The 72089-nt window shown below is 37.4% G+C and overlaps 4 protein-coding genes across 8 annotated transcripts; 2 read left to right on the forward strand and 2 right to left on the reverse strand.

Annotated features, from left to right (window-relative positions):
- Positions 1 to 4220: 4220 nt before the first annotated feature.
- LOC130728246 (uncharacterized) lies at positions 4221 to 12283 on the forward strand. Of its 2 annotated transcripts, XM_057579636.1 has the most exons (6): positions 4221 to 5463; positions 5646 to 5925; positions 9036 to 9177; positions 9264 to 10437; positions 10551 to 10861; positions 10932 to 12283. In XM_057579636.1, the coding sequence occupies exons 4-6, from the start codon at positions 10046 to 10048 to the stop codon at positions 11663 to 11665; spliced, it is 1437 nt and encodes a 478-aa protein (XP_057435619.1). In that variant the 5' UTR covers positions 4221 to 5463; positions 5646 to 5925; positions 9036 to 9177; positions 9264 to 10045; the 3' UTR covers positions 11666 to 12283. The 2 variants fall into 2 exon arrangements, with proteins under 2 accessions (XP_057435619.1, XP_057435618.1); XM_057579635.1 differs by lacking the exons at positions 4221 to 5463; positions 5646 to 5925 and adding an exon at positions 7033 to 8778.
- A 3898-nt stretch (positions 12284 to 16181) lies between these two features.
- Positions 16182 to 19555, forward strand: LOC130728247 (uncharacterized). 4 transcript variants are annotated; one of them, XR_009015615.1, is made up of 9 exons: positions 16183 to 16426; positions 17293 to 17339; positions 17478 to 17676; positions 17755 to 17922; positions 18011 to 18121; positions 18207 to 18286; positions 18377 to 18472; positions 18570 to 18693; positions 19204 to 19555. XR_009015615.1 is itself a non-coding variant. In XM_057579637.1 (9 exons), the coding sequence occupies exons 3-8, from the start codon at positions 17564 to 17566 to the stop codon at positions 18672 to 18674; spliced, it is 675 nt and encodes a 224-aa protein (XP_057435620.1). In that variant the 5' UTR covers positions 16183 to 16426; positions 17293 to 17339; positions 17478 to 17563; the 3' UTR covers positions 18675 to 18693; positions 19204 to 19555. The 4 variants fall into 4 exon arrangements, 2 of the variants coding, with proteins under 2 accessions (XP_057435620.1, XP_057435621.1); XM_057579637.1 differs by having other exon boundaries at positions 18011 to 18120; positions 18204 to 18286; XR_009015616.1 differs by lacking the exon at positions 18377 to 18472 and having other exon boundaries at positions 16182 to 16426.
- A 22384-nt stretch (positions 19556 to 41939) lies between these two features.
- On the reverse strand, positions 41940 to 42512 carry LOC130732314 (horsegram inhibitor 1-like). Its single transcript, XM_057584384.1, has one exon. It carries the CDS (start codon positions 42495 to 42497, stop codon positions 42108 to 42110), a length of 390 nt encoding a protein of 129 aa, XP_057440367.1. The 5' UTR covers positions 42498 to 42512; the 3' UTR covers positions 41940 to 42107.
- Positions 42513 to 51485: 8973 nt separating this feature from the next.
- LOC130728248 (seed trypsin/chymotrypsin inhibitor TI5-72-like) lies at positions 51486 to 52128 on the reverse strand. The gene has a single exon (XM_057579640.1). The coding sequence runs from the start codon at positions 52113 to 52115 to the stop codon at positions 51645 to 51647; it is 471 nt and encodes a 156-aa protein (XP_057435623.1). The 5' UTR covers positions 52116 to 52128; the 3' UTR covers positions 51486 to 51644.
- Between the last annotated feature and the right edge of the window lie 19961 nt (positions 52129 to 72089).

Genomic DNA, 72089 nt, shown 5'->3' on the forward strand with positions numbered 1-72089 from the left:
ACAGGTATCGGGTGGGTCTTGGTCCGGATATCCACCCCGTTGTCATCCCTACACGTAATTGATAATGGACATAGAACTTGTATTAGTTTAAGCATTATTTCCCAGTTTAATTTCCATATGAATCCAGTTCAAAAAAAAATCCATATGAATTCTTGAAGTTTCCTTAGCAACAAAATAATTAAATTTTAATAAAATATGGTTAAATTCAATTAAACTCTTATTGATGAGAGGGAGTACTAATAACTTTTTGTTTTATTGTAGGTTGAGAATTTATTGATTTCACCCTTCATAGTTCCACTAGTAAATATGGCAGTAGGCAGATATAAGCTAATTAAATACATATTGAAGACTCATTCATTTTTATGTGATTTTTTTAGCTATGACCCTAATATCAAGCTGGCAGAACCTGGCAAAACTGTTCCAAAACCTGCTTTTTCATTACGATAGTAATAACTTAAACCAAACTTTAAATAGGAGAACCAAACTCCTCATAGCATTGACAGACAAGTTGTGAGAAATGAATCATTGCAGTCTGCTCATCACAACAATAACAGTGTTTTTGAAACTGGCCCGATAATAATTGAGTTAGTTGGGACGCCAAATTGAGGTAAAATGGTCAATTTATGGTCGAATTATAACTAGTAATTAAATAATATTTCTAAAAAGTATTTAATAGTATAACTTCATGAGAAAAAAAAAAACACTTAATACCATAACTTCAACTCTATGGATGAGGCCTATGATAGAGATACCTGACATTTTCTTCATGATACACTCTCTAATATTGGTTTTCTTAGGAGTTATGTGATTTGATCCTTAGTTGTGTTAGCATGTGCTCCTTTCGTTCTTTTTAATGGGGAGAAGAGGGTGAGTTTCGTCGTATTGAGGGGCATCCCAAAGATGATTCGATCTCTCTTTATCTCTTTGTTTTTCGTATAGAGAGATTGACACATTTGATTCAGAGAGAGGTGGACATAGGTAGTTGGAAGCCGGTGGTGTTGTATGTAAACCCAGATATTTTATGAGATTAATTTATTAATTATGGTATATGTTTAAGTGTGATAACAATAGCTGATGAGAGACGATGTGTCTTAGGCTTTGTTTTCAAGTGTATAGGAATGAATGATACTTGAAGAATGATGGTGGAACAATAACTTAGTTATATATTTAATTCGAATAACAGCAAAAATTCATAAATCATATCCATAACAAGCACTTCAAATTAATGATAGATTCAGAAAAAAAAATTAATATTATGGGGACAAGATATGTGGTGTAATCTTCTAGTTGTTAGGGTTACGGGAAGGGCTCGGTGGTGGATATCGAAGCTTGGTGGCCCAAATTTTAGTGGTTGATGGTGGTGGATCAAATTGGGGGTTCGTGGTGAAAAGCGGGAAGCCAGATTTTTTTCTTTTACAGAATTTTCCTCAACAATGGAGATTGGGTCAGAGGCAATATATTAACATTGGAGTCTGAGATAAAGCAATGTTCGTGGTGTCGCAGGTGGTGATAGTGGCGGAGATGCGGTGTTGAGCTGAAATATGGTTTGTAAATGGCTCAAAAACTTATTTGGAAAATCAATAACTTTTACATACACAAAATAGCGAAAATGTCATCAATTGTTTGAGGTATAATGTGAGTGACTTTTCTTGGTATCTCACATTACATGACTCACATTAGACCGCCCGCTCTCTAATGCGTATGCACTCTAAATAAGAGAAGACAAGAGGAAGATGTGATAGATAATATAATGTGCTAAAAAGAAAGATAAAAAAAAATGAGGTTGATGGAATGTAAAAGTACTTTTAGGGTGTCCAATAATCAAGATTGTACTTATAACATGGAAATTTATTTCTTTGATGGATTGCAGCTGAAGGTATTAGTTGCAACTTGCAGTATTCAAGTCACCTGTCTAAGAGCAAGGAGATAGGTAGACAGATTATAATGATCCGAGAACATCTCTTTGTATACATCTGCTAGTAGCATGTTCAGATCACTTTCTTCTCATATTAATCTATTTTTATTTTCTGATCTTTAGATAATCTAAGAGTTTTAATCATTTAAAGTTTTATTTTATAATTTTTAAATAAACTAATTTTTTTATATCATTTGTAATATACATATACATTAAATTTTAATGTGTTTAAATTATTTATTAAATAATGTATGAACTAAAAAAATTGTAACAAAAAAGATCTGAATTAATTTTTTTATTAAATATCTGTTAGAATTTTATATTCAATCAATTTAAAATTAATTTTAATTAGAAATACTTATAAAATTGTAATGAAGATATGTAATAATAGTTTTATATTACAGCTAATTTTAAAAATAAAACAAGTAAACAGGATATACAACTTCTTGCAGATGATTTTCGTATGAAAATAAGTAACAATTAAAATGCACAAATTTTTTTCTGCGAATTGCTTTGTATTTAAAATTTTATATGCTTAACCAAAATAAAATTTTATATGCCATATTTCCTACGAATTTTCAAATTTTTTAAGAAATTTAACCAAATTTTCCGACATGTAATTTTCACAAATAAATCCACAGTAAATATAATGATATAATCAATTGATTTTGCAAGAAATTTTATTACTGCCTGCATTAAAATTTTATCTGCAGGAAAAGCGTCACACGAATTCACTGGAAATTTCTGTGAAAAAAATTGATAAAAAATTCGCAGGTAAGAAAGACAAATTTAGTAGTGTGCTCTTTTATCCCATTTTCTCTTGCTTTTGTTTGTTTTTTATATATCACATCACATGATATACAGTACACTTTTCTCATTTTTTTCATTTCTATACTTTTTTTCTTAAGCGATCATGCATTAAATTAAGGTAGGCATGGAAGCCAAAAATCAACGTCAACCAAATGAATTGCCACGGGAGAAGTTTCTTCCACCCACTCTTTGTCAGCAAAGGTGTAAGCATTTCAAACTATATAGTCGAATACAGAATTGGAGTGTAAACATAAGCTTTTCCTTTTATTTATCACAACATAATTGAATCTTTTCATTTCTGACACAAATCGATACACATTGCAAATCCCGTTTCATAAGTATGGAATGGAAACAAGTGGCTTCTCGGCTCTCATGGATCGCTCATTCATGCCATTATTTCAAATATGTAGGCTCCATTATATTTGGCAACAAATGAAGTATTCATGTATTTACACTATTAATTAAAGCCCAACGTCATTGTTTAAGTTGTTAATAGCCTGGATCTTTGTCTTATATATATGAAGCAAAGAAAAATCTTCCTTATGATATTGAAATTAATTAAATAAGGAAAAAGAAAATAAGAGAGTGATATATATATATATATATATATATATATATATATATATATATTTTGGAGCTGGAGAATGGATAAAGTGGATTCACACTCCATTTCTATCCACACCTAATGAGTCACTTTTAACAAAAAAAAAACACAATGAGTCACTCATTTGTGGAAAAATTATTCCCACTATATATATTTTCACTTTATATGAATCAACATTTTTTTATGTGACAAGACATGAATCACTTTTATTTTACTAGGTATATTGCACTAACATTAATTTCCTGAGGTTTATGATTATTACTCCGACTTCGCCTAAGATTTAACATTTAATATTCTCTGTCATTTTAAATGATATTTGAAAGATGTAATTTTAATACATTTCTCATAATAGATGAGATGCCCATTACATAAAGATAAACATGAGGGAAATGACCAAGAAAATAACATTGTACGTACATTTCTTGTAATAAAAAAAGGAATACCAAAATCTTATCCATATTGTACATAGCTCTTCATCAATTTTGCCTATTAATAGATCTATTGCTGCTTGCCTCTTTACAAGGTAAAAATAAGAAAGAGATATTTCTCATAGAAAGAGTGAGCTAGTGAGAGAGAGATGAAGTTGAACAACAAGAGATTGGCTCAGGTTACTTTTCTTCTTTTCCTCTTGGGCTTGGCTTTTGCTTCAACTCTTGTTTATGCTGGCTGCTCCTCCTGCACCACCACCACCACTACCAACACCTGCACCAAATCATGTTCATGTGATTCCTGCAGCTGTGACACGTCCTGCGACTCGTGTTGCAAATGCTGCTCATGCTGCACAAAATCATCAAGCTGTGGGGGTTGCAAAAGTTCTTGCAGTAATGACTGTTGCTGTGAATCATGCAATTCCTGTTCCTGTGGCAATGGAGGTAAATGCAGCTAGCTAGCTAGCTCACTAAGAATGAGCAATTAAGTTCCATTAACTATGATGTAAAACAAAGTTACTACCACATAGGCTTTGTTTTGATGTATGGGATTGAATCTTATTAAGGAATAAAAAGTATGATTGCTATTTGTTTTACTTTTACTCTTGTCTAAGTTCGATATTCGGTTCAGAACATTAATTAGTCCATACATAAAACAAAAAATAATAATATAACATTGAATAAACTAACAAAATGAAAAGAAGGGAGGTTTCCCAGTCTACCTATACATAGTAGCTCCGTTTTTCTTCATTTGCGCAAAACTACCTCCTATGACTAATGGTCTGAAAAAAAAAAAATCAAGAATTCAACATCACGGTAATAATCTTGTACTCTTCATTCATACTTAATCCAGAAATGAATTGATTCAGACTCCAAGCTGCGGGAGGCCCAGCAAGATGTGGAGAAGTGGAAAACCGCTTTAGAGGATGTGAAGAATTTAAAAGCCGCCTTTCACCAAGTTGTAGAGAAGGACCTGAAGGTTGCTCAAATGGTAGTGGAGAGGTGGAAAACAATGGTAGAGGATGTGAAGTGTTTGAAAGCCGACTTTCACCAGGTTGTACAGAAGGACATGAAGGTTGCCCAAAATGATGTGAAGAAGTTGAAAATTGCCTTAGAGGATGTGAATAATTTGAGAGCCACCTTTCACGAAGTTGTAGAGAAGGACCTCAAGAATGCTCAAGAAGATGTGAAGAAGTGGGAAATCGCTGTAGAGGATGTGGTGAATTTGAAAGCCTCCTCTCACCAAGATCTAGAGAAGGACATCAAGTTTTCCAAAGAAGATGTGGAGAAGTGTCAGACAACCACCTTTAAGGATGAGCTCTCACTACAGCATTTTAGTTTTACAACATCGCCTAAAACATGTTGCATGAAGTTTAAAAATTAAACGGTTTTCTTATCTTTCCACAACGCTATGGAATGCGTTGTATTTTAGGGCGTTGCCCATTCATAGGACAACAGTGTTAAGTCTAAATGTAGAGTACCTACAATTTTTTTAGTGTTTTGATGACAATTATGTATAAGTCATAAACCCATTAAGTGAGCTGGCACTAAATTGATGGTTTGAAATTTCAGGAACAAATTATTGAAGCAAAGAGCTTCGTCCTACTATGTGGAAGAAGACTGTCTTACACTGAATATCACATGCATCGTCTTACCTTTGTAGATGAAGACTATGTCTTAGAGACGGATCGTCTGACTCACTCAGAGTACTCAGCTCCTTTGTCAAGTTTACGTATATTTAGATATCATTTTAACCACTTATTTAACTTGTGTGCTTCAATTTATATCATTTTAATTTTTAATTGATAAGTTTAGTAGTTATTAAGGTTTAGGGTAGGTTTTATGAAAATTTCAAATCTAATCTCAAGGTCTCAACTTTTTGATGCAGGAAGTTCAAAGCGGCCTGACCAAAACTGCAACACCGCATTTGTTAACTGTCAAATTGAGCTAAAATTTGGATATATAGTTCATAACACATGAAACTATAATTTGAACAGTTAGATTGGGAAAAGATGCAAGTTTTGATGAGAAAATGAAAAGCTTGAGAAGTATTCATGTCATTGGGAGACTGAGAAGGCACTGAGTGTCCAAGGCAGTTGAGGAAACCCACATGTGAAGAAACATGGGGCACTGGGCAACGCTTAGAGGATGTTGAGCACCCAGACAACGTAATTTCACTATAAAATCTACTATCTCCCTTTCTATTTAATTGCTCAAAGAGAGAAGAAACACATATTAAGGAGTGCACTTAATATTGTTAATTTTCATAAAAGTATTATTTGATTTCCTATTTTACCCTCTAGAATATGTTTTATCCATCCTCATTTATTGCTTCTACAATGGCACTATTACATTCAATGTTAAGGGGACAGGCATATAGGAATGATTTTTTTCTCCAAAGTATACAGTTAATAAGAAAATGGGGTAGTAATTTTTAGGAGATTGGGCAGCACATAATATGACCGAAAACTTGAAAACTCAGAGAAACACTTGATAGACAAGGGGAGAGGCGTAGGAGGTTAGAGAAGAAGCTATGAAGGTCGGATTCAGCGGAGAGACATTGCAATGGTTTTGGTTCTTCTCGTTCTTCATCTATATTTGTAAAGTTTTCCATGAAAATTGATATCTAATCTCTTTTTTGTTGGGATTTGATGAATTTGTATGATACTTATACTTTCTATGTGATTCTCTTTAATACAAATCATGTTCTTTGTCCGTAATTCAATGAATTTCTCTTGTTCTTCATGCTATGTTTTGGATTGATCACCCAAAACATTTTGATTGATTCGAACTTGTGTAGGGAACTCACTTGCATGTTCTTGAGTTCGAAATATAGTTAATCATCTAATAAGCCTAATGCCTGAATTTGTTAGTCATAGAACACCTAAACTTTGATCTTTTATGAGGAATCTATATTTAAGAGTAGAGAATTATTGTTATCTACTCATGTGTGGAATCCATGAAGGTCGAACTGATCTAGAATATCCCTAGAATAACAGAGGTTGAAATAATCATACTTACGCCAGCTAGAGGGATAAATTTTGTTTTACGTAAATTACATCCACTATCTTCAACTTTGCTTATATGACACTATATTTAATTTTTCTCCATAATCAACCCTCCACCCAACTCATTATAACTTCTGTGATAAAATTTTAGGATTCGTCAGAAAATCCTTGACCAATAAAAGTTAGAGACGAAGTTAGTGAAAAATTATATAAGAAAATCCCTGACCAATAAAAATTAGAGATAAAGTTAGTGAAGTGGTTCAAAGGGTTATGTGAAAGCCTGGGAGTGCTAGCGTTCCACAACAGTTTTTTGGCGGAGCTTATGGCAATGGCGACAGCAATTGAGATGGTGATGAGTTTGGACATTCCTCAGGTGGTGATTGAATCAGATTCTTTGGAAGTGGTCCAGGTCATCAACACCCCTCAAGCACCATCCCACCCTTTTGTTGAGATTATCCAGCGTGTGCTTCTCCTGAAACATGCTCATGGTAGTATGATGTTCTAGAGAAGGTAACGCTCTAGCTGACTACCTGGTGCATGTGGCCCTTGATTCCCCTCTTGGGGTGCATTACTTGGATTTCCCAATAGGGCCTGCCATAGATTGTTAGCTTCTGATTCTCCGGAGGCCTTGGTTCCTGGTCCGGTGCATAGTTAGTGCTTGTTTTCTTGGGGCTTAGCCCTTCCGCGTAACCAAAAAAAATATAAGACCCTATCCTTGGTTGCACTTCATCTATTATTTATCCCTACATAACAAATTTGAGTTTTTGAAACTTGTCCTACTAAAAGCTCTGCCCTCTCTCCTCGTTTGCACGCTTGACCCAGCCTCCTTGGGTGGCCTCCGCGCCGCCACTGTGCGTGGCGGCAACCCCGTCGCCTTCTTACCTCTTGTCTGCTCTTTTACTTTCCGAGACCTGGTTTCCTTGTCTTTTCGCGGTGGCTGGCCTCTTTTGCTTTTAATAAAGTGGCGGACCGCCCTTGCCGATCTCCCTTCTTGTCACGGCGGCGAAGCTTTGGATCGGCCTATCTAGGTCGTGCTCGCCTCATGTCTCTCCCTCCTTCCTCGTGCTTCATCAGTGTCTTGCTCTGCGTTTGGTGGCGTTATCGTCCGCCTCCTTTTTCAGTCGTTCTCGCTGCTGTTTCGTTTTTGGGGTCGTGTTACAGATCTGGCTTCGTTGGTTCTTTCAGATCCGACATCATTGGGTCCGGTGGTGGCTGGCTTGTTCGTGGGTCTATGCCAAACAATGTCGGCGGTGGTTCTTGGGGCGTGCGACGATAGATCCGAAATAGAACCCAGGTGTGTGACTTCTTCACCCTCCCTAATTGCTCCTTCACCGCCTGCAAACGCCGCACGCTCGCTGTGAGAGGTGAACCTGTTTTCTTTTTAGACTGCTGGACTCCAATCGTAGCTTCAATCCAGGTTTTGAATGGTGGCACCAGCTATTTATATAAGCCAAGAATTATGTTTTTAAGACCCTCTTTTACTGGTAGAGTTTATATTTCATCTTCATGGAATGAGCTTGCTTATGGAATGCTAGATTTATATGAAGCCAAAGGAGTGGAGTGGAGTTGCGTTAGCAAAGAAATCGGGAATTGGGTTTGGAGCCCCACCCTTTAGGCTCCCCGTCCCACCCTTTTTTTTTAAACTCAAAAGTACCCTACGGATTTTTATATTCCGTATTCTGTTTAATGAATACAGAATATAAACAACTGTATTTTAACCCAAAATGTACTCTACTGTTTTTTATATTCCGTATTCTGTATAATGAATACGGCATATCAAAAACCGTATTTTATCTCACAGTCTGATCACCTTTTCCACCATTACTCCTCCCTCCACCAACTCCTCCCATGACCCCTGTACTTTTTCTGACAAGCAGGTCACGGACCTTTCCCACATTACTCATTTCCATCACCATTACTCCTCAACTCCCTCACATTTCTTCTTCCCACCACCACCAACATATCCACTTTCCTTCTTTCCATCACCACCACCACCACCGCCGCCATCTCCTGGTAAGTGTTGTTAGTTTTTAGTACTTTATTTATAATTAGTTTAAGTAGTTAGTTGTTAGTTAAGTAGTTAGTTTAGGTAGTTAAGTTGGTGGTTTAAGGCTTCTGCATCGCGAACAAATACGGAAAATGAAAGTTCATATTCAATACGAACTTTGATTTGCCGTATTTAATATGAACTTTGATTTACCGGTTTCAATATGAACATTGATTTACCGTATTGAATATGAACATTGATTTACCGTATTTTATATGAATAGGATGACAGACTCTTATATTTTTGGTGAATCACAATTGATAAAGGCTGAATTGGAAAATGATCATCTTAAAGAGGAGCAACCTGGTCCATTTGTACCCCCGAGTATAAGTATAGATGTCTCCCATTTATATGCAACTAATCAGGTACCCATTGAACAAATTTTTGCATGTTTTGTTTATGCTTTGTTTATGCCTTGTTTATGTCTTATGCCTTGTTTCTCATTAAACAGCGTTTCCCTACATGAGATGATCTTCTCAAATGGGTTCACGACATTTCGATTAGAAATAATTATGTTCTGATGATCACAAAGTCTGATAGTGGTGCGAATGGAAGAAAATAATATGTTTATCTGGGGTGTGGGAAGCATGGTTTGTATGCTCCCTACAAAGAACATGATCTTGTTGAAGGAACAGAAACACAAAAGACAGGTTGTCCTTTTAGACTAAAAGGACGACCTACAAAAAATGGTAGATATTGGTGGCTCAGGTGATGGAGGGTAAACACATCCATGAACCAGCTAAGTCACTACTTGGCCACAATTACGTTGGTCGGCTAACTAGTAATGAGAAGGAGGAAGTGATAAAACAGGCTAAGATTCGGGTTCCACCGAGAAAGATGTTGTTGTCCTTGAAGGAAAAAAATCCTGCAACCTTTTCTACCATCCGACAAATTTATGGTGTTTGCAAGAGGTTTTGACAATCCGTTCGTGAGTCATTGACAGAGATGCAACACTTGCTGAAGAAGTTGGACGGTGACAAGTATGTTCACTTTGAAAGGAATGAACCTGGATCGAAAGTCATCAAAGATGTATTTTGGGCTCATCCGAATGCTGTCAAACTGTTCAACACATTTCCTTATGTAGTGATCATGGATTGCACATACAAGACAAGCAAATATAAACTACTCTTGCTCGAGATTGTTGGCCTAACCTCCACAGATAAAACATACTCAATAGCATTCTGCTACATTGGTAGTGAGGGCACAGATTACTACATTTGGGCCTAAAAGTGTATGAAGTCTCTTATTGCCGACCAAGCCAGATTGCCTACAGTGATTGTGACTGACCGAGATCTGGCCTTACTGGGTGCTGTTAAACAAAGCCTTCCCACAACTACCCATTTATTATGCTTGTGGCACATCAAAAAGTGTGTTTTGGTAAAGTGCAAATTGTATGTTGGCACAAATAATTTTGCTGTAGAGGTTATAGACAAGTGGGCCGAGTTGGTAGATGCTGCAACAGTTGAAGAATTTGAAGGTCATTGGATGGAATTGTTTAAAATGTGCAAGGATAAATACAACAACTTTATCACTTATTGTTCTACTACATGGTTGGTCCACAAGGAGAAACTTTCCAAGGCATGGACAAATCATGTGATGCATTTTGGAACAACAACAAGCAACAGGTACAAGAAATATGTTATTACTTGTTATATGTTTTTCATTTGATAGACTATTACAGTATTAATTCTTATATGTTTTAAAGTAGAAAGTAATAAGGCGCGTTGTTTGTTTGCAGGGCTGAAGGTGCACATGCCAGCTTGAAGAGGATGTTGCGGAACAGCAAGGGTGACCTGGCCACTTCATGGGATGTGTCGCATAGTTTGACCTTGAATCGTCACACTGAGATAGTAGCATCGTTTGAGCGCAGTATTAACAGAATTGATCACATTTTCAAGACCCCATTCTACATAAATATTAGAGGATTTGTGTCAAACAAATGCTTGCAACTCATTGATACTGAACAGATAAGAACGAAGTCCTACGGCGGCAGATGCGATTGCTTATTGAGAGAGACTCATGGACTACCTTGCGGTTGTCAACTTGCAGGTTACCGGTCAACCACTCTTGTCAATTGTTTCTATTTGTTATTGAATGTGACACGTTTGTGAACTTGCAGGTTACAGAAGAATTCTGTATGAGGCAATTCATCCATTCTGGAAGAGCCTAAGTTGGGAGCATGTACCTGTTGCAAAGACTGGCAGCTCAAATATTTGCGGCCTAAACCATGGAGAAATGCACCCAGAAGTAGATGCACTGACACTTTATTTCCATTCTTTGGATACTGGAGGGCAGAGTATGGTTAGGAGGAAGCTTCAGGCGATATATTGTCCTGAAAGCAGTTCACTGGGTACTCCTGAGGTTCGGATAAAGTCCAACCGCACTCTTAAGTTGAAGGAGAGCAAACCACCCAAGGGTCGAACAATAGGATCCTTGACTCGTGATCCTTCAGGGTTTGAACATGTTGACATGGAGATGAAAGCGGCAAAGAAGGCTTCACAACCAGCAAAGAAGGCTTCACAACCAGCAAAGAGGAAGAAGTGTGTGAAGAATTCTGATACAAGCTATTTCATGAGTCATTTTCCAGCCTTTCTCCATCCATATATAGACGGAGTTACAAATGTTGAGGATGATGACAACTGTGGCTATAGATCCATTGCTGCATTACTGGGGCATTCCTATGGTGAGGACGGTTGGCCTTGGATTAGGGCATCGTTGATAGGAGAACTTGAACATAATATGTTGATGTATGAGTCCATGTGGTCCAGACAGATTGTTAATGCCTTACATGATCGACTCACTCTTCCTCATGGTGACCCGGCCACCCCTGATAAATGGATGCAACTGCCATAGATGGGATACCTTGTGGCAACAAAGTTCCAAGTGGTTCTCATAACCTTCTCCTCTAAGGGTTGTAACACATACCTTCCACTAAGAGAAGCCGGTCCACCAGATTTGCATCCTGCTATAGCTATTGGTCATGTGATAAATCACTATATACATGTATATTTTGATTAAGTAGACTAATATTTTGGTTCCCTACTAGCTTGTCAATTAATTTTTGTATTTGGAAGTTATCTAATTTTTTGGTTATTTCCTATAATATAGCTCCATTTAACTCCTGGACACCCTATGCCGCCTATTGCTCCCCAATGGCAATGGCATGCTGATGCTGCCTCCGGATACTGACACGGCCCATATGGTCTTCGTTTTGACATGTTCGCTGCAGAATTTTGGCTTGCGAATTTTGCTCCTCTTGGTCATATTCAAGATAGCTATGTGGACATCACCACAAATTGAGTGTTTCATATCGTGTAATATTCATTTGTAAACGCTCTGTAATATTAATTTGATGACTTATCCTTAGGTTGTTTAGGATAACTATGTAGACAGAACCATAGATTGACAGGTCACTGCGTGTAATGTTCACTTGCTGCTTTTGGTAATATTAATTTGTTGTTACGTTGTTAATTTGATGGTCCTTGCATAGTAAATACACAAATACAAAGTCTTGTCACATTTGTCATTTGATTTCATTAATTAACAAATCACAGAAGTGCAGATGAGAAAAGCAGAAATAAGGACAAGGAAAAATGAAGAAAAAGGAAAGTGTGGGAACTATATCCTGCTAAGTGATTCCCCTCCTATCATTTCCATCATCAAAGTCTTGTCATTTCCATCCACTACACGACGAACTATAAACTTGACATTACTCTCACCCACAAACCCCAACCGCACTTCTACTATCCACCAATACACCATAAATCTTCTGACCATTCTGCTATAAATCTCCATTGTGTCTTGCCTCTTCTTCTTATTCTTCTTCTTCATCCTCTTTTTCACTACTTTGAAATGTAATTTCATGTTAAATATGTACTACATAACAATATAGTTTCTTTCATTTTTTAACAAATTACAAGAATATTATACATGAAAATATGTTCGTGTTAATAGGAAGGCAAACAATACAGCTCATGTTTGTGGACGCTTTTTTCAAGTATTAATGAAAGTCGTACTGGTTATCAAAAAGATAATATTTTCATATAATTTAATACATTTATCATAATATATTATTTAATAATTTTAAGAGTATATATATATATATATATAATTATGAAAAATTAATAGTAAAATATATATGTCGTACAAGAGGATTTGGAAAAAAGTATATATATACTTATAGTTATTTAAGTTTAAATTATACGGTGAAAAACTTTAATGAAAAATGAATATTTTTCATATTAAAACTAATGTAAAAATAAAGTTCAGTGTTTTTTATATTATTTTAAGTATTTATATAAATAAAACTATAGAATATTTTCCTGTACATCTACGGTATAATATAAGTTTCATAAGTATGGAATTTCAAATATGTAGGCCACTGAGATTTGACAATAAATGAATCCCAACGTCATTGTTTAAGGCTTTGAATTACTATATAGCCTGTCCACATTTTTGTCCTGTATATTCACTTATTCCGCAGAGAAAAAATTTCCTTTATGAAAATAAAAATAAATAAGGAAAAATAAAATAATAGAGTGACATATATATATGATTTTTTTTGAAATGGACACATATATATGTTGGAGCAGGGGAATGGATAACACTTCATTTCTATCCACACCCAGAGAGAGAAATAAAAAAAGGACTAAAAAATATCATATGTAATAATATGTACAAAAAAGCAAAAAAGATATAAAGAAAAAATAAGTTAAATTAAGATATAAGAAAAAGCTAAGTGTGTGAATAAATTAACGGAAACACCACTCCTCTTATTTGAAGATGAGTTTGATCTATCAACTATCATTCGGATTTCATGAAAAATTTGGCTATATAAATAGACCTATTGCTGCTTGCCTCTTCACAAGGTAAAAATAAGAAAGAGATATTTCACATAGAAAGAGTGAGTTAGTGATCGAGAGAGAGATGAAGTTGAACAACAAGAGATTAGCTCAGGTTGCTTGTCTTCTTTTCCTCTTGGGCTTGGCTTTAGCTTCAACTCTTGTTTATGCAGGCTGCTCCTCCTGCTCCACCACCACCACCACCTGCACCAAATCATGCTCGTGTGATTCCTGCAGCTGTGACACGTGTTGCAAATGCTGCTCATGCTGCACAAAATCATCAAGCTGTGGGGGTTGCAAAAGTACTCGCGGTAATGACTGTTGCTGTGAGTCATGCAATTCCTGTTCCTGTGGCAATGGAGGTAAATGCAACTAGCTAGCTAGTTCACTAAGAATGAACAATTATTAAGTTCCATTAACTTTGATCGATGTGAAACAGTTTCAAAAAAATTAATGTGCGAGTGTTTTTCCCTTTCGTCGTTTTGTTTTGGTGTTCTTAGGCTGGCAGGGAGCTATGTTGTTGTGGTAGTGTCTTGTTTCAACCTTTGTTTGGGTGGTTTGTTTTGTAAGGGTTAGGTTTTTAGGATGTTTGCTGTTTGAATATTGTTGGGTGGGGATAATTTCTTTGTACTCTGATTATGCGAATTCATTCTCATGTGATTTTTAAATGATATTTTTGTTGTTTGAAAAAAAAACTGTATATGTCTATATGATTGATGCGAATTAAAACAAGTCAGGATCATATCGTTTCTTTGTACTCTGATTATGCCTGAATATGATCCATCAAACCTTTAACAGAAAGAAGAAATATGTATACACCAGTAGAGCAAGACAAGAAGCAGGAAACCGTGACAAAATAACAATGTACTGGGTAGGTGTGAAATGTAACACACTGTTTACACCATCTTATAATGGTACGTAGCAGTCAGGGAAAAAATTGATGGTTTACAAGTTTAAAAACTCAATAAATCCATAAACAGGTATATATATGTTCTATATGTCAAAAAAAAAAGGTATATATATGTTCTAAACACATAAATTTCTCAATTAAAGAAAACTCATTAATAATTAACGAGCTTCGGTATCTTAAAAGCACATGCCAACCTATAGTTGTGCATTAGAAAAACAGCACTTGTGAGTTCATACTCAATCGACAATTTTTTTTTCAAAAGTAATTAACATGAATGGAATGGGGTATACTATTGAAGTATAGCTTAACCAAATCTTGTACTCTTTATTCATACTTAATCCAGATATGAATTGATTCAGACTCCAAGCCGCAGGAGCCCCAACAGGATGTGAAGACGTGGAAAGCCTACGCTTATGCCGTCTTAACTGCCTTCGCCACCTTCGCTGCCATCTGCCTCTCCCACCTCATTTTTTATCGTCTGTACAGAAATCATTTCTCCTGTACGAGTTCTCTGTGACGTTACCTAGACATATAATTTGATGTCATTGAAGCCGTCATGTTGGCCTTCCAATAAGCTGCACAAATTGCAACTCTGGTAGAGTCGAATGAGTTGTAAGTTCTAGCTCTGATTAAAATAGAAAAATTTATTTCGCTCTAAAGTCAGTTGGTTTCATTGTTAAATATTGAAGTTTATAAGCTTTAGAATGGTTTCTCTGTGATGTATTTGCTTGAGTAAGCATGATTTGCTCTTAATTTACTTGATATGTTTGCGTTGCAATATCACTCTGTGATATTATTCTCTGCCTACGGGCACCATTTTGGATGTTAATCAAACATCTTTGACCAAAAAGAGAAAAAAAAAGGACATGATCTCCAAGGCCAAGAACCTCACGGCCGGCCAAAAAGGAGATGGAATTATAGAACATGCATGGTCCGCCAAGTACGTAGTGAAGGACATAAAGGATGGCCAAGAGGATATGAAGAAGTTGAAAGCCACCTTTCACCAAATTATAGAGATGGACCTGAAGGTTGCCCAAGAGGATGTGGTGAAGTGGAAAACATCTTTAGAGATGTGGAGAAGTTGAAAGCAGTCTTTCACCAAATTTTAGAGAATGATCTAGAAGTTTCCAAAGAGAACGTGGAGAAATAAAAAATCTCCTTGGAGAATGTGGAGAAGAATTTGAAATACATATTTCACCAAGTTGAAGAGAAAGAACTGAAGGTTGCCCAATAGGATGTGGAGAAGTGGAAAACCTCTTTAGAAGATGTGGAGAATTTGAAAGCTGTATTTCACCTAGTTGAAGAGAAGGACCTGAAGGCTTTCCCTAAAGGATGTAGAGAAGTGGAAAATCGTCTTACGAGATGTGGAGAATTTGAAAGCATTCTTTGACGAAGTTGTAGAGAACACTACTACAAAAATAGGGTTGCGTAGCACTTATGAGGTAGCGGTTAGTGTTAAGTGCTACCCAAATGTTATATAAAATAAAATTATAAGAGATTATTTATCTTTAAATTCAAAATAAAAAATAAAAAATAGTGAACCGCTACCCAATTGGAAATTTCGTTGCTGGGTAGCGGTTATAATAACCGGTTCCTTATAAGTGGTGCCCAAAGTAAATTAAAGCTTTAATTTTTTTCCCCAAACCCTAACCCGCGCTCCACTTTCCAATTCCCTTTAAAACGCGTATCTCTTCTTTTACTAGCAGTGTCAGTTTCCTTCTGAAACCCTTGCTGATCTTCAATCTCTGCACCATTGACGTTCTCTGTTGCTCCATCTCTGCGCCATCTCTGTTCACCGAGCCGTAGATCCTTGCAATCGACTCACATCTCTAAGAGCCGTTTCTGCTGCTTCTTCTCCTCAAGGTTGGTCACACTCCTTAAGTAATTGTTTGGGTGATGTGGTGGTGAGGGTTAGAATTGAGGAGGGTTGGCGTTTATATTTTTAGCATTTGTACTCTTCGGTATTTTTCTTTGCTGTATGTGTTTTAGCTTTTCCGGTTTCTTTTGTGGTGTTGGAGCCCCTGTTTTGTTCTGTTTTTGCTATGACTATGTGGATAAGCCTTGTTCCCATGCTTTGATATCTAATAATATTTCCTTCATCTTCCAAAAATAAGAAAATAATTGTCAGTTTTTTACTGCAGTTTCACTTTGACTTTCAAATTCCCATAGTCATGAGAAATATGTATCACCATTTTCTTTTCTTGTCGTCTTTAACATATTTATGGCTAAAAAAATTAAAGCTGCGGGTAACAAATCAAGGTTTTGCCAAAGTCAAATAGGGTTATTACATTTTCTCTGCCATTAATTCTGTGTAAAGGCAGATTTATCCAATTGCTATTATATAGAATCCTACGTGCTTCAAAAACTGGTTAAGTTCCAAATCTCATACTTCCACAGAGGGGACATTGCATTAGAAATGGGAAGGTTGAGTTCAAGTTGTTATAATTATTCAGAATTGATTCTACTTCCCCTTCTTTTATTGTTCTCTACTTGTTTTGAGCTTGCAAACGTAGAAAGTTGATGCATGTTTAGTACAGTGGATTGTACTAGTAATATACCCCAACATGATAAGAACTTCAGGTCCACATAGTTTGTGATTAAGAAGCCTTTTCTCTGAATTAGATATTATAATTTCAACCTTGAAGAGCAATGCATTTCCTCTTGAGGATTATCATTAATGTTGTTGGTATTGTTGTTCTCATTGTTAATAATTCATTTTCTTGTTGCAGTTGACATTCCCGTGGAATTTAGCAAATTAATTAAAGTGCAGTGTCTGGTAAGAGCCAAACATTTAACTCTATATGCCCAACATGATAAATTTCATTTTACATTTATCAAGTAAGATGCTATTGATCTTGGGTCCAATTCCAAGTAGCTAGTGATGACTGAAAACGTTAAGTATTTTTGGTATTAGGAAAGCAAGAGAAACTTCCTAATTGCCAATATATTTGGGCACATGCAAAGAATCTTTTGGCATTAGGAAAGCAAGAGAAAGTAGAGATGCCCTTTAGCCTATTCAATTGTGAACAAGTGGACTTCATTGGCGCAGAGCAGTTTAAAGAAGTTACCCATCACCAAAAAATAAGTGCATCAGTTGTATGTGTGTATATCAGGTACCTGTCCAAACTTTAAAGTCTTTCTTGTGTTTAATTTCTTGCATGTAATCATTGAAATTAATTCGCCTATTTCAGGTTTTTGTATGATCAAGTTCTGCTCCCAAACAATTTAGCTGAGAGGTTCTGTTTTTTATCTCCTGTCAAATTAAACATCTATGAAACTAAACAATCGCAGTTTATATCTGATGCGCTCTCAGCGAATGAAAATCCAAATAGAATCTTTTCCACACCTTACAATTGTGGGTGAGTCTAAATTTTGGTTAGCTTGACATTTATATTTATTTCATATATATGTGTCATTTTAGTGTTTCCTAACTCATCATTTTTGTAGGGGGCATTGGGTGTTGATTGTCATCAACGCCTCAGATGCTTCTATAACATATTATGACTCAATGCGCGGTGATCCAAGAACTTACACAGCCATGAAAAACTTGTTTGATTCGTAAGATATTTGTATATATTCTATTTATCTCATTTATGTAATATAACATTTGCTTATATCAAGTTTTCCTCTATTTTTGGTACAGGTTTAATGACTTATCGCGCTCAAAGAGAACATGTGTTGCCCAAAAAGAAATCAAACACCATCAACTGGAGCTCTGTTAAGGTATATATAAAACCTAAATTTGTAGCTTACATGTGATATCCAAATTCGGCTCACTATCACAATTAGTTAAAAATTCATTTGGTTTTATAGTGCCCGCATCAAATGAATGATGTAGATTGTGGTTATTATGTATTGAGATACATGAGGAGTCTGATCCTTTATGAACTCCCACATCCTGTAGATAAGGTATGCAATTTTAGTCCTAATGTTATTGTAATTATTAAATCTATTGGATAATATAATTCAATTATAACTTTAGTGTTTTATGTTTTTTAATGACTAGGATGCTTATGACTTAAGTTGCAACTTCTTTAGTCAAGATCAAGTGGATGAGATAAGGGAGGAGTGGTCTTCCTATGTTCTTCAGAATTTCATTATGAATAAGTAGCACAATTTTTTATTGGGATGTAAGTTTATCTTGAACCTTTAAGCTTGTGATTGATCTTCCTTTATTGCTGGGTTATAATGTAATAAATCTGTGTTGAAAGTTTGACAATGCGTGATAGGGGTGGTGTTGTCAAGAGCCAATGTTAAATGTTTTGGTGGTAGATGTGGGGTGTGTCTTTAAAGTTCTGATTCAGATTCATGATGCCGGTTGGTTTTGTTGGTGTGGTTGATTGATTGTTTGATTGCTAGTTGGTTTTAATTGTCTAAATACTTTTATGTGTAGACTTTAATATATAAGATAAGATACTGTTGTAATTATCTTAGTCTTTCAAATTATTGTTCTCATGCTTCCTATATGGCTGTCATTTGTATGATATATTGATCCACAGTGCTAGTTTTTTTGTTAAACTTTGCTATTTATGCACATATTCCAGCTTCTAGAATACAAGTAATGTAACTTAAATGGTGATTGATTTTTATATATCTTTATCTAATCTAAATAATTCTAACAGATAAGTTTTTGATGCCAGGAAAAAAAAGGTTTGTTGCTGAATGGAAGTTCGATGTTGCCTTTGCTACTGAGAAGGAAGACTAACTGCAAGGAAACAAGTTCACTGGTTGTTTCATTTGGAAAAATGGTAATAGACTATGCCTACCATGAGAGGAATGCCACTTACAATGTAGTTGTTGGTATCTAGTTTCCGGGATCTTAGATCTATGGAATTAGTTTATGGACAATTTTTAATTAATTTGGTTTCTAAGTGTAGTTTACAATCAATGTCTGTTTATTTAGTTTGTGGGTAGAATTTATTTGAGATCTCAGAACTATATGGAATTTGTTATGGTTTCAGCAAATATATGGATTGAGTATCAACTATGAAATTAGCATTGCTCTAATTTTATTGGTTTATTCCGTCAAAATAAGAATTTGTTGGTTTCTGTTAAAAAAAAATGGACTGTCAACAAAAAAACAAAAAAAGAGTAAAGGTGGCAATTATAACCGCTGCTAATGTATAGGTAGCGGTTCCTATAAAATATTACCCTACCTGCGTAGCGGATATAACCGCTGCTAATGTGTAGGTAGCGATTGAAAAAAAAAAAACGAGTTAGGTAGCGGTTCCAGGAAAAACATTTCACACGTGCGTAGCGGTTGCAAGCGCTGCTAATGTTTAGAGATAGGAATCGGTTCTTGGAACCGCTACCTAAATTTTAATTGAGTAGCGGTTCGGAACCGCTACCCAAATTTAGCAACACTGAGTTCAGCATCACACACTTAACCGCTACCCAACATTGAAGGGAACCGCTACCCAAGCCCTTTTTTGTGCTAGTGGAAGGACCTCTGAAGGTTGCTTAAGAGAATCTCAAAAAGTGGAAAACATTCGTAGAGGATGTGGAGAATTTGAAAGCCACATTTCACCAAGATGTATAGAGAAGGACCTGAAGGTTGCTTAATTAAGAGCCTGTTGAGAAGTGGAAAATCTCCGTAGAGGATGTGAAGAATTTCTAAATTTCCATTCAGCAAGCTAAGTTGTAGACAAGGACTTGAAGATTGTCCAGCCTTAAAATGTATGGAGAATTTGTAAGCCACCTTTGACATTGTTGTAGAGAAGGACATGAAGTTTCCTAATTAATTAGAGGATGTGGAGAACTAGGAAATCGACTTTAAGGATGAGCTCTCAAAGGTCAAGAATCTCTTGGCTAAAGAGGTGGTCGGTCCACAAATAGAACCACAAACCTAGGCGCATGAGGAAATGGAGAGACCAATACAGAAAGAGAAATGGTCAAAAACATGGAGTGTGAGGCTGGCTCAGGGGTTTGTCAACTTAGACATTTCCTTTCTTGTAATTTTTCTGCTTTGCTTCTGCCTTGTACTTTTCGGTCATTTAAGAAATAGACCTTTTTACAATGTTGATTTACTTTATTTATGGGTGTTTATCAAAAAATAATTTATTTATGGGTTCTTTACTTGGTTCATGTTATCTCTTTTCTAGAGTGTCAAGTTCGAGGAGAATTCCCTTAATGGTCGAAAGTTGTTTTTGGAATACCTGTCTCAACTTTTGGAGTGCTCCTCGGTCCGCGGAGGATAATTGGAGTTGTGAACTGAAGAAAAAGCACTACGCCAGAAATCGCATTTTACAGCGCTTATTTTTTCAATTTAATAGCGCTTACGAAGCGCTGTAGAATGTACCGCTGTAGTACTATCAAGCGCTTTTTTTAAAAAGCGTTGTAGAACATGAGACCTCCTACAACGTTTTATTCCTAAAAGTGTGGTAGTATACCAGTATACTACAACATATTATTCGAAAAAGCGTTTTAGAATGTAATATTCTTCAACGCTTTATCTTAAAAAGCGCTGTAAGGTACGCATATTGTACAGCGCTTTTGGAAAACAAACGCTGTATGTCATATGATAGATTCTCCATACTAAAGCGCTTTTCTAAAAGAAACGCTATAGAACATGATATTCTACAACACTTATTTTATAAAAGCATTTTAAAACATGATACCTTGTCAAAACACCTGTCAGGTTCTAACTTACCTCACAAAATTAACCAAATAAATTTTAGAGTACATAGAATATTTTTATCCAAGTGATTCTTAACAGACAAGACTACATCAACAAAGCAACAATAACAAACAACTTGGATCATCAACAAAGGATTATGAGAAAGTTTAGCAGCAAACCTTCTTTCAATACGTTAGTTTAGCTGTTCAATTCTTTGCGGGGGAATCTACAAAATAGCGACAAAAAAAAGTTTTTTTAAAGGCAAAAATTCAGATAAATTAGCACAAGGAGTGTTAAACTCAAATACAAATTGGAAAAAAAATGCAACCAAGCTACTTAGCCCAAACAGAACCAAGAAACTAAAAATGCAGAACAAAAAAGATAAAAGATGAAAGAACAGTTTTGTATTTAAAAATCAAGTTTCATGATCTTTTGGCATCAAGGAATATGTATATGGAAAACAGAACATCCAAATTCCAAACTAAGAATTATGAAGTAATTGATAAATGAAGTGATAATAAAGGTTTACAAAGAATTTGATGGATCACACCATGCTTTGGAGATTAACACCTAGAAGATGCCCAAACCTGCCACACAAGTCGGTCCAATATAAAGTTTGGTCACTACATGCTCATATTAATCCCAAGAATATAAGAAAATTAATAGTTGAACAATACAGAATCCATCAAAGAACCACACCAATTAACTGGGTTCTCATCTACAGCTAAGCCTATAGTAGCCAGTTGAAACAAAAAACATTATGCTTACGCTCAATAATGGAGTGCAGAGAGAGAGAGCATACTTTCTTTTCTAACTATGCTAACCAGCCTCTTGTCAATCCATTCATTAAAAAAATACAAAGTGATAGAAAATGACAGCGGAATGGAGATGATGATGGGGATCAAATCTGACCTAGTTCATTTTTTTTTGGTAAGCCAAAATGAATTGTCCTAGCACAAGGGGTGCTAGAACCCAAGTACAAAGGTAAAATATAAGAGCAAATTAAAACTGCAACTAGTAGATGGCCCCTACATCATAAGCAAGTTCACTAAGAATAAAACAAGGCATATCAGAACTACCAGTAATACAAATACCATGAGCCCCAAATGGGCCTTAATTATGCGTGATTGAAGACAGCTCCCCCATTTTCACTAGCATATCTCCAGAGATCCACTTCAGTCCACATGATTGAATTGAAGTAGGAGGAGTGTAACACCACCCAGGAATAAACCATCCCCGCATATGCTACAAGCATATAAAAAAGCAACAAACTAGTTCACCTATGGACAAAGCCCACAATCTGGAATATTATCCTCAGAAACCAACCAGCTTCAATCAACAGTATGAAAGCAGCTACCTCCGCTAGATTTCAAAGCATGCGTAGACACAATTTGTGTAAAATCATAGAACAACAAATAAAAATTGACTTAAAATAAGAAATCAATTAGATTCAAAACCCAACCACTTTAGCTTCAACTTTACCCAATTGAATTAAAACCTTCTTCAAATATAGTATCTTTCTAGGACCAAAGCCCAAGTCCCAAGAATAACAATGTTGCAACGTGATGAGTCCATTTACAAAAGATCTGCAAATTAGGTGAAGATCATTAAGGGCAAAAATATGGAAAATGAGTAATATAGCCAATCAAGAGTAAGATAACACTTTGCTAATGCATTCATGTTGAATAAATTATCTCCCCAAAAAAATTCAGAGAACAAACAGCATAACCCGCACGCACAAACCCATTAATCATGATGCTATATGAAATACAATCTCTAACATGCGTTTGTTCAAACACCTTATATGCATTATGAGCATTCCTGAAAACGTAAAAGAAGCGCAAGAGAGTGTTGGCATCAGAGACATGGGAGTGGAGCTGAATACCAAGATGGGGAGTTGGAACCCTAAGAGAGTAATCTGACAGAAATCTGGAGTGAACCCCCAAAACCAGCGCTCCAGATAGCCACCACCGCCACCACCTCAGAATTCCTCAGCCTGAATTTTTCACTACACCGCCACTAGTCGGGGCCTTCTCCTCCGATCCACCCAGGATCCACTGCAGAACCCCAATGGAGAAGAACGTCGCCTCCGTTCTCTGTTCTCTCAGCGCGTCGCCGGAGACCGCTGCAGCCTGCAGCCGCCGGTGAGATTATCCCTCTTTGCTCCTTTCTTTATGTTACTGAATAGAGGGAGAGAGGAGGTTTACCATTTTTTTTATATTAGTTAAAGCGTTTATTTCGAGTGACACGCTTTAAAGAAAAAAAAATTGAAAGCGTTTTATTATGAAAAACGCCATAAGAGATTCGATGAAATTTATTATAATCATGTAAAGCGTTTGCAAACCAAAAGCGCTTTAATTAATCTCACTTTTTGAAACCGCTTTCGGAGTAAACGCTTTAAAATGTTTTTGCGTGTTTTACTAAAGCGTTTCCGAACTTTAGTATGCAATTTCTGGCATAGTGAAGACTTGTGTTTCCATGTTTTTAAACTTTTGTAGAAATAAATTAAAACACGTGCGAAAATCAACTCATGGAATGATTTGTATAAAGACTTCTTATTATAACATGATTTACGTGTGCCTCAATTGGAGGAAGAGTCGTCGTCGGGAGAAGGTGGTCCGTTAATGCGCGTCTCCAGTAAAAAAAAAATGAGCTACATGTAAATCACAATAAAAAATTTGCAAGGTCCCCATGAATTTGCTAATGACCACTCAAATTCAAGCCAACTAGCAGAACATACTAAAAACAATAATTATTCAATGCTACACATAACATATAATGAACATTATTATGCATTTCACAGTCCTACCAGAAAACCGTTGGCTGCATTTCCTTCGGCACGGGATTGAGTTGGAGCCTTTGAATTAGAGAAGGGGGAGCAAACGGTGTGGCTTGCAATTACAAGGTTGATTTGGCTTCTAAGAAACAAGATCATTTTTAGGGACAGACAGCCAAAAGAATATTGCAGAGAAAGTCTTGGAGATTGCTCAATGTTCCGGTATGGAACCACTGAGCGGGCTAATCGAAATAGAGAGCGAACACAAAGTAAACAAGATAAGTAAAAATGCGTAAAAATGATAGGATCCCTGCCGCTTGGGCGGTCCTCTTCTATTTATAACTTGGGTTTTGGTCCAGCTGGACCATGGGTTGCCCGGCCCATTTGTTACATGATAGTGATAAGCCCAAAATAAATGACCCGGTTCGCCTATATCAGTCCACAGGCCCACAAGACACTGATGTTTTAGAACTAAAACGATAGTGTCTTATTTAGGCCCACAACGTCTGGTTCGCCCATATACAATGTGAATAAATTCATGAGCGCACAGGCTTCCAACAAAATAAGGCTAACCATAATGTAAACAATATTAAGCTAATCATTATAAAGTTAAATCGGTCTGTGTGGCGTATGAAGTCTAAATGACACTTCACCCATCACTTCAATCACTATGCACAAATCAAATCTCTTTCCATATTTTGTACCTGTTGCAATCATCACAAATATAACACAGATATCTTGAAACTTGTAATGCATAAGGCCTACCTAAGCTATGCTACTCACATTAATTAAGAAATGCATTTAAAATCCACTCATGGAGCAGCCCTTCTCAGAAAAGACTCGACTCCCTCGAAACGACACATTCACCTGCCAACTGACGTCACTCTTCATTCAATCGCTACCTTTTTGCCAAACGTCGTCTCTTAATGGCGCGCTGATTCACCGCCTTAATGAGTTTGAATGTGTGGCTTGAATGAACGCGTGGATTCACACAAACCACGCGTTTGCTCACCATTTACCTTAAGTGCCTTTAACCATACCTTTCTAACTCATCTCTTCACCTTCCGCCGTTTCTCTATATATAGCAGTCATTTTTACCACAAATTACTTCACTCTTCTCTTTCAAAAGTTTTTCAAACCTCGTGTACTCGTAGAGTTTCCTGCATTGACCTGCGAGTGTTCTCCAACATTGCCAAAACTCCCCCAAATTAGCCAAGTTCATCAGATCCTTTCCCTGGTAAGCACTTCTCACTCAACCTGCTTTTACAATTTTTTCATTATTCTACACTAAACCTTTCATGTAAAATCTTTCCCTCTTCATCTTCTTGTTTTACTGAAATCATTCTTAAAAACTAATCTCCTTCACAACTGCAACTCCAATTTTACCCCACTACATGTCATAACTCCTGAATCCTTTACAATTTCAGGAATTCTTTTCAAAATGGATGCAAAACGCACCCGTAAAGTCTCTAAAGCTTCTAAAACTTCTTCCATTGCAGTCGATACATGGGTCACTAGTAAAGTTAAAACTAGGTTCACTAAATTCTGCAATGTTAAAACTGTAATGGACTTAATTACTGAAAACACTTTTCGTTCTGATGGCCAAGATGTGTACCTTGACATAGTCCCCTGTTTACCTACCGAACCTTGTTGTTTTGGGGCTCCTGACCCTAACGGCAAAAATCACACCTATTTCTTTGAAAACATTTTTACTGACCTAAAATATAAACTCCCTCTGTCAGATTTCACTTGCTCCGTTTTAACCCTACTGAATGTTGCCCCAACACAACTCCATTGTAATAGCTGGGCATACCTGAGGGCGTTCGAACTTTTGTGTCAAGTGTTAGGTATCGAACCCACTAGCAGTAAGTTTTTTTACTTCTTTGAAACTAGTGGTAGAAGCATAAAAGGCGAATATCTTTCTCTAGCCGCCGCTAGGGGAAAAGGCCTATTTACCTTATTTAGAAGCCACTACAAACAGTTTAAAGGGAGATTCTTTAGGCTAAACGAAACAGAAAAGTGCAAGGATGTATTTTATTTCAATGATGGAAGCCCAAAGTTCCCTTTCTACTGGACCGCCCGTTATGAGGCTATCATCAAACTTCCTGATGATTCCCTCACCCCTGAAGAAATGGTGGATTGCACCTTTCTATCTAGCATTGGCTTGAATCTCACCGAATTTCTAGATGCCCATTATGAAAACAGATTGGGTGAATATGTGGGTAAGACTCTTGAATTTCAGTATCTTCGTATTTCAAATGTTTGCTGTGTCTAACTTTTCTTTTCTGTTTCAGCGAAAATGACTCGCCTTTCTGATGATGATATCCTACGATTCCGCCGTGAACAACAGGCTGCAAGAGAAAAAAGGAACCCGGCGAAGACTCTACTTGATGCCGATGCTAGTCACTCAGGCACGGAATCTAATCGTCCTCAAAAGAAAAAGAAGAGGAATGACACTCCTGAACCAAACAAAGGGAAGGACGCATCGCAACCTTCAATGGAAAAATTTATGGTGAAGAATAACCCTCAACGTTTGGTGCATCAAGGTGGGTCTTCAAGCGCTCCGCCTCCGACATGGAAAAGCGTGCTGAAGGAATTCGAAGAACTTACCTCTGAAGAGGTAACTTCGCTATGGGATTCAAAGATTGACTTCAACGCATTGGTGGAAACCAATTTGGTGTTCAAGGCGGATCAGGAGAAGATCAAAAGGATTGGACTAAAGGATGCTTGTCAAGCCATCATGACAAAAGGACTGGAAATCGCGGCTATTTCAAAAATGGTCGACCTGGAGACCGCTGGTTTTGACGGGATTAATTCGCCAAACAACTTGAAGAGAAAGAAAGAGAAATCCTGAAGATGAAAGCCACAATGAAATTGTTGGATTCTGCCAACAAAGTGAATGAGAAAAAAGCCACAGATTCGGCCCTAGAAAATGAACGCCTGAAGAAACATGTTGAAGATTTAAACACCGCTCAGAAAGCTAAGGAAGAAGAACTTGTGAAATCTCAGGCAGAAATCACACAACTCGATTCCGCCAATGCTGAATTGAAAAATGAAAATTCTAAGTTGCATTCAGAAATTTCTGAACTGAAGAATTCTGTCCTTGACCAATTTGAAGCTGGATTCGCAAAAGCCAAAGAACAGATTCTTTTCCTAAATCCTCAAGTTTCCATCAACTTTGCCGGTTCCGATCCTTATGCAAGGATTGTTGATGGCAAATTGATCAGCCCTGACACTGGTGATGAAGAAGAAGAAGAAGAGGAAGAAGAAGCAGATAAAAATGAAGAGGATGGGAACGCCAACAACAACGAAGGCGAAGGAGAAAATCACTAGTTCCACCCCTGTTCAAGCATATGTTCTACATGAATTATCCTTTAGTCTTTTTTTTTTTTTCTAAGTTAGTTAAATCTGCCTATGTTTTATCTTTATTTCTGTAAGTGTTGAGCAATTAGCTCCACAGTTTATCCTAAGTATTTATGTAATGTTTATCAAGCACTATTAATATGATGTGTTTTCTATATATCAACTCTCAAATTGTATAATTCTAATGGTTCTGCCTCCTGTCTAAATTATTTCAACACTTAATATATTTCTGTTCCTATTCCTATTCTATGAGGACATCACATCTTAACTTAACATAGAAACCATTAAGTAATTCCTTCAATCTCAATAACAGGATTCATCCAATAACAACTAGATCAATCAGACAAATCAATATAATTAATAATACTGCGCTTTACTAACCTTTCAATCAGTAAGTTCAAAGTATAACTTAACATGAATAACTTTTACTAACCTTTCACCAAATTTGATCCGCCTTCGTCGTTTAGTTGAATACATTATTCCCACATTTTGCAGTACATAATGAAATATGCTTAAATGAATCTCGTCAAATGTTGTGAAGTTTAAACTTAATCAACTACTTTGGAATCATAAGGCCTTTGTGTACATAACTTAGTCAAATTTTTCATTTTTGACATAGTTACTCATGGAAATCAAAGTCAACATATTCGATTTCATTAGTATGCTCGCGTGGAGACTTGTGCTCAGTTTGGACAAGCTTAAATCCAATTTAAGACTGTGCTTATGAATTCGTGGCCGAATGCTCTTGTTTTAAGAGACTTACTTTTTTCTCAATTGTCTGACGTCGCCCAATTGATAGACCTTAGTTGATAAGTTTCCGCTATGGGTAAAATAAATAAGTAAAATGATACGCCCTTGATCATTTTTTTTTTAAAAGGTTATGCCTCGTTAAAAACTCTCCCGCCTGGGGTAGAGAAAAGAGTGCATACCTGTTATTCATTAATAATTGATGCCTCGTTAAAAACTCTCCCGCCTGGGGTAGAGAAAAGAGTGCATCAAATTTAGTCTTACACAACAAACATAGTCTTAAACAATACAACCAACAAACGTAGACTTCAACACGCACAAACTGAAACAACGAAACATAGTCTTGGACAAACATACACTGAAACAAACTGTACAAAACCAAACAAACCGAACGAACCACCCTGCACTTCAACTGTAATAATAACGGAGATGCTGTGCATTCCAAGCCCTTGGGACCCTTCGCCCCGATAACTCCTCCAAATGATACGCCCCTTGACCAAGCTCACGCAGAATCCTGTAAGGTCCTTCCCAATTAGGTGATAACTTCGAATCATCAGGCCCCTTTGCCTTCCTACGCAGAACCAAATCACCAACTTTCATTTGCCTCGAAACCACTCTAGAATTGTATCGCCTTTCCGACCTCTGTTTTACCATCGCTTGCCTCAAACGAACCTCTGCTTGCGTTTCCTCTGCCAAATTGAGATCAACCACTCTGTTCATGTCGTTCTACTCTTCATTATAAGTTGCCACCCTGAAATTTACATCCTGCAATTCTGCTGGTATCATTGCATCTACCCCGTAAGTCAACTTAAAAGGCGATTCGCCAGTAGTCGATTGAGGAGTTGTATTGTACGCCCAAATGACTGTGATCAACTCTTCAGCCCATAATCCTTTAGCTTCGCCTAGACGCTTTCTAATTCCATTGAGAATGACCTTATTCGCTGACTCCACTTGTCCATTTGTCTGAGGGTGCTCAACTGAGGCGAAACGCATCTCAATTCCCATTCCTGCACAAAAATCCTTCACACTCCTGCTTGTAAACTGTGTCCCATTGTCTGAGACGATAGTTGCTGGAACGCCAAATCTGCAAACCAACTTTCTCCAATAAAACTTTTTGACTTTTTCTGCTGTTATTTTCGCCATTGATTCCGCCTCAATCCACTTAGTAAAATAGTCTACCGCAACCAAAATAAACCTGATCTGAGAACCTGCCGGAGTGAACGGTCCCAGAATATCTACTCCCCACATTGCAAATGGCCACGATGAACTTATTGAGCTAAGAGTCTCAGGCGGCGCCTTATGTAAATCTGCATAAATTTGACACTTACCACACTTCTTCACATACTCCATACAATCCCCTCGTAAAGTTGGCCAATAGAACCCTGCTCTGAGCACTTTCGCCGCCAAAGATCTTCCCCCAACATGACTTGCGCACACACCTTCGTGAACCTCAAACATGATTCTTTCCGCCTCATCCTTGGAAACACATCTCAATAAAGGTATTCCAATCCCTCTTCTGTACAATTGACCGCCTAACAATGTGTAACGACTTGCCTCGCGAATTTGATCCTTAGAAAATGTCAGCACATCAGAACCTTCTGCCTCCAAACACTTTTTGATACGCCCTATCCAATCTGAATCCGCTAAAGTTAACACCATCATTGTCTCATCTTCTTGGGCTGCTTAAAACTTCCTGGATGACTGATTTATTGTTTCCCGGCTTCTTGGTGCTTGCTAACTTTGATAGAATATCTGCCCTTGTATTTTCCTCGCGCGGAACATAATTGACCTGCACTATGCCTATCTGCTTTATCAATCCTTGAGCTTTCAATAAATACTTAGCCAGCTGTGCGTCCCTCGCCTGATATTCACCCTGAATTTGTCTGGAAACTATCTGAGAATCTGTTTTAATTATTATGCTCTTGACTCCCATCTCGATCGCCAACTTCAGCCCTGCAATTATAGCTTCATACTCTGCCTGATTATTGCTTGCTTTAAAGTCAAACTTGAGTGACTGCTCAACTGTCACGCCACCTGGCCCTTCTAAAATGATTCCAGCTCCACTGCCCTTGACGTTAGACGAACCATCTACAGACAAACTCCATTCACCAACTTCCATATTTTTCTCACAGGAAGACATTTCATTGACAAAATCCACCAATACCTGTGCTTTAACCAGACCTTTCTTATCAAACGTGATTTCAAATTCCGACAACTCAACAGCCCAGGAAACCATTCTTCCAGCCAGATCAGGCTTTTGCAAAACTTGACGAAGTGGCAAATCTGTTTTTACCACAATTGGAAAGCCTTGAAAATAAGGTCTTAATTTCCTGGCGGAGATGATTAAAGCTAACGCAGCCTTTTCAATTTTTTGATATCTAACTTCAGCTCCTTGAAGAGCATGACTCACAAAATATATGATCCTCACATCATCTTTACTTTCTTGCAACAAAACTGAACTAACTGCATTATCAGAAATGGAAATAAACATTGATAATGAAATACCTGGAACTGGTTTGGCTAAAATTGGTGGCCTGGATAAATGATCCTTCAAACTTTGGAACGCCTTCTCACATTCTTCAGTCCAATGAAAAGTTTTGTTCTTCCTTAAGCATTGAAAAAATGGTGCTGATTTTTCCCCAGAACACGGAAGAAACCTGGACAAAGCCGCTATTCTTCCTGTTAATTTCTGCACATCTTTAACTGAAGCTGGACTCTGCATATCAAGTATCGCCTTGCACTTATCAGGATTCGCCTCAATTCCTCTCTCCTAGTGATCATGAAACCCAAAAACTTTCCACTTTGAATTCCAAACGAACACTTTTCTGGATTAAGTCTCATGTTATGCTTTCTTAATTCGCCAAAAGCTTCTTCGAGATCAGAACAATGTGTCATCATTTCCTCTGACTTGACCACCATGTCGTCTACATAAATCTCCATGTTCCGCCCCACCTGCTTGTCAAACACCTTATCCATCAACCTTTGATATGTTGCTCCCGCATTCTTCAACCCAAACGGCATAGTCTGATAACAATAGTTCGCCTGATTTGTCATAAAAGCTGTCTTCTCCTCATCGGGCTGGTACATTCTTATCTGGTGATACCCTGAATATGCATCCATGAGGCTAAGCATTCCGAACCCTGATGCCCTATCAACAAGCTTATCAATATTTGGTAAAGGATAAGAATCCTTAGGACAGTGTTTGTTCAAATCTGTATAATCCGTGCACATTCGCCACTTTCCATTAGCCTTCTTCACCATAACAACATTCGCCAACCAAGTTGGATACTTTACCTCCCTAATAAATCCAGCTTCCAGTAACTTATTTGTTTCCACCTTCACAGCCTCTGCCTTTTCTTCGCCCATCTTTCTTTTAAACTGAACAATAGGTTTCGCCCCGGGATTTAAAGCCAATTTGTGACATATAAATTCCGGATCGATTCCTGGTAAATCCCTTGCACTCCATGCGAACAAATCCATATTCTCAGATAATAACTTTACTAACCTGTTTTCCTGACTTGTAGTTAAATTGACACCAACTTTCAAGTTTCGCTCCCCAATCTGGATCGCCTTAGTTTCCTCTTCTGATTTCATCTTGTGTTCACTACATCCCTCTCGAGGATCCAAAATAATTTCTGACTGTTCTAAATCCACCTCATAGACCCGATGCCCCTCTTTCACTGCCTTCTTACCCATGTGCCCATACTGCTTGAAGCTTTCTGAATAACACTTTCGAGCAACCATTTGATCAGCCTTTAAAATTCCAACTCCTCCTTTGCTCAATGGATACTTCGCCGTTAAATGTCTTGTAGAAATGATCGCCCCCATTCTGTTTAGTGATGGCCTCCCAATAAGTACATTGTACGGTGAAGTACACTTTACTACCAAAAACTTAATAGCAAATGCCTCCGCACTCTTCCCTTCTCCAAAAACAGTCTTCAATTCCACATATCCTCGAACAAATACTTTTTCTCCAGAAAAACCCACTAAAGAACCATCATAAGGCAATAAATCAGATTCACTGAGCCCCAACTTTTCAAAAGCGTCACCATAAATCAAATCCGCTGAGCTTCCTTGATCCAAAAGTACCCTCTCAATTTCACAATCCGCAATCCTCAGCATTACAACAATTGGATCGTCTTCGTGAGGTTGTACTCCCTCAAAATCTCGCACAGTAAACGTTATATCGGGTTGATTGGTTGCCCAACTTCCCCAATCGTTAGAGTAAACAGCATTAATAGAATGAACGTACCTCTTACGAGCTGAGTTAGTCATTCCTCCGCCACGAAATCCACCAAAAATAGAATGAATTCGCCCCTTTGCTTTTCCATCTGACTGCCTATCTTGACCATCTTCCTCAATCTCTTTTCCATCTTCGGTTCGTCTTGTTGAAGTTCCTGCTTCATCTGAATTGCTTCGCCCTTCAAGCTGCTTCATATACCCAGCCTTTATCAATTTATCAATCTCCTTCTTCAAAGTAAAACAGTCATCAGTATTGTGTCCTGAAATCCTGTGATACTCACACCACTTCTTCTTATCCACATAACCCGTTGACGGCTTTGGCTGTCGCGGAAAACGAATAACATTCGCCTCCAGACACGTGTGCAAAGCTTCAGTCAAATTAACCGCCAATGGAACTGCACGATCATTTTGGTTCCGAGTCCACGTCATCGAATGTCCTGGCCCACGCACTCCATACGGTTGAGCACGATTTTTTAAATTAGAACGATTCTCAAATCGTCCGTCATAACGGTTACGATTGTTATACCCTGCGTTGCCACGTTCGGTCCATCCCTTCGAATATTGATCTGCAACCGCTCCCTTCTTCATCTCAAACTGCTGTTTCTGCCCTGGAACCGCTGCATTCGGGCGGTTGTTCTTGATCCGATCACTCTGCTCCTCCCTGATGTATCCTTGTACCCTTTCGCGCAAATGCACCATTGTCTCCACAGGTTTTCTACTCAAATTACTGTTCAAACCACCCGGCTTCAAGCCCAATTCAAAAGCTGCAATGCAAATTTCTGGCATTTTATCCTCCAAATGAACAGATAATTGATTGAAACGCCCCATGTAAGACTGCAAAGTCTCATTTGGTCCTTGACGAACATTAAATAATGTCGCCGGAGTTACTTTTTGTGCACGACTGGTAGAAAACTGAGACAAGAACTTTGTAGATAATTCAGTGAAATTAACAATTGACCTTGACGGTAGAGTTGTAAACCAAATCATCGCCGATTTCTTAAAAGTTGATGGCAACATTTTGCACTTCAACGCGTCTGATGCGCCTACAATGACCATTTTCGTGTTGAAATACACTAAATGGTCCTTTGGATCTGAATCGCCATAGTAAGAGTCAAGTTTCAATGTCTTTAAATTGTCTGGGACGGCAGTGTTCGCTATTTCCTCTGTAAAAGGTTGAAAGTCCACCACCGTCTCAGCCATTCTTCGATCGCCCTCTCGTAAACCCTGAGTCTGATTGATATCAGTAAGTTGATTCTGTAACTGTTGATTATGTTGACGAAGTTCATTGAGATCGTCCATGATCCGCTGAAGAACATCGGGAGGAACATCATTTTGTTGAACATGATTCCTCTCTCCGTTCGCCCCGGATCGAGTCACCATTGCGGTGAAAATTGAAGCCTAGGAAAGTATCCTTCAGCCCCACGGTGGGCGCCAATGTTCCGGTATGGAACCACTGAGCGGGCTAATCGAAATAGAGAGCGAACACAAAGTAAACAAGATAAGTAAAAATGCGTAAAAATGATAGGGTCCCCGCCGCTTGGGCGGTCCTCTTCTATTTATAACTTGGGTTTTGGTCCGGCTGGACCATGGGTTGCCCGGCCCATTTGTTACATGATAGTGATAAGCCCAAAATAAATGACCCGGTTCGCCTATATCAGTCCACTCAATTAAGAGCTTGGAATTGGCTAAGGGCAAAGACGAAATTTTTTTGGTTTTTATGTATGAATGGATATCCAACCTAAGATATTGTTTAGGTTGTCTGTGATGTGTCTGGCTGAGGTGCTGTCTTCTCTTCCCCTTTGCTGTAGTATGGGGATAAATTTACTCTTCCGCTTGCAGGTTGCCTGGGAGACCATGTATGGTTGCCCCAGTGGGTCTTCTCCCCTGTTTTCTGGTCTCTAGGGGCAACTGGTTCCGCGGGTCTATCTCCTCTCGGGTGAGGCGTTTCTCATCCATGTTCTCCCAGGTTAGATATAACCGGCACGTCGCATGTGAACCACCTCTAGGGCCTCTGTCCCCCTTTTATCATAAAATAAAATGTTAACTACCTTAAGATTCTGGAATGGGGACATGTATGCATATTAGCACCTCCAAGAATAGGATTCAAAATTTCAGATCCCTTACAATTTTATTCAATTTTGAACTGCATGGATCCTAACCGTGAAATGAATAATTAAAAAATTTGCAATATAATTTTGTTAAGTTTCAGTTGTCCGACCAAACTACAATGTAGTTCATTCGTAAATTACAAGTGATTCCGATCCATTTGAGATCACCTGCAGTTCAAGAATGAATCCTAAGCAGTTACGTATGATCTTATTTGGCATCTTTATTTTAGTCTTATATATTTTGTAGTTGACAAACTGATTCATTTAAAAATGAAAATAATTCAACTAATTAAGTACTAACACAAGACAAGAAGAGCACTAAAAGAAACACATGACTTGCAGTGAGTTTGAGGAAGACAAACTAACTGCAGAGTCATAGTTTTTATTCCATCATCAATTATTCATTACATTACATGAAAACAAAGCTTAAGTAACTTTGTTCCACACATCATATATAGTAATTGGAACTCATTCTTAGTGAGCTTCACCTTCAGGGGTACATTTGTCATAGCAAAAGTCAGTGATATCTAAACAACGACAAACAGGCGGGTAGGACAATGCACAAATGCAATTTTTGCAACAAGAGTGGCAAGTTTCCCCAAAATCTGTACAGCGACACTTGGGAGGGTTTGATTTTGTGCAGACGCAACTGTCACAGCATGCAGTAGTTGTAGATTTGACATAGTAATTGGTATCATCAGTAACTTTTGGGAGTACTTGACTGATGAAGGAATCTGAGTCGAAACGTGCATCAACAACAACAGCTGCTGCTGTGAAAGCCAAGAGGAAAAGCAGCATAGTAACATTCATAGATTCCTTCATGTTGAACTTCATCTCTCTCACTCTTTTTTCTTGTTCACAAACAGCTATAGTCTAGAGGTCCATTTATAGGCGAAGTAATTGATGAGGTAAAGCCCCGGATAATGTCTTAGTTTTTTTGGTCCATAGGAAATAAGATTCTTTTTGGTACATCCATAGGAAATAAGATAAGGTGTAATTTTATTTTATTTTTCCTTGTTTTTTCCTCTTTTGTTTAAGAAATGACATACACGTGCCTTAAAATATGCGATGAGGCACAATTCAAAAGTACCCGCGGGCCACAAGTTTGACAGGCGAACTTACTCACATCCTAGATTGTTGATAATTAATGGACATTTTAAAAAATTGACAATTTTGGCCGTACTTTTTTGTATAGGCAAATGTTAGTTGTTAGGAATATTAATAAATTAATCTTTTTTAGAATTCAAACCCTAGACCCTTTACACATTTTTTATCTCTTTAAATCCCCACTTTTCCTTTTTCTCTTGCGACCTCTTCCCTTTGGACACCACTAAACTATAGAGACAATGGCAAAATCTCACATTTAACGGCAGACTGACTGTCAATAAGACTTAATTGCACTTTTAGTCCTTCACTTAATGCGAATGTGCAATTATAGTCCCTAAACTTTGAAAATCGCACTTCTGGTCCCAAACTTTACACTCCTTAGAAAATTAATATTTTCTGGAACTTTTCAACGAGTTCCTCATCACCTTCAAACATCATTAAAAAGAGAGTGGTAACCGAAGTTGTGAGAGCTAGAGACATAAGGGTTGAATGAGATAAAAGGTAAAGGATCATGTGTTTGAACTCAGAGGAGGGATTAATTTTCTAACATTTCTAACAACTAACATTTGCCTATAAAAAAAACCTTCAAACATCATTCCATCATGTTCTTCATCTTCTTAAATCAATTCTAGAAAATTAAATTCTTCAAACCCAAAAAATCAAACTTCAAAAACGCAAATCAAATTTAAAACACAAAATACTATGTTAAGTATAGGATCTGAAATCAATCTATTATTGCTCTTTCTTTTGTTGTTTTTAATTCTTCATGACCAAGTTAAGGTTTCAGAGGTTGAATCCTCGGGCCCACACCGCCGAACGATCCTCCCCCGACAGATCCTCTTCCACCTTCTCCAAATCGCGCACAGTGCCTCCTCCTCCTCCTTCTGATTTTTGGGATTTTTGCTTCTCTCACCTGAGGTGAATCCCCACCACTGCTCGACCCATGTCCTTCGCAGATCAAGAGCTTGACCCATGTCCTTCGCAGATTGAGATTCGAAAACGACTGAGAGATCTAAGACGGTGCCTCCTCCTCCTTCTGGGTTTTGGGCTTTTTTCTTCTCTAATTTGATGGTTGTCTGACATAGCTTCAAACTTTTGTTTGACAGAAGTGGTCTGATCTCGGTTTTGGGTGATGGAGGTTTCTGGGATGGACAACGGTGATGTTTTTTACCCGGTGATCCCTGTTTCGAGTATTTTTTTCATTTTTTTTTGGCTTAATTGCACTTTTGGTCCCCCAAGTATCGCCTTCCTGCAAAATTGGTCCTTAAACTTCAAAATTAGCAAAAAAGGTCCTCCAACTATACATGTCGTTGCAATTTTGGTCTTCCGTTAGCATTCCGTCAGGAAACTAACGTGAGAAGCTGATGTGGCTCACTCACATGCTTCTCACGTGACCATTCAGGAGAGAGAGTGATGACTGGACAAACATGTGCGTGTCACGTGACACTAAAGGGTGTAATCAGGTCAAAATTAGGGTTTTCAATTTCATAACCTAAGGGACCAAAATTGCAGCTAATAGAAAACCCTAGGAGAAGAGAATGAAGGAGGGCGAAGACGATGACGGCGAAGAAGATGACGACGCCGGCGAAGAAGAAGACGACGCCGGCGAAGAAGATGACGCCGACGAAGAAGACGACGTCGACGAAGAAGGCAACGGTGAAGAAAACCACCCCGGCGAAGATAGCAGCGGCGAACAAGCTCAACGGTGCTAAGAAGGGGACCCCGACGAAGAAACCATTTGCGAAGAAGACAACCCCGAGGAAAGCGATTGAGAAGAACGTGGACTGTGACAAGGAAGAAGCAAGTGGTGTGGTCCCAGAACGTGAACTTTTTCGGGATGCTGTTCCTTTGCCCTCTACCCATGTGCGAAGGTAAGATTTTTTATTCTTCCCTTTATCTTTATGTCATGTTGAATGGGTTGTTGAATTAAATCAATGTTGTTTGTTGTCCTTTTGTGGTTTGGATTAAATGTTGTATCTTAATCTTGTCCTTTGTTTTGTCCAGCTCCTTAGTGACTAATAGTATAAAAATACTGCTGCATCATGGTGGAAAGTTGACCTTTGAACCCAGAATTGAATATGTTGGTGGTTCTGTAGAACAATTGGTTGAGTGGGACACAGATGTAATATCTTCTATTGAGATGGGTAAGGAGGTATTTAGATTGGGGTATAAGGCTTTTAAAGCTTTATGGTACAGGCACCCTGGGGCACTACTACTCAAATACTGCAGCCTGAGCAGAGGGAAGTGCAAACTACTCAAAATGCAACACAAGATGCACCTCCTGTGATTCAGTCTCAGCCTGAAGCTCCTATTAGCCAGTCTCAGCCTCCGCAGGCTCCACAGACTCAAACAAATGAAGCTGGATCAAAGGAGAAAGATAAGGGGAAAGGGAAAGGGAAACAACCAACTAAAGCAAAAACTGCAAAGGGGGGAAAGAAGAGGAAGCTTGGAGAAGCTAGTGGAACAAAGTAGTATTAGGATTGAAAATTTGTAATGTGGTTTAGGCATAGATGCCACTTTTGTGCTTTATGACTTTGAGCAATGTGACTCTATTTTAAGGTTTCTATAATGTTCTTAAGGCCTAAGTGCCACTTGAGTGATCTGACTATGTGTGTTTGATGACAATGTTATTTTGTTCTGAAGGCCTAAGTGCCAATGCTATGTTCAATGTTATTTTGTTTTGACAATGGAAGGCCTAAGTGCCTATGTTATGTTCATTGTGCCTATGTTATGTCCACTTCATTTTGCAGGATAACACTTCAATATTTTGTTGGTTTAGTTATGAATTTGATGACAATGCAAGGCCAAAGTGCAAATGTTATGTTGTTGGTTTAGTTCTGAATTTGATCACATTGCAGGGCCACTTTTATGTCAAGGATGTCCACTGTTATTTTGTTATGTTGTTGGCCTAAGTGCCACTTTTGCTGCTTTAGTTCTGAATTTGCGCCAAAGTGCAAATGTTATGTTGTTGGTTATGTTCAACTGTTATAGTGATTTCATTGTTTCAAATTAGTTCTTTCTTTGTTGGTTTATCATGGTTCAATTTGTAGATGGCTAAAAAGAGACATGGTACAATTCTGAATAATAACATGTCTCTAACTCATTCATGAAACATCAACTTAAATGTCATAGAAATCATACAAGACTCTAATTAATACATAACAACATTACACCTAAAACAAATTACAGTGGACCTAATTTCCCCTATTTGAATACAACAGCGAAAACCAACAGAATGATCAAAGCCATGATCAAAACAATACAAGTCCCCAATGAAATCTCCAAAAGCCTTTCCTTCTTCTTCATAGCATCAATCTTCCTCAGCAGTGAACCAATAATTTTCTTCTCCCTTGCATTTTCTTCATCAGACTTGTCATATTTTCCTAGTCCATGATATTCATCATACCATACAAAGAACCTGCATACTCTCTTGCCATGAATCTGCAAAATCAGAGCACATAAGAGACCAAATAATTTTCGATGACAATGGGGAAGAAGAGACCACATAAAAGATCTATGAGAGAAATGACAAAACAATGGGGGAAGAACACGAACCTTGAACAGTCCACAACCATAAAATTTTCGCCCAGGGTTCTCACCAGTCCAGGATGTAACAGCAGGAGCCTCAAAACCACAATCGCACAACGGACCCCCCTTCCTCCTCTGTGAACCAGAATACGAGCCACAACTTTGAGACCCACCACCCATTTCCTTCCACCCTTCCCTTGGAGGTGCTCGCATATCCTTCTTCTTCGATTTCCAGGTAGTGATTTCAGAAGGACATGCAAGTAATGAAAACCCCTCTCCTAAGGGCTCAGGTGAAGAAGACAATGATGGAGGAGATGACCGTTGGGGCTTCATAGTGTCACGTGACACACACATGTTTGTCCAGTCATCACTCTCTCTCCTGAATGGTCACGTGAGAAGCATGTGAGTGAGCCTTCTCACGTTAGTTTCCTGACGGAATGCTAACGGAAGACCAAAATTGCAACGGCATGTATAGTTGGAGGACCATTTTTGCTAATTTTGAAGTTTAAGGACCAATTTTGCAGGAAAGCGATAGTTGGGGGACCAAAAGTGCAATTAAGCCTTTTTTTTTATACTGGGTTCCCCAAAACAAGCTTTCAATTGTGCAGAACCTACGTGGTATGGTGTTTTGGTTTTTTTGATGTGAAATGCTTTGGGATTTTTTTTTGGGTTTGAAGAAGTTTGATTTTCTGAAATTTTGTTTGAAGGAGATAAAGAACTAGATGGAGGAGGAGGAGGATCATTCTCAATTGATACATTAACCGATGACTACTAAGTAAATAATGAAATTAATAATAACAGTTATTTCATAGAAAAATAAAAAGAGAAAGTGCTTAATTAATAACACTCTGGATTTATTTAGTTGGTACACATCATTTCATGTATCATAGCCTACTCTGACTTAAGGTATGGTAGCAAGCACCTTGATAGACGGATTTAAACATAAGGGACCATATACACTTTATTTCGTGTTTGCTAAAGCATTCAAAATGCTCCTTGAATGGTAGTTCACTCAAAAAAAAGTAGAACTAAAAATAACAGAACATAATACTCTTTTTAACCTTTTACACTCATAAATATTTCTAGTTTATATTTGAAATAAACTATATAATATTGAAAAAATATTAAAAATTAATTGTACATATGAATATTATTATAATTAAATATGAGCTACAAAATTATTATGTATTAAAAATTATTATGAATTTAGAAATAAAAACCCAAAAAATTCGTCATCTTCATCTTCTTTTATCGTCTTCATCATTTCAAACCCAAAAACCTACCTCAGCCGTTGCACCACCCCACAACAAATAACCTCAAACCACACCACAGTCAAACAGAAAGGGAAGATGAAAGAAATCCTCATCCCTGCCAATCAACAACCGAAAACCCTTCCTATACTAAAACCTCCCCAATTTCGTCACTACAAGCCCAGTGGTAGAAATCGCAGCCATTGTCGCGCCCACTTTGGCAATCTCGCTCCATCACTGCCACCGGTGAGCCTCGATGTAATGAAGCTGAGTCCCATCGCACGTAACCAATTCGTCATCAGACTTTCCATTATTGTGTGATGCTCAAACTTATGATGCAAGTTAAAGTCTAATAATGCATTAATTTACTAAAAATTTAAACATTTTTCCTTATTAACCACAACTTCAAACTTAATATATCTCTAAATTACATATTCCATTACAAACTTTCTTAAGTAAGTGCACATATAACCAAAACGGATTACAAAATGCATGATCCTGAGTCCTAAGCTCTTACTCACCGATAGCTACGATGGCATAATAGCTTCGGTGCACGACACATAAAATTCAATCTACACCCAAAGTCTTGTCCTGTGTCTCTCAGCAGCACAGTCTCTATCTTCAGTGCCCATCACTAATAAAAGAGGAGATAACAAGAAGATAAAAAACAGGGTTCTCTAGAAGGGTCGATAGTTGAGGGACTATGTCTCGTTTCATAGCTCTTGATCCTTGCGTTTTCTCTTGCTGGAGGAAGGGTGCGGAATATCAGCTGTAGGCGGTGGTGTTTTTGGACCTTATATATTGCAGCTTTTTGACAATACAAGTTAGGCTGTATTTTGTGGGTTTTTCTTTTCTTTACTCAGCTATGTATCTGTTCTGTTATTGCTTCTTCTCCCCTGTTTCTATCTTTTTTCTTTCCCCCTGTTTTCTTATTTCGTGTAATCTTTTCTTTGTCCTATGGGTGGCAGTGTGGCACCCTTGTGCCTTATTAATGTTATTATGGTTTATCTAAAAAAACACAACGTCCATGGAAAAAAGGCTGTACCCTGTTGGGATGGGTAGGGGAATTTGATTAGCAATAAATTGCCATCCAAAATTTGCAAATTACTTAGTCTTTGACTTTGAAGAACATTTTCATATTGTTCATCATAAAATTGGATTTGATACTTAAAACTGTTTTCATTATCATATTGTCCATAAAAAACTTTTTACCCTGGTCCATACCATATATATAGCTACGGTAAAATTAAATTTGAATTTGCCAATTATATATATCCCACATATAAAAGAGTATAATCTGCATAACCACAACCAAGTTTTAGAATTTGAACTTACAAATTAGCACCTCCAAAAGGGATCCGGATCCCCAACAATTCATTTTTCAACGTCATGGATTCTAACCGTGAAATGAATAGTTAAAAAATCATTGCAAATATATATTAGTCAAATTTTAGTGGTCTCGTCAAACTGCAGGACAAGTCATTATTCTTGAATATTACTGGTGATCTCAATTCTTATTTAGAGATCACCTGTTGTTCAAAAATGAATTAATCCTGATCTGTTATATATGATTTTATAGAAGTCTTTTATTTTGTAATTCACAAACAAATTAATTATTTCAAAAACGAGACAAGAGTACTAAAAGAAACACCCAGTTGACATGCAGTGAGTTTGATGAAAACAAACTAACTGCAGGGTCATAGTTTTATTCCATTTATTTATTCATTTCCATTACATTACATGAAAACAAAGCTTAAGTAACTTTGTTCCACACATCATATATAGTAATTGGAACGTTAACTCATTCTTAGTGAGCTTCACCTTCAGGGGTACATGGGTCATAGCAAAAGTTAGTGATATCTAAACAACGACACTGTGGAGGAATTGACCTGGTACAAATGCAAGCTTTGCAAGCAGAGTGGCAGGTTTCCCCAATATCTGTACAGCGACACTGGGGAGGGATTGATCTTGTGCAGGGGCAACTGTTACAGCATGCAGTAGCGGTTGATTTGACATAGTAACTGGTATCATCAGTACCTTTTGGGAGAACTTGAGCGATGAAGGAATTTGGGTCGAAACTACGTGCATCAGCAACAACAGCTGCAGTGAAAGCCAAGAGGAAAAGCAGCAAAGCAACATTCACGGATCCATTCTTGTTGAACTCCATCTTTCTCACTCTCCTTTTCTTTTTCACCATAGCAGCTATAGCCTATAGGTCCATTTATAGGCGAAGTAGTTGATGAAGTAAAGCCGTCGGATAAGGTCTTATTTTTTTTGGTCCATAGGAAAATAAAATAAGGTTTTATTTTAATTAATTTCCTTGTTTTTTCCTCTTTAGTTTAAGAAACGTCATACACGTGCCTTAATTGTTTTTTCTTTTTTTTCTACCCCAGCACTAATTATATTTCTGACTTCTCTCTTTGGTTCATTTTTCTCTTTAAAGGTGAAGAGGTATAATTGTCAACAAAGCGTTTTTGTCTTTGATCCAGCTGTGATGTTCACAAAGATCCAATCTTCATAATAAGTAGCAAAACTCGCCTTAAAATACGTTATGGATCCATTTTTGTTGAACTCTATCTTTCTCTCTCATTTTGAGAAATAGAAAATAAAATAAAATGAGAAATATGATAAGTGGTCCATTAAAAATAAAAATTGAAGACCGAAAGAGAAAGAGGTCGAATGAAAATAATATAGAAGAAAAAATAATATGTGAATCAATTATAAGGCAAATGCTAATAAGGTCAAGGGAACGGTTAGATGCAACTATCTCTGCTGTAATTTGTGCACCTAACCCTTTACTTTGGGTACCACCCTGGCACCCTCTTCAATATAACTGACAATAATATAATATCAACACTAATGCCACACAGAAGAAAAATTAGCCACACGACAATTTTCCTGAGGGGTTGGCTAAATGACCCAAGATAAAAATTGGGTTAAATAACCCAAAGTCTAGTTGTCTCAATAATAATTTAACATGTGTCTTAATTAATTACAACTATTTTTTTATTTTATATTTTTGTAACATTTATTTTATTAAATAATCTATTGCACAATAAACCAATTAATTAAGATAATTACAATAGAAACCATTTTCCCACAAAAAAAGTGAAGAACCCTAAATTCTAATTTCTTCTTCCATGGTTTCTGCGCATATATGTTTCGAGAGCCTTTTCCATAAGTATCTCCAGGCTCGCCATCGCCGGGTTCCGTCGATGACTCGTACTACTCCGACCATTTCTGCATGTTTAAGCTCAAGGTCTGGTGCAGCAGCCATTACGACAAGAATTGCAAGCGTAAAGTTTGATTCTTTGCTCACCAACTTCTAATCTGTTTGGGGTGTCTAATTTTTCTTCTTTTCTACCAATGTCACCTTATTCTTCTTCTCCTTCCCCTTCCCATTCACCTTCACTTTCATATTGATTTGAACAACCATGTGAGCTGCAGGGAGCTTGTGTGCTCCTTGGAGGGTCTGAATTTTGGTGACTCTGTTCCTTCTTCTTCTCTGGTTTCTTCTTGGAAATTAGTTGGCTTGATGTTTCACCAAGCATTTGTTTTGGAAGGTTTAATTTCTTCAATGAGGGGAAAGAACAAGATATATTTTAAAGTTTACATTAGTTTTCTTCAATGGTTATGGTTCTTCTTCTTCCCCTTGCCCAGAAGCCGTGGAAGACCAGATTCTCAGTTGTTTCTGGAAAATGGGGCTCTATTGTAACTATTATAATCAATTGGTTGATTATGCAAATAAAATATTTAATAAAATAAACATCACAAAAATATAAAATTTTAAAAAATAATGAAATGAGTTGTAATTAATTAAGACACATGTTATAATGTTATTGGGACACCTAGACTTTGGGTTATTTAACCCAATTTTTATCTTGGGTCATTTAGACAACCCATTTTCCTGATATCAGGTCTGTGAAAATTTGCAACGTGTCTCTCCCTTTTAATTTCTCATGTTGTCATGCATATTTATGGCTGGAACATGATTGCGTATGTTAATTAGATACTGTTTTGATAGACAAATTTAGGCTCTGTTTGGTTCGGAAAAAAAAAGTAGAACGAAACAAAGAAAAGTAAAAGGAAAGAAAAAGAAAGGAAAGTGAGAAGATTTTCTTATGTTGTTTGGTTTAAAAGTAAGCGGAAAGAAAAATATGTATATATGAAATGACATAAATATCCTCGACTCTTTTATATTATAATCATTATTCAAGATTAATATGAAACTTAACTTTTTAAAATATATCGTTTTAATAAATTGTTCCAAGCATTAAAAGTTTAGAAGTAAAACAATTTAATTTAATCATATGAAAAAATTAAATATATATATATATATATATATATATATATAAAAGAACGAAAGTTTGTATTATGGTCTACTGGTGGACCAAATACAATTAACCCACCCTAGTGGACACCTATATTATAAACTTTATTTGTGCAAAAAGGGCATAGTCAGAATAATCAAAAGCGTTAGGGGTTAAATTGTCTTTTGAACAAAAATCATAGCTATTCCAAATACCCTGAATCCTCAAACTCCATCTTTTCAAACACAGTTTCAAACTTTTCTGCAACATCCAACATCAAAAAAGTTGAGTTCCACCTAGTGGGGACATCAAGACACACTGATTTTTTACTTTGTAACTCCAGCAAACCCCACACACTGACTTAAACTTAGCCTTCCTTAGGGATGATGACCTCACATACCTTACAACATTGCAGATACCAGAAATAGACTTTTGCAAGTCCTTAAGGCCATCATTAACAACCAAGTTCAGAATGTGCGCACAACACCTCATGTGCAAGTATTCACCCTTCATCACTAAACCATTCATATTCATTATCCGCCTTTTCAAGTAATCCACAATAGAATCATTAACAGTTGGATTATCCACTGGTGGACACATTCCTAAGTCCTCATTCTCTTAAGACTTTGTCAATTTGTTTTCCTATGGTTTCATCTTTATGGTTAGCAATAACAGAGAAGCTAATTATTCTCTTTTGGTACTTCCACTCTTTGTCAATGAAATGGGTTGTGAGGGTTAAGTAATTGAGATCTTGAATAGATGTCTAGCAATCAGTGGTCAAGGAAACCTACTACAATCAGATCTAAAAAAGCTCTTAACCTCAATTTTTCAACTAAATAAAGTTGATAACAGTCCCTAGCCACTAGTGGCGGAGCCAGAGTTTTAGTTTTAGGGTGGCCGAGACTAAAGACATAGTAAAATTATAAATTTTCACATACATAATATGCACAATTTTAATATATTCATATATCTCTTTCTCTTTGGTCTCATTTTCTCTTCTTTTATCAACATATTACTTATCATATATCTTACTTTTCTCTCTTCTATTTATATATCTCTTAAATTGGAGGTGGAATTACTGTGAGAAAAACATTTTCCGAATACAATATGTAAACTTCTTTCATTGCTACAGTCAACTATACATTTCAGTTTGTTATATGCTCACAAAGGTCTTAAATAAAATGTTAGTAATTGGTTGTCAATCTAACAATAGCCACTGCTTCAAAGAATAACTTAGTGAGGGGTAAAAGCAATAGTGTAATATACAGAATAATTCTTTGTAGAATACACAGTATAGCTGTAATTAAACCATTCATTCAGGGTGGGGCAATGACCCCTATGGGCCACCCCCTCCCTCCGCCACTGCTAGCCACCGTGTGCCTTGAAGGACTGTAAATTGGGGTTGTAACAGTTTTAGAAGATAAAGCCCTGACCCTCAACCACCCTAAAGGGTTGTTCATCTAAAATGATGAATATTGACAGCGCGACAACGCCCTTCTACAAACTTGCAAATTAAATCTCTGGTTGGTTGCAGCTAAATCATGACCTCCTCCTCTACTACCACTAGGCCCAAAAATGAGAACAATTTGGTTTGGATCAAATTTAACAGTTAGATGAGATACTGGGGCATACTTTGATATCAGCATTTAAATTTGAAGTACCATGAGTCTTAATTAGGGTCACATAAATATTTCTTACCACAATGCTTGCAAGCTGCAGTGGGATCTTTGGCTTCACTCTCAGGTAATCTAACAAAGTGTTCCCATGAACCAGAGCTTTTTTCTTGAAGGCGACAACGCCAAAGCCGAAGCTGATGTGGCTCCCAAGAAGATGCAAGGTCGCTCTGTTCTTCGTGATTCGTCCTTTTCATTGATGAAATCTCGGAGGATGTCTCTTTTTTCCATATCAGAGACCTCTTTTCTAAGTTTGGAAAGATCATAATTAAGAGTGTTTGTCCAGAAGAGGAAACCACCTAGCTAGGATACGCTTGCAATTTGGTTTTATTGTACATATGGTCTCATAGAGGGACAAAAATTAATGAATTCTCGGGAAAGAGAGGGGGAAGATGGACTCGGTTTTGGCTTTGTGAAGCTGCAACCTCCGGATTCTCTTGCAAAATCTTCTCAACAGAATACCTTGTTCTCTCTATCTCTTCCTCTTCCAATTTGTACGCAAGGTTAAAGCGGTTTCTCTCCCAGTGTCTTCTTTTCCTAATTCGCTTTGACCAATCGGTGCATTGAAGGGTGATTCTGGGATTTGGTAGAACCAGAAGCGTGTGAATCTCTGTAATTCCTGCAAAAGGAAATATTCATCACTAATACCTAGTGCATTCTGCTTAATTCTCTTCTTCCTCTTTTCTTTAAATTGCTTCTCAAAGTGTCAAGAGCTTTTACAAATTACAATTTATATCATGGATGATGTTTTATAGAAGTCTTAATTATTTTGTATTTCACAAATTAAACTAAATCATTTCAAAATGAAAATTACTCAACTAACACAAGACAAGGGAACTAAAAGAAACACCCTGACTTGCAGTGAGTTTGAGGAAGACAAACTATAAACTGCAGGGTCATAGTTTTTATTCCATCAATTTATTCATTCCATTCCATTACATGAAAACAAAGCTTTATAAGTAACTTTGTTCAACATCACAGTCTTCATGCTCATTCTTAGTGAGCTTAGGTACATGGTTTATAGCAAAAGTTAGTGACATCAGTACAACGACACTGTGGAGGAAATGATCTGGTACACAGGCAAGTTTTGCAAGCAGAGTGGCAGGTTTCTCCAATATCTGAACAGCGACACTGGGGAGGGATTGATTTTGTGCAGGGGCAATTGTTACAGCACGCACTAGTTGTGGATTTGACATAGTAATTGGCTTCAGTACCTTTTGGAAGCACTTGAGTGATGAAGGAATTTGGGTCGAAACTACGTGCATCAACGACAACAGATGCAGTGAAAGCCAAGAGGGAAAGCAGCAAAACCACATTCACCTTGTTGAACTCCATCACCTCAATCTCACTATTTCTTTGGATGTGTGAAGATCTGAGGAGCAACTACAGGTCCATTTATAGTTGAAGTTGCCCCCAATAAGGTCTTATTTTATTTTAAGTTGATGTGTCGTTTTGTTTTTTTGCCTTGTAGGGTGGTGTATGAATTACTCCATCCGTTCCTATATAACTGATACTTTAAGGTTATGGCACAAATATTAAGAAGTAGCAATTAATATTATTGTTTTACTAAAATTACTATTTAACTTCCCATTATATCCTCTATCTCTCTTATTAATTTTAACTTTTCAATTTTCCTACCAACAATAAATGAAGGGCACAATTGATAAAGTAGCATTAATGTTCTTTTGAAATTGTAAAAGTATCAGTTAAATAGGAACAAAAAAAAGAACCAAATTAGTATCAGTTATTTAGGAACGAAGGGAGTATTTTCAATTAATTGTACGGTAAATTACGCTATCAGAAGCTGTCGGTTTGCTGTTCCCCGTCGTGGTGAATCATGCTTTGGAATCCTAGGCATTAACGTTTGTATTCTTATATTTTTCTAACTTTAAGCCATAAAGGAATAGTTATTCTTTCACACCTTAAAAATGAGGTTTTGAAGTGGAAAAAGGTGGATGAGTTGAAATAGAAAGAAAAGAAAAAAGTATGAAAGAGAAAGTATAAGATGTGATAAGAGAAAAGAGATAGAAATAAAAATAGGTAAAAATAAAGTAGAGAAAAAATGAGGTGTGAGTATATCATTATTGGGCCTGAAGCAACAAGTTTAATTTGGGGCGTGTTTGGTGGGAATGATTATTCAAAGGTTGTTATTAGTGTCGTTCTTCATTCACTCTTAAATTCGTAAAATTGGAAAAAGACATTTAAAAATTTTTCACTTGCATTTTGAAAGTGTGTATGTTAATACACTTTAAAGACTGGCTAAACGCACTTTAAAGTGTATTTACTTGCAGATAGAAATGATGGTAAACAACAGCGAGTTTATCTGCAAGTGGAACAACAACATCAACGAAGCGAGCTAGGCGACGAAGAACGACAGAGTTTCTAAAGATTCTGATGGGTTCAACGGAGAGCGACGGAGAAGAGCGAGAGTGGCTAGTGGAGATGCGTATGAAGATGTGTATACATATGAGTAGAATTAATGAGGAAAGAAGAGAGAGGATGGCTGGTGGTGAGGGCAGGCGGAAGGAATTGAGGTGAATGTTTTTTATAGTGTATGTATTTTGGTATTTTTGCCTTTTTAGGAGTGTCAGTGTGAGTGTCATTATTAGATGTAGGGTGACACCAATAACAACTCCATTGATAAAATTGGTTCTTTAAAGTATTGAATGCCGATAACTTCGTCAAAGAAAGAATGTCAACAACATCTCTCATTGTGTAAAATGTCGGTGAAGGTGACTTATTTGAACATTATGTTATTTTTTTTATTTGATATAAGTTTATAAAATTACAATATTATATGCAATAACATATAAATTAATTTTCCGATGAATATATATATATATATATATTTTGAATATATATATATATAAATTAAGTTTTATATTTGTCGCTTCTTGGTGGAAGATATTAAATTTGTAATTGTATATCGATTTCAAAATTTCCATGCGTACGTTATAACGTTTTGCTAATTTTTATCTTGATTTAAAATTTGTACATTATGTTGGCAAACAATATACTAGTAAATTTTAGCAATTAACAATTGACAGGACAAAACTGTGTTCCTCGCGTCTCATATTTAATGCCTTATGATATAAAATGGGTCCCCAAAAGCAACAATGGAACTAGTCATCCATCCTATACAGAAAGATAAGATCAAAGTTTTAAAATTCAACTGGAGTTTAAATATTTGGAATGAAATATGCATGTGCGCATATGTGAAACACAAAACTATGAATATATTTTAGACATTATTTATTTAGAGTTTATAAGCTAAAAATATGATTTCAATACTTAAGTTATAGAGTAAATTGCTTTACCAAAGTTACACTCATCTCTACTCTTATCCATTTGTTCCAGTTTAAAGTTTAATTTTAACATCCACACGGTTGGTGCATCATTTTTTCCTCATAGTATTAAATGTTCTTACTTTTATCACCTAATTACCCAATATACCATTTATATCCCTTATTAACACTACTAAAAAAATCCAATTGGGAAAAAATTCCCTTGCTAATCTTTTAGCGACAGAATTAACGACGAATTACAATTTATGGCAAAATGTGGCGTAACTAAATCATTAGAGATGAATTTGAGTCTGTCGCTATCAGCAACGGAAATACCGTTGCTAATATATACCATAACTCATTTGCTAAATTGTTTGTCATATTAACTATTATTTTATCGCTATTTGCGACGATGCAATATGTCGCTAACATATCACAATCTGTCGCTAACCAAGTATTGTTTAATTTTTATTACGTCGCTAATTTAGCGAAAAAATTATTACATTGCTGTTTTTATTTTGGATTCACCATTTTTAGAGAAAATATTTTTATCCTGTTGCTAAGTAACACCACCAACAAGAGCATTGGAAATGTCCCTAGACACTTACGTTTTAAACATAAGGAAAATTAGCTTCAACAAGCTTTCTATTTGAATGATTAATCTGCTCAAGTGGAAAAAAGTATATGTCTATATAATAAGATTCGGAATTGTATGTCTATAATTTAGCGACTATAATTCTGCTTTTCATTTGTTTTGAGTACTCTACAAGAGACTGTCAAAAAAAAAGTACTCTACAAGAAAATCCTTAATAGGACAGAAAAATTTATTGGTTTGTTTTTCATTACATTCGCTTTGATGTTATTGTGTAATGTTGTTTCAAAAAAACCGGTGTTATTGTCATAGCGTAGGCTGGCTCTTATTCAAGTGTTATGTATCATTTTATAAACACATATTATGGATGATTTTAAAAAGACTTAAATATGTTACTGAGATTATAAAGGGAATTAAATTGGGCCTTTGAAAAAAAATTCTCTGAAATGCAATTTTTGGAATAATTTTTTAATCAAATTGAGTTAATTTGCTCAATTTTAACCAGATGACGGTCCAGTTGCGAGCCTAGTCGGCAAATGGTGTCAACATAGGTTATTTTGTATCAATTTTAGTCCCTGTAAAATTTTTAAATCATATTTTTAGTCTCTATTCTTCCACCACCATCTTCTTTCTTCTTCAATTCTCATCCAATGATAAAATTCTTGTTCATTTGAGCTTTTGGGCACTTGCATGCTTCATTTTCTTCTCTTTGATCTTCATCATCTTCTTCCCTAATTTTCTTTTTTTAAGAATATAATCAGCAAATTTTAACTTGCGGTGAGAATTACATCCAGATATATGTTTACGGTAATTATATAAATTGCTGTAAAAAAAACTTTTTTTAATTTGTTGGTTATGGACTGAGGAGGAAGAGGAACAAGAACAGAATGAAGGAGGTAGAGAAGTGTGGGAAAAAAGTTCTGAGTTGAAGGTTGTGGTCTAGAAAAATTATGGGCAGAGAAAGAAGGAGATCAGGGAAGAAGGTAGAGTAGTGTGGTGGTAGGAAGGAGGGGCTGAAAATATGATTTAAATTTTTTTTAATGATTAAAATTGATGCGAAAAAATTCATGTGAACATCATCTGCTGACAAGGCTTGCCACTGGACCGTTAATCGGTTAAAATTGAGTAAAATGACTTACTTTGATTAAAAAAAATCAAATATTACATTTCAACGAAAAAAAATTGAGATCAAATTTGATTACGTTTACAAATCTCAGAAATCAAAAACATATTCAAGCCTTTTAAAAAAGTCTTATTTTGTAGTCCACAAATTAAACAAAATCATTTAAAAATGAAAATAATTCAACTAACACAAGACAAGAGGACTAAAAGAAACACCCTGACTTGCAGTGAGTTTGAGGAAGACAAACTAACTGCAGAGTCATAGTTTTTATTCCATCATCAATTTATTCATTATATTACATGGAAACAAAGCTTAAGTAACTTTGTTCAACATCACAGTCTTCATGCTCATTCCTAGTGAGCTTAGGTACATGGTTTATAGCAAAAGTTAGTGACATCAGTACAACGACACTGTGGAGGAAATGATCTGGTACAAATGCAAGTTTTGCAAGCAGAGTGACAGGTTTCCCCAATATCTGAACAGTGACACTGGGGAGGGATTGATTTTGTGCAGTAGCAGTTGTCACAGCATGCAGTAGCAGTGGATTTGACATAGTAATTGGTATCGTCAGTACCTTTTGGGAGCACTTGAGTGATGAAGGAATTTTGGTCGAAGCGTGCATCAACAACAACAGTTGCAGTGAAAGCCAAGAGGGAAAGCAGCAAAACCACATTCATCAGTCCCTTCTTGTTGAACTCCATCGTCTCAGGCTCAGCTGTCTCTTTATTTTGATGTGTATTAATGTCTCTTTTCTTTCTTGTGAAGATTTGGGGAGCAACTACAGGTTCATTTATAGGGAGGAATTTATTATACACCTCTAAAAACTTGTGCATGGTTGCACATTTGCTTTTTAACCTGCAATAGCAAGTTTAGTAGGTTTTTTAAAAAAAAAATAAAAAAACATATATATTAGTAAACTAATTAATGAAGGATTAGGTTAATTATTAACTCAGTAATTAAAACCCAAATCATCTTCATCATTCATCTTCTTCATTCCCCAGATTTTTTAAATAAAAAAAAGGAAAATAACCCAGCAATCTATCCCCACATGCAACCTCAATCCCCCACCTGCAATCGTCCTCCTAACCGTCCCCAAACCACCATCAAACAGAGGTGAGATGAAGGAGAAAACCCAGCCACCACATATCCAAGCAAATCCCTAACCGTCGCGCCACCGTCCTCCTATTCCGCCGCTCCTCGTCGTGTCAAGGTCGTGGAGTATCAGACCGACGTTGCTCTCCCCTTTCGCTCTCAATCCACTTCGATCTCTCTTTATCAGTCTCCATGTCGATCTCTCCCACCAAAACCAACTGACAGAGTGGGGAGGAGAAGAAAGAAGCTCTTTGACCTGCTACCACCCTGAACCAGTTCATCAGCTTCGTCACTAGCGAGTAAGCTTCTTCGTTTCACTCTGGTTCCTCTGTAGTGATTCCTTAGAATGAATGAATCATGTTCATGTTTCACAGGGCGAGTTTGGATCTCGTTCAACAGCCATGGGTCGGATCTAGATTTGGGGTCATCAAAGATAACACCTTTTCACCTGATTTGGGGTTGCCGGTGCTGGATCTGAGGAAGAAGAAGGTCTGATAGTGATATTATGGAGAGAAGAGGCATGACAACGGTGGCTGGTTATGGCGGCGGCGGTGGTGGTAAGAGGGAAGAAGATAGTGGTACGGTGGAGGTTGATGGAGAAGAAAAAAAAACATTTTGAAAATATTTATTAAAGATAAATGTTTAATTAAGAAAATATGATTTTTGATTTTTTTTAAAACCTGTTATAGTGGGTTAAAAGTGCTTGGTGCAACCTTACACAAGTTTTTAGATGACCATAATAAATTTTTCTCATTTATAGTTGAAGTGTTGATCAATTACAACCCCAAATTAGGTCTTATTTTCAGTTTACTCCCCACTACACTTTTTTTTATCTTTTATTTCTTATTATATTACATCATTTATCATTTATTTTAAACAGAAGGATATAAGAGCATCTCAAACGCTGGGCTCTTAGCCCAGCTGGAGGTTTTAAGAGCCGACTCTTATTTTTAGCCTGCGCTGGAGTTAGCCTTCAGGCTTTTAGCTACAGTGCAAAGGCCTTACTCTATAGAAAGAAAGGAAATAACAGCTTATGCACACAAAAATAGCAAAAAGCTTATATTCATTACACGTGACCCAAGCAGCCTCGAGACAAAAATTAATTTTTATAAAATATAACTTAAAAAAATTAAGATGAAGTTTTTTTTTATTTTACATCAAAAAGATAAATTACAGTGATCTCTGAACATATTCCTCTCAACGCATATGTCATCAAACTCTTATCACTTGAGTTATGTTTTGCACACAAAATTAAAATGAAGCTGGCACATAGGTCAACATATCAACGTGTATATATCATATTAATTTCTTTTTCTTTTTCTTTTGGTGGTCCGCAATAAATTAAAATCATATCTTATATCATTTATATTTTAATTAAAATTTCAAGAAAATTAAGATTAAGTTTTTTTTTTTTCAAAAAGGTAAACTATACCCTCCAGAAATTGAATTCTTGGACATGCAAACCTCTCCCACGCCTTATGTCATCGAACACTTACCACTTGAATTATACGTCGGAGATAAAATTAAGATAAAGTTAGCACATAAATCAAGATATCAATGTGCATATATCATATTCATTATTTTTATTTTCTTTTTATTTTGGTGTTCCGCAATAAAGTATCCATAATGAGTTCTTTTCGGATTATTTTCAATTGAAAAATGAACTCTTTACACTTCTCCATCTCCACTTTATAATAGAGAAATAAAAAGAGAAAAGAGAAAATTAAAAGATATGATAAATAATGCGATAAAAAAATGAAAGAGATACAAAGAAAAAAATGAAGATAAGACAAAAATGAATGTGAATATATCATTGTGTATTATTATTATTTTCAATTAATAGTACAACAAATTACGCTTTTAGTGTCGGATAATGTTTCATTCACACCTCTCTTTTGAGGTGGAGAGGTGGAATGGTGAGAGAGATATGAAGAAAAGAAAAAGTAAGAGAGAGAAAATATGAGATGTGATAGATGATAAGATGAGAGAAATAGAAATAAAAAAATGTGGAAATGAAGTGTTTAAAAAATGAGGTGTGTATATATCATTACTCTCTGTCGGTTTGAAGTACACATAGTCGTGGAGAATCTTGCATTGGAATCCTAACTAACATTTGTATTGTGTTATATTTCTCTAAATAAATTAAAACCATAATTAGCACTTAACATATAAGTTAGAATATTCTTTTTGCTTGGTGAGTGATATAGTGAGAAGAAGCTATCTTCAAAATTCTCCCTTGTTTCATTCGAGAGTGGTTCGACATAGAGGTGGTAAAATGGACCAACGAGACAGGGCGAGACATATTCGTTATTTGATCACCAAAAAGCATTGCGGTGCGAGTTAACCATTTTTTGATATTTATTAGGTTGAAAGTGTTAGCCCAACTCATATTTCAACGAACCGGCAAGTTGGCTATATATATATATATATATATATATTGGGATGATCTTATGAGAAAAGTGATGTTATGTGAGAATATGAGAATAAATTCATAAATGGTCCAGATTAAAACATTAAGTCACATGACATTTTTAAGTGGTCATGTGACTATACATGACTATTTAAATCTTTTAATCTGGACTATTCATAATTAGATCTAACGATAATGATTTATTCTCATTTTCTCACATTATAACATCATTTTCATAAGATACATCATCTATATATTTTCATTGTTATGAATTAAAGTTTTATATCTGTCGCTACATGGTGGAAGATATTAAGTTTTTATTGTATGTTGATTTAAACATTTCCACGCATTATCACGTTTTGCTAACTTTTGTCTTAACTTAAAATTTGTGTATTATATTATTGACAGACAATATATATATTAGTATAACAATCAACAGGACAAAACTGCGTGTTCCTCGCGTCTCATATTTAGTAATTTAGTAATGCTTATGATGTAAAATGGGTCCAAAAGCAACAACGGATCAATTAATCATCCAACCGATTCTGAAAGACAAGATCAAAGTTTTAAAATTCAACTGGAGTTTAAATATTCGGGATGAAAGAGAACCATGAATATATTTTAGACATTATTTAATTTAGGGCTTATAAGCTAAAAATATTATTTTAATACTATAAGTTATTGAGTAAATTACTATACTAAAATGAGTTTAATTTTTGTAAGATTGGATACTCTCACCACAAATTGTGTGTGAGGTAGACAATGTTATTTATAATAGAAAATTACAGAATATGCTAAGGAATATGCTGAGGCATATTACAAAATAGAACAAATAATAACAGAGGAATATCCTGTAGGATATTATGGCTATTTATCTCTAACACCCCCCTTCAAGCTTAGCGTTGGATTAAGACCAACTCGAAGCTTGGAACGAAAAAGCTCAAACAACGGACGAGGCAACGCCTTAGCGAAAATATCAGCAAGCTGGAGAGAAGTAGGCACATGACGAACAGCTAAACGGCCAGAAGCAACCAGCTCACGAACGAAGTGACAATCCAAGTCAATGTGTTTGGCATGCTTATGAGCAACAGGATTCTGAGCCATAAACAAGGCGCTTTGGTTGTCACTGAGTAGAAGAGGAGTCGCAGATAACCGAACACGAAGCTCATAGAGAAGATTAAGCAACCAAACGAGCTCGGAAGTAGTATTAGCCATGGCTCGGTACTCAGATTCACAACTAGAGCGAGCAACAGTGGGTTGTTTCTTGGCACTCCAAGACAATAGATTATCACCAAGAAAAATAGCGTAGCCATAAGTAGAGCGGCGAGTGTCCGTGCAGCGAGCCCAATCAGCATCACTATAACCAAGAACAGCGGGGGATGAGGTACGACGAAACGTAAGACCAAAATGTTGCGTGCCACAGACATAACGAAGAATGCGTTTGACAGCCTGAAAATGTTTCGCAGTCGGAACCTGAAGGAACTGACTAACCGCGTTAACAGCATATGACAAGTCAGGACGAGTAATAGTCAAGTACTGCAAGATGAGAACTGACAAGATGGGAACCAGCAGCCAAGGGCGTCGAAACAGGACTGGCCTCAAGCATCATAGCACGAGAAAGCAAATCATGTGCATATTTGGCTTGTCCCAAGAACAAACCATCAGGAGTATAAGTGATCTCAAGATCAAGGAAGTAGCCAAGCTTACCCAGATATTTAATGGCGAACTCAGCATTAAGGCGAGTAATAAACTGAGTCAGAAGAGAGGGATCACTACCAGTAAGAATAATGTCATCCACATACACAAGAAGATAAAGCGTAGTATGTCCTTTGTAGAAAAAGAACAAGGATGGATCAGCCCGACTACATGAAAAACCATTACGCAGCAGAAAAGAGCTTAAGCGCTGAAACCAAGCACGAGGCGCCTGTTTGAGGTCGTAGAGAGCCTTGTTCAACCGACACACATGAGTCGGGAAACGAGGATCAACAAATCCAGGAGGCTGTTCCATATAAACAGTTTCAGTGAGATGACCATGAAGGAAAGCATTTTTGACATCCAACTGATGAAGTTGCCAATCATTAAGCACGGCAAGAGATAAAATAAGGCGTACATTAGTAGCTTTGACAACAGGACTGAAAGTAAGAGAGTAATCGAACCCTAGAATCTGCGTGAAACCCTGAGCCACCAAACGCGCTTTTAAGCGCTCAACAGTGCCGTCATTGTGGAATTTAGTGCGAAAGACCCATTTACTTCCAACAACATTTGTAGTGGAAGGGCGAGGAACCAAAGTCCAAGTACAATTTTTATGAAGGGCAGAAAGTTCATCCTCCATGGCTGCCAACCACTGAGGATGCTTCATAGCTGATTTGAATCCCTTAGGCTCAGTAACAGCATGCAAAGCAGTGAGAAGACCAGTAGGTTGAGCATGAACCAAGGCATATCGCGGATTCGGCTTAAAAATACCATTCTGAGAACGAGTCCGCGGACGAGCAGCAAGTGGAACCTGAGCCACAACAGGGGAAGTAGCCGGCGGTGAAGCAGGCGAAGCCGGAGGCCCAACAGGAGGGGTGTTCGGCTGTACTGGGGAAGTAGGAACCGGCGAAGGTGGTTCATCATCAGGAGGAACCGGCAGAGCAGGTAGGGCGTCTGAGTCATCACAAGATGGACAAGACAGAGAACCAGTAGGCGGTGAACTCTCCGAAACGACAGGAGGAACAGGTGGTGGAGATGGAGGAGAACCTGCAGTTGGTTCATAAAACGTAGAGATCACCAAGTCATGAGGTGAAGAGTGAGAACCTGCAAAAGGGAAGCAAAATTCATCAAATTGAGCATGATGGGACACATAAGTCCGAGAAATGGTCGGATCGAAGCATTTAAATCCCTTATGGTGACTGCTATATCCCAAAAATATGCAAGGAGTACTCCGAGGGCTAAATTTATTTTTCATGTATGGACGCAAGCACGGGAACACCCGACATCCAAAAGGATGAAAATTAGCATATGTAGGCGCAACATGAAACAAAAACTGAAATGGAATCTGATTAGCGAGCACCTTAGAAGGGACACGGTTAATAATATATACCGCAGTACTGAAAGCATCAACCCAATAGATAGTAGGGACATGAGAGTGATACAACATAGCAAGACCAAGCTCAAGAACATGTCTGTGTTTACGTTCGACCCGCCCATTCTGTGCCTGAGTATGAGGACATGAAAACCGATGAAGCACACCTGAGGAAGCAAATAAAGTCTGAACTTTGTTATTAGTGAACTCGGTGCCATTATCACTTTGAAAACTTTGATCGACCGGGAGAATTGAGTTTCCACAAACGCTTTGAAGCGAACAAGAACGTCATAAAAATCAGACTTGCGCTTCAATGGATAAAACCAAGTAAACCGGGAAAAATCATCCACAAAAATAACAAAGTACGAAAAATCATCAGCAGAAGCAACAGGAGATGGTCCCCACAAATCACAATGGATAAGGTCTAAAACTGCAGAAGCTCTTTTATTATTATCATAAAAGACTAGACGTTTGCTTTTAGCCATCTGACAAGAAGTACAACAGATAGGCTTAGGCAAAATGGAGGAAACATTGAAACAACCAAGTTTATGCAATTGTTGAATAATATCAAAATTAACATGTCCTAATCGTGAGTGCCACAATTCAAAAGAGGCACGAGGTAATGGAGAACTGGTAGTAAGCAGCGCCTGTGATCCTTGGTCAAGCACATAAAGTCCTTTATCACATCGGCCCTTTCCCAGAACGGCGCCTGTCTGTCGGTTCTGAATAACAAAAGAATCATCCAGAAAAATAGCTTTAGCATTATGGTGACGAGTCAATTTGCTAACAGAGACAAGGTTTTTAGTTAACTGGGGCACAACCAAAACATTAGATAAAGGAACAGAGTGTGAAACAGAACGAGAACCAATATGAGTAATATGTAAATCAGCACCATTACCTACAAGAACATGATCATTACCAGAGTAGTCCTGGGAGTCCGTCAGCTGAGATAGAGAAGGAGTCATATGAGAAGTGGCACCTGTATCCATGTACCAGTCGGAACGGTTTGAGTTGTCCAACGAACAACCCGCAGCAAATGATTGTGCCAAATTAGCAGACTCAGAAGAACGATCCCAGCGAACCGGACACTTATCAGCATAGTGACCCTGCTCACGACAAATTTGACAGCGAGGAGTGTAAGAGCCACGACGACCAGAGCCACCATTATTGCGACGCTGGCGATATCCACCATTAGAGTTTCCACGATTTCCACCACGAGAACCGCCACCGGAATTTCCACGGTTGCCACTAGTGGAAGACGAAGTACCAGAAGGGCGGGTCTGGTTGCTTGCATGGAAGGCAGCAGGTGGAGGAGTCACTGATTCTTCAAGAGAGGCCTGGAAAATAGCATGGCTCTCGACCTTACAAAGAATGTCAGTAAATAAAGGTAGGGGTAACTGATCAAGCTGACCTGTGGAAAAATTTGCATATGAGGGGCCAAGACCACGAAGAAACCAGTGAACCTTATCATCATTAGGCACGGGTGCACCAATAGCAGCCAGCTGATCACAGATAGTGCGAAATTTCCGTCCGTACTCAGAAACTGATAGAGAACCACGACGCATGAGTTGAAGTTCATCACGGAGACGTAGTTCACGTGCCTTGCTGCGTGAGGCATAAGCAGAATGTAAAGCAACCCAAACATCACGAGCAGTGGTTGCGCTTAGAGTCTCAGATAAGGCCTCCTCAGTGAGGGAGGAAAGAAGCAGACTGTTGACGTTACGATCTCGAGCCTGCCACGCAGCATAAAGAGGATTTGGAGAAGGAGCACCATTACGTAGTGGTTGAGCAACAGTTTGTGCAAATGTCTGTTGAGTAAATTCTGGCGGAGGAGCGACGTTAGGGTCAACAATATCAAACAAGTTCTGATTTTGAAGAAGAGCAGTAACCTGTTTACGCCAGAGAAGAAAATTATCTGGTTTAAGTTTCACCGTAAGCATATGCACCAAAGTGTTCATGAAAAAAGTCGGAGGAGTAGCATCGGAAGCCATGTGGAAAACAGACAACAACTATGCCAAAAACAAATATCAATAAACAGCCAGCCAATAAATCAACTCCCGGTCAAAGGAAAGCTATCTGGTTAAACGGTCAAAGCTGAAGAAAAAAAAATAATAATTAGAGGCAAACCAACGAGATCCCCAAGGCACCGCACAAAGCACGAAACTGGCGGCTGGCTAAGGCTGTCTGGCGGCGGGAGACAGAGAGCTGACAGCGGCTGGCGCGTGGACGCGTGGCAGCAGCAAACAAGTGGTGATGGCTCACGCAAAGCAAGAGCTGCGCGGAGCACAAGAAGTGGCGGTTGTCACAAGAAAAGGAGTGACGGCGCAAGGACAGGCGCTGAATCCAAGGCTGTGACGTGGCAGACACGGAAGGCAAGGCTGCGCACGAAGCACAAGAAGGCAACAACACAGAATTGAGAGGCAGCAGCGTGTATAACTCGTGGAAAGGAGGAAAAAGAAAAAAAAAGAGGTGGCGGTACAAGGAGAGTGTTTGGGGCTAGGGTTTCAACCTAAACCTGATACCATGTAAGATTGGATACTCTCACCACAAATTGTGTGTGAGGTAGCCAATGTTATTTATAATAGAAAATTACAGAATATGCTAAGGAATATGCTGAGGCATATAACAAAATAGAACAAATAATAACAGAGGAATGTCCTGTAGGATATTATGGCTATTTATCTCTAACAATTTTGATGCACTGACGGTGTAAAGTTTTTTTACACCGTCAACCAATCAGATTTCAAGAATATGACATGTCAATTAAAGAAATTAAATGAAACATAGATTTTCTCACGTCCTTGAAATCTGATTGGTTGACAGTGTAAAAAAACTTTACACCGTCGGTGCATCAAACTTTTTCTCTACTAAAATTACATTCATCTTTAAAATCGATCATTTTAAAGTTTAATTTGACATATATACTCTTTTTTTTTTTTGAAATAACATATATACTCTTCTTCAATCATTCTTTTCCTCATAGTTTTACTTTCTTAATATCAATTATAGAACATTTTGAACATTAAATAAATAATTTAGATGATATTCAGTGGTCAATGAAATAAGTATTTAAAGGATTTTAAATCACTTAAAAAATATTAGTGTTTAAAATTAGTTAGTCATGACATTCATAATTACATAGAAAAGAAAAAATATATTTGAGACTCATTCAAAGTTATTTAAACAAATAAAAGGTCCCTAAAAAACAAATAAAAGATTCATCTAAAATTAAATATACTAAAATATGATATATTTATCTCTTACACTTTGTTTGGTTGAGAAGAGAGTATAGAAAAAAGGGAAAATGAGTAGAGAGAAATATGTAAGAAATATAATAGATGTTGAAGTTGTTTGTTATGGTAGAAATTAAAGAGAAGAGAGAAAGAAGAGAAAGAATAACATGTGACTTCTGCCTCCCTTCATTTGGTTGAATAGAGAGCGAAAAAAGAGAAAATTACTCTAGGATAAAATGGCATGTTTACCCCATGTTTCCTAAAATAACATTAGAAAGTAATTATAAAAATATTTATAAATTAATTAATATATATTATATCAACATAAATATCTCAATATTATTTTTTGTAATCAATTTTTTAATATTATAATGATATATGCATCAAATATAAAATAATCAAAGACATGTATGTTGTATTCACGTTGTACACTAATAATGATATATACACACGTCATGTTTTAAACACTTCATTTTCAATTATTTTTATTTATAACTCTCTCCTTTAATCATCTATCACATCTCATACTTTTTCTCTCATACTTTTTCTTTTCTTTATATCTCTTTCATCATTCCACCTCTTTCCACCTCAAAGAGAGGTGTGTAAGTAACATTATTATGTTGCACACAGCAAAGCAAGGCATAAATAATTAAGGGTATAAAGGAGAAGTCATGCATTGCATTGTATCCTCCTCCCAATTTCTTCGCAAAATACAGAGAGATTGGGAAAAAAATGTGGGTCCCGCAAGTTCCCTCCATCCCTCTATGGCAACCAAACGAGGGTGAGAGGTATCTCTCTTCACTAACTCCCTCTCCTCTAACTCTCTTTCTTCAAACTCTCCACAAACAAACATAGCATTAGTGGGAGTTTTAAAAGAAGATGTGAGAGAAAATATAATTTAAGTTTCTCTTAGAGAATCCACATGTAGATTTTAGTATAAAAAGGGAAGAGAGTGCAATTTAAACATCTCACATGAAAGGATAAGTTAATTTTTCGAAGTTATTCTAAGATTTATAATCCCATTTTACCTTACTTGGGAGGGTATGTTTCCAAGAGCCTTTCTTTTAATAAATTTATATATATATATATATATATATATATATATATATATAGTCTTGACAGGAGTGGTATTGACATATCCAGCTAAATGGATAGTAGATCCGTCATGAGAGAGGGAAGGTCGAGCACTAGACTCAGGCTGGTTCCTTCTAGTCATAGAAAAAGATCTTCTAGACATGGCGGATTGGAAATCATTTGAGGACGTCCTAATAGATCTAGGGATAGAGAAGGAATTTCTCCTATCAAAGATGAGATCTACTTGGCCAGATTGGTGTTGGACAATTTCACGAAACTCAGGAGTTTCAACAGGTTGGGCTGGAGTAGCCTTTTCCAAAGACCATTTCTCTGGAAGGGTGATATCACTCCATTGGATGGTTTTGGGCACAATAACATTGGCCTTATCATAATCCCGACCATCATGAGTTGCTAAGCTTTTTTGTTCTGTCCTTTAACGCCTCCGCTGCAGAGATGATCATAAGTCTGAATAGTAATAATCCTAGAAGGTTTTCAGAAGAGCTTTCATTTTAGTTTAGTTCAAAGTGTACTACCAGTCCAGATCCCGACCATAGTGCTTAATTATATAAGAACAGAACAGAGAAATAACTTATATCTAACATATTTAGCATGTTCCTACTTCCCCATCAGGCTCTGATACCAAGAGGGGGTCGGAAGCAGAAGGAGGGGATGAGAGAAGGATTAAGAGAAGTAGGACGCCACCACGGAGGGGCTTCTTGCAGAAAATTAAATTGCAGAAATTAAAAACAGGAATTAAAACAGGAGGCTCAGCCTTCCATAAACAGAAAAATAAAACTTGAACAAGATATATATTACATAAACATAGATTACAAAACTGAAACTTAAAAACTGAAAAACTGAAACTTAAAAACAGAAAAGATTGAAAGAAAGGAAAACTGAAGGAGAACTTACAGAAGGAATTCTCTCAGTGTTTCTCTCTCTAAACTCTCTATCTAAGCTCTACCAAACTCTGATCAACAAGGTTCAGAATGAGCCTATTTAAAGAAAAGATTGGGCACTGTTTGAATAGTTCCGGTTGAATAGTTCCGGTAGACGGTACTATTTGACTGGCACTATTTGCTACAGTAAAAAGTCAATTTTATTATTTGCTACAGTACAAAAATTGAATTATTACAGAATAAAAATGATTACAAGACGACAAACTTAGCAGAAGTCATCATCATCTGATTCTGTGGTTTGGGCAAAATCTGACGACCCAAGAGAGGATGGCTCGGAGACTTTGTGTTGAGGGGCCTTTGAGGATGAGGCCTGTTCAATTGGCTCCTTCAATAATTGAAGAGCAGATTCGAGATTTCTAAGCAGGTCTTCTTCTGTTGAAGCTCCTGCAAGGGCCGCTGTGATGTGGGCCTTTTGATTTAGCAAGAGGCTGGTTTGCGGACTTGCATGCTTGAGATATTTCTGGTTGTTTTTGAACCATTGGATTACTTTATCCTTGTGAGCTTTGGAAGCATCAAAAGCCTTCCACCACTTGATAAGGGCAAGTTTGTTGAGAATTGGTTGGGGTTTGGCTTTAAGACCGTACCTCCAAGAGAATACCCAAGAAAGGGAAAAGATTGTATAAAAGTTTAAACAATCAGGATAATTGTTAAACTCTTTGTCCCAATGTTTCAGGAAAAGATTGTATCCCTCCAGAACTTCAGGGGGAAAAATTTCAGTAGTTGGACCAAAGAAGCTCCACCAAGAATGGAACCAAATTGGAAAGGAATATTTGTTGGTCCACTTGAAGTAAATGAGCCAAGAATGCTTGAAATTTTGGTTTTGCAGGCCAAGGATTGTAAAATCCCAAGCTTTGATGTAATCCCAATAATTAAAACCTATAGAGTCAAAATTCTGGGAAAATTTTCTGTAGGTGTTTGGATTGGGTCCAAAGTCAGTGGGACGAAGGACACGGAGAATTTGGAGTGTAGAGTGGGTAATTAGGGAGTTGTCATTTTTATCCCTAAAATGCTTAATATCCACACTGTTTGTATCAACCAAGATAAACTCATAGAATCTCTGGGTTTTGTTTGGGTGGATTGGATCAAGATAACCAGGGAAAAGTTTAGTACCAATTTTATTGGCGAGGTTCCCTCCTGAATGGTCCCACCATTCTGGTTCAATCATGGTTTGGAATTTGGAGATAGATTTGGTCAAATATTCCGATTTTGGGTTAGATTGGGTAACTGGGCTAGATTGAGCAACTGGGCTAGATTGGGCAAGAACAACTGGTTTCTTTCCATCATGAGTTGCTAAGCTTTTTGTTCTTTCAATAAAAGATTGGAGGGATTGGAGATCTAGGTCATCATCTTTATCAGCGATGCTGGCCCAAGATTTATTTGGTAAATTGGTGAGTCCCTTAGGAACATTGTCCAGGCCTGCTTGTTTGAAGGCAAGGAGAGTTGGAATAGATAAAGCATAATCAGCTTTGGTTTGTTTTGGTTGTGAAGATTGGCTTTGAGCAGTGGGCTCAGATTTTTGGACAGTGGGTCCAGATTGATGGGCAGTGGGCCCAGATAAGATTAAAGAGTCAGAGATTATAATACCTTTGCTCTTTTCTTTGTTTCTTCCTCTTCCTCGGGAGGAGGAGGATCCTCCTCTGGAGGACATCTTATGATCTTCCCTGCAAATATTCACGAGTGAGGAAATCAGGGAGAGAATTGTTAGAACCTTTTATATATTCAATATCGAAGTCAAAAACGCTTAAAATAGCTTGCCATCTGGCAAAGATATGTTTTGAAGCTAAGTTTTTGACATCTTTTTGTAAGATTTCTTTCGCAGATTTGCAGTCTACTCGGACTAAGAATTTTTGATTAATCAAATCAGATTGAAATTTTGAAATAGATAAAACGATTGCTAAAACTTCTTTTTTAACAGTAGAATAATTCTGTTGAGCAGGATTCCAATGTTTTGAAGTAAAAGCAATAATTTGTTCTTTATCAAGAATTTTTTGTTTCAAAATACCACCAAAGCCAATATCAGAGGCATCAGTTTCAATAATCTTGAAAGCTTGAGGATTAGGGAGATAAAGACAAGGAAGATTTTTGACACGCAGTTTGATTTGTTTGACCACGTTGGTATGAATATCAGACCAGGGTGGAGGATCCTTCTTGAGTCTATCATGAAGGGGTTTAATTATTGTGCCTGCAACATAATTGAGACATCCCAAGAATCTTTGCAATTGGGTTTTGTCTATGATTTGATCAGGGAATTTGTCGGTGAACTCGATGGCTCTATTGATGGGAATGATAGTTCCTTGGTGAATATTATGGCCAAGGAATCTGATTTTGGTTTGGAACAAGCTGACTTTTGTTTTGGATACTGCCAGACCATTCCTTTTGATTACAGAGATGAAAGTATTGAGGTGTTTGAAGTGTTGATCCACGGTTTGAGAGAAGACCAGCACATCATCGATGTAGACAATAGTGAATTTGGAATAGGGATTGAAGATTTCATTCATGATCCTTTGAAATTCAGATGGGGCGTTCTTTAGCCCAAAAGGCATAACATTCCACTCATATTGTCCAAAAGGGACAGTAAAAGCAGTTTTATACCTATCCTTTTCTTGTAATTGGATTTGCCAAAATCCAGATTTCATGTCGAACTTCGAAAAGATCTTAGCATCATGCAGTCTGGCAAGAAGATCTTTCTTGTTGGGAATAGGATATCTAATCCAACAAAGGGCTTGATTGAGAGGTTTGTAGTTGATGACCAATCTAGGGATTCCCCGTTCTATCTCAGCTTGTTTGTTGACATAGAAGGCTGCACAGGACCAAGGACTTTTACTCCTGCGGATTAGTTTCTTCTTAAGAAGATCATCGATTTCCTTTCGGCAAAAATGAAGAAGTTCTTCATTCATTTGAATAGGTCTAGCCTTGGTTGGGATCTGTTTGTCTGAAAAATCCTTATCATAAGGAAGTTCCACCATATGGCTCTTCCTTTCCCAAAAGGCATTGGGTAGGTCAGAACAGATGCTAGATTGAATATTCCCCAAAATATTCTCAATCCTTGTTTTGACTGAAGGTTGTTGTAATTGAACTTCAATGTTCTTGAAGGAGATCTCTTCCTTGAGGAAATTGATTTGCTTTTCCTTGTAAGATATAACATTCAGGGTTTTGTCAAAGGGAGGTTCCGAGAATTTGAACAGAATAGGTTGTCCAAGGTGCTGGACAGTGATGCCATCAACATCAGTATCATAAGGGAAGAGTTTCTTAATAAAAGGAGTCCCTATTATGACTTTTTGACTAAGATTTCTGACGAGCAGAAAAGGGGTTTCAATTTCAAGACTACCATTTTTGATGATAGCCGAGGGGATCTTATATTTGATTATTAACCTAGATCCTTCAGCAGCACTGAGTTTCTCAGTTGTTTTTTCAAAATATCTGGTGGGAATGAGTCCCTCAGAAATACAACTGGAATCAGCCCCAGTATCAAAGAGAGCTGGAGTTTCCAAGATAAAATCTCCTATAAGGATTTTGATGTGGATGTAGAATTTCTGGATGGTGACATGATTGATAACTTCCAGAAAATCATCGCAATTGTTGTTAGGAGCAGGATTGGAATCAGGTATAGAAGAAGAACTGTCTTCTTCATAATTTCTAGTCAGTTTGTCTAAGATAAGCTGCTGACTTCTTTGGATTTGTTTGAGACCCTTAACTTCGATTTTAAGGGTACTAACTTCAGATTGGAGGTCTTGAATAGTGACAGGTTTGACAGCAGATTTTTCAAGACGCTTGAAGGTATCCCTAAGATTGAACTTATTGGTAGTAATAGGACTTCTGGGAGGCCTGTCTTCAAGAGTAGATCTGAGGCGTTCCAAGTAGATTTTCTTTTCTTCAGGATCAGGGATAGAATTGATGGCCCTAAAGAGAAGATCTTGCTCATTAGTCAAAGTGTTAATGGTCAAGGTATTGACAGAGGATGATGATTGAGAATCATCATTCTGGATTTGATTTAGGTCTTCGGAGACCTCGGAGTCCGAAGGATTGGATTCTTCTTCATCAGAGGTTTGAATGAGAAGATTGTTGATCTTATCCTCAATCTCAGGTTCAAGCTGAAGCTCAGAGATTCTTCTTTTGAGTCTGCAATATCTGCTAATATGGCCAGGCTTGCCGCAGGTATAGCAGGTGACATCTTTTCCTTGAGAGGTTTTAGTCTCAGGAGGGTTTTTGGAAGTTTGAGCAGAATGAGGTTTAGATCTAGGTTTCCTTTGATCATTTCTGCTTGATCTCTTTCTCCACTGTTGTTTGGGAGGAGGATCTTGCTTTCTAGGTTTAGGTTTCTTGGGACAACCTTGAATTCCAAATTGTTCGCAGAAAGTACCCAAATCCCTGCGATTTTGAGACTTCTCCTTAGTGAGTTGCTGTTGGATTTTGTCATCCTGACAGATTTTGAGAGCAACTCTTTGAATGATAGCAATAAGCTGTCCATAACTAAGGGTGTGATACGGGATTTCTCCCCCCGGATTTTGGCTTCTAAGTTTTTCCCGAACTTTGTCGCCAAAAGATTTAGGGAGGCCTGCCAGGAATTTCTCTTTCCAGAAGGCTTGTTGGCTGTCTTCCCGGGTGTAGACTCTGGTCAAGAAGGTATCCTTATACCATCTAAAATCACCCAAAGATTTACACTTAAGATTGGACAAAAGATCACCAGATCTATCCTTGATGAGGGAAGGATCTCCAACAAAATGTTGGGCTATAGTGAAGATTAAGGAGTTGACAGCATCAGGAATGAATTTGCCATCTTCAATGATAGGATTACCTTCTTCATCAGTCTTGATAGCAGTCAAGATCTGATTCTTCTCGTCTTCAGTGAGATAATTATCCCACCAACCTTTGAGCTGGCCACAGAAACCAGCAACCAAGACTTCGACAATAAGAGATTCAGGACAACTATTGGCGGTAACATAGGCAGTGGCTACCATAGTCATATTTTGGAGGATTTTGGTGATGCCATACTCGTTTTCACCATCAATATTCCATTCATAGACATTGTTGGCACTGAAGCTTTTGAAGTTTGAAGATTCTTCTAAAAGAAGATCAGGAGCAGTAGCTCTAGGATAATAGAGTTTGGTTTCTTTTCTCCACTGATTCCTAGAATTGTGATTAACAGCGTTGATAGGAATACTCTTGACAGATTGGATATCAGAATCAGACTCAACCTTACCATCTTCAATATTGTTTAAAGAAGTAGAGGCATTACGAGTAGAAGTCCGAGTTTTTGGAGGAGCAGGAGCAGAGACAGCAGGATTAGAAACTGCCTCCGGAGTAGGAGTTTCCTGAGTCGGGGTTTCAGGGATCACTTGATTGAGAAGCTTCAGTTGTTCCACAACTTTCTGAAGAAGCTCATTATCAGATTCATTCTTGGCACGAAGGGATTGAGCTGAGTGCCTAGATCGATTACTGATTTGGAAAGGTTTGAATAAAGGTTTTTCCAGTTGACACCCTTTAGGGATATCAAGATCTGGGGAAGAGGGTTCAGTCTTGACCTTTCCTTTTCCTTTTCTAGCAGATTCATCATGAGTCTGAGATTCTCCAAGAGTTTGAAGATACTTATTGGTATAATTGGCCTGTTCCATGAGGTCTTTGATGTCCTTACTGGTGACCTCACCTTCTTCTTCTCTAGTCTTGAAGGGAGAAGCCAAAACAGGTGTAGATTGAGCTCCTTTAAGAAGGAAAGGAGTTTTAGGTGGCAGTTTAGAAAGGGTTTCTTTTCCATCTTTATGCTGCCATTTAACCATGTCAATTTGGAAGGGGTAAGATTTCCAATTCTTGTTGGCATAATCTTGAAACCATTCAAAAAAGAAGATGTTCTGCCGGGTTTTTTCAAGGAACCCGTAGAATTTTTCTTGGATCTTCTTTCTCCTTTCACCCTGATATTTTGCAAGGAACCATTTTCTTTGCTTAGTCCATCGGTCAGAGTAGAAATCTGCCTTGATACTTCCTTTGTCGATGACAAATTCAGTAGTGATTGCTCCAATGAAATCAGAAGTTTCTCCAGGGGTTTCTAGAGAAGAATACGTTGGAGATAAAGTGGATTGATGTTCTTCATCTCCCTTGTCATAGGTAGTCTTGACAGGAGTGGTATTGACATATCCAGCTAAATGGATAGTAGATCCGTCATGAGAGAGGGAAGGTCGAGCACTAGACTCAGGCTGGTTCCTTCTAGTCATAGAAAAAGATCTTCTAGACATGGCGGATTGGAAATCATTTGAGGACGTCCTAATAGATCTAGGGATAGAGAAGGAATTTCTCCTATCAAAGATGAGATCTACTTGGCCAGATTGGTGTTGGACAATTTCACGAAACTCAGGAGTTTCAACAGGTTGGGCTGGAGTAGCCTTTTCCAAAGACCATTTCTCTGGAAGGGTGATATCACTCCATTGGATGGTTTTGGGCACAATAACATTGGCCTTATCATAATCCGTGAGGAAGAGGGTAGTTTCTCCAGATTTCTCACAATTGGTTCGCAAGAAATAAGATTTGATAGAGTTCATTACCTTGTATTGAACCCTGTAGATCAAAGAGATAGGAATGGAATCTTCTTTCATATCAAGGCCTTGAAGCTTGATATTTAGGAAGAGGACTGAAGGTATGAAAAACGGTAGAAAGGGGGGGGGGGTTTGAATAACGTTTTCAGTACAAAACTACCACCTTAAAGATTTTAACAAATCTTTTCGAGAACTAAGTGCAAAAGATAGAGATAGAAAAGCACACAAGGATTTTATCCTGGTTCACTTGATAAATCACTCAAGCTACTCCAGTCCACCCGTTAAGGTGATTTCTTCCTTCTTAGAATGAAGGCAATCCACTAATCAGGTAAGAGTTACAACTGCACTTGAAACCTACAAGTGACTAACAATTACACTGACTTAGCTCACACTAAGATTCACTCTCTTAGTCTTCTCTAGGATCCGATCAACCTTGATCTCCTAAAGGAAAAATCAAACAACTGTTTGAGGTTGGTGTTTACAAGGGTTTGCTTCTGAATAAGCTGAGTGTAAACTAAAATAAATTACAAGATGAAAGAAAGCTTAGAATATATCTTGCGCGTGTGTATTGCTTCTTGTATATTTTTTTTTTCTTCTTGTTATTCTAGCCGCTTCTTTCAATCTTCAGCCTCTATATATACTCCAAGGATTAGGGTTGAGCGTTGCATGGGAAATGCTACCGTTGGAGGGCAGTTCTGGAAAATCCAGCTTCTGCTGTGGCTGAGAACGTTAGGTAGGTCGTCAGGAAGGTACACTTGCTTTTGTACTTGGATAGCGACTTGACCTTTTAACCTAGGAGACTTCTGATCAGAGGAATGCTTCGTATTGGAACTTGTGAAGCAGGTTGATCAGAGTCAGAGGGAAAGCACAGATCCTCTGACCATTGTATCTTCTGATTCTGAACTCAGAGGGAAGAACATGGCCTTCAGAGTTTCTTGCTTCTGGACTTCAGAGTTTCCACTATTCAGCTTCTGGATCTTCAGAGTCTTCTACACCATCGGAACATCTGAACCTTCAGTGTTTCTTGGTTGTCAGAACTTCTGGATCATCAGAGCTTCTAGCGACTGAGTCCTCATCAGAGTTTGTATGGCTTCAGATCTTCTGAAGCTTTTCCACTGTTCATACTGAACATGGTGAATGCGAAAGCGTTGCTTGGGTTACCCTTTATACACAGTGCTTCTGATTTGTGTGAAATTGAGTCAGGGTCAGAGCCTGTAAATAGCACACTCAGAAAAACACGTTAGAGTACCACAATTGTTCATATCAAAAGGTTAACTTGTAATCATCAAAACATAGAGTTGTACTACTAGATCAAAACTTGATCTTACAATCTCCCCCTTTTTGATGATGACAAAACTAAGATTTTTGATGAACAATTCTTAAACATTAAACTGAATTCACTCAGAGTTTAGAGATATAGAATAAGACTTATCCTGATGTGAATAGTTTATCTTGCTCATTCTGAATTCAAGTCACTGCTTGATTCTGAGCTTAGCTCCCCCTGAATCTAATACTTGATGAAAACGTTAGTAAAGTCTAGATTCTGAGCTAAATCATATAAGAGTTCAGAGTGAAAAGCTTATGACATAGATGAAAAACGAATAATCAGAGCGCATAAGTGATCAGAGTCATGGACAAGGTATCAGAGTCTTGGGTATCAGAGTCAACTTAGAATCACTTCAGAAGAAGTGAAATGTATTCCTTGTATTTGCCCAGTGACACATCTATGGTCATGAAGGTGGAACTCTTAAAATCTCCAAAAGAAAAATAAGTCACACTAACACATCTTACACATCAAAAACTGGGTTTACTCCCCCTTTTTGTCATAAGCAAAAAGCTTGGGGTGTGAAAAACTTAGCTTGAAGTACAAGGTACTTCCCCCTTAGAGAAGGTCTAAGTTGAAAGAAAAAGAAGACGATGTAAGAATCAGAGTGAGGCGATAATAAATAGAAGAGTTAATGCAAGGGATGAACGTTTACCACCGGTCAAGTGAGGAAATAGAAGGGTCAGTTACCAAGTACTTAACCTCGAGAAACTGTAAGAGCATTAACTTTCAGAGAGAAAGTGAAGCCTATAAAAACGTTGGAGAGAAAGGTAAGCTTCACACCTCGAATAATATTTAGAAAAAAAATGGCATCATACAGAATGGCATTAGAAGAGCTCAGAAGGAAGGCGTTTGAGGAAGATATGTTCCTCAATATTAGGCATCCCGATGGTACAAAGACCATACAAGAGCTGACGAAGACACTGCTTGAAGAAGATCTTGGTCCAGAGATGGAGAAAGATCTGAAGGAGTTCCTCTGCTTCGTGGAAGAGATTCAGGAGCTTTGCCAGCGGGAGCTGAATCTGCTGGAAGAGAAAGAGACTGTAGAAAAGAGACTCAAGACGACAGAAGAGAGTCTAGAAAAAGATGATCTGAGCATCAAACTTGGCAACATAGAGTATGCATTG

This window comes from Lotus japonicus, chromosome 1 (genome assembly GCF_012489685.1).
Source record: "Lotus japonicus ecotype B-129 chromosome 1, LjGifu_v1.2".
In the NCBI taxonomy this organism is placed as follows: Eukaryota; Viridiplantae; Streptophyta; class Magnoliopsida; order Fabales; family Fabaceae; genus Lotus; species Lotus japonicus.

Bases quoted from the DNA above. Each gene is read 5' to 3' on its own strand.
- LOC130732314 (XM_057584384.1), bottom strand. From the start codon at position 42,497: ATGGTGAAAAAGAAAAGGAGAGTGAGAAAGATGGAGTTCAACAAGAAT.
- LOC130728247 (XM_057579637.1), top strand. From the start codon at position 17,564: ATGCCCTTTAGCCTATTCAATTGTGAACAAGTGGACTTCATTGGCGCA. The intron at 17,923-18,010 runs GTGAGTCTAAAT...TCATTTTTGTAG, and splicing joins TCCACACCTTACAATTGTGG to GGGGCATTGGGTGTTGATTG. The intron at 18,287-18,376 runs GTATATATAAAA...TTGGTTTTATAG, and splicing joins TCAACTGGAGCTCTGTTAAG to TGCCCGCATCAAATGAATGA.
- LOC130728246 (XM_057579636.1), top strand. From the start codon at position 10,046: ATGAAGTCTCTTATTGCCGACCAAGCCAGATTGCCTACAGTGATTGTG. The intron at 10,438-10,550 runs GTACAAGAAATA...GTTTGTTTGCAG, and splicing joins GGAACAACAACAAGCAACAG to GGCTGAAGGTGCACATGCCA. The intron at 10,862-10,931 runs GTTACCGGTCAA...GTGAACTTGCAG, and splicing joins TTGCGGTTGTCAACTTGCAG to GTTACAGAAGAATTCTGTAT.
- LOC130728248 (XM_057579640.1), bottom strand. From the start codon at position 52,115: ATGCACAAGTTTTTAGAGGTGTATAATAAATTCCTCCCTATAAATGAA.